General features: G+C 46.3%; 2 protein-coding genes across 3 annotated transcripts; both read right to left on the reverse strand.

Annotated features, from left to right (window-relative positions):
• Positions 1-16,853: 16,853 nt before the first annotated feature.
• On the reverse strand, positions 16,854-40,155 carry LOC144114849 (uncharacterized). Of its 2 annotated transcripts, XM_077648848.1 has the most exons (5): positions 39,971-40,155; positions 38,180-38,456; positions 35,752-35,843; positions 31,480-31,728; positions 16,854-17,202 (listed from the first exon to the last, which is right to left on the reverse strand). In XM_077648848.1, the coding sequence occupies exons 3-5, from the start codon at positions 35,821-35,823 to the stop codon at positions 17,155-17,157; spliced, it is 369 nt and encodes a 122-aa protein (XP_077504974.1). In that variant the 5' UTR covers positions 35,824-35,843; positions 38,180-38,456; positions 39,971-40,155; the 3' UTR covers positions 16,854-17,154. The 2 variants fall into 2 exon arrangements, 1 of the variants encoding a protein (XP_077504974.1); XR_013311140.1 differs by lacking the exons at positions 16,854-17,202; positions 35,752-35,843; positions 39,971-40,155 and having other exon boundaries at positions 31,624-31,728; positions 38,180-38,325.
• A 4,263-nt stretch (positions 40,156-44,418) lies between these two features.
• Positions 44,419-46,932, reverse strand: LOC144096046 (uncharacterized). Its single transcript, XM_077629373.1, has 2 exons — positions 46,886-46,932; positions 44,419-45,792 (listed from the first exon to the last, which is right to left on the reverse strand). The coding sequence occupies exon 2, from the start codon at positions 45,755-45,757 to the stop codon at positions 44,471-44,473; it is 1,287 nt and encodes a 428-aa protein (XP_077485499.1). The 5' UTR covers positions 45,758-45,792; positions 46,886-46,932; the 3' UTR covers positions 44,419-44,470.
• Positions 46,933-72,089: the final 25,157 nt, after the last annotated feature.

Here is a 72,089-nt window from a genome sequence, read left to right on the forward strand (position 1 = left end):
CTTCTGGTAAGTAGGATGCACTCCGCAACATGGTAGGGGCTTCTCGCCTAAAAAGGCTGGAAGCCACTACTAGTCAGGTAATAAGTGCAGAAAATTGCTGCAGCTACACAGGTAAACTTCAGCATCAAACCTCTTGTTGCGGCCAGGACACAGACCGAGCCACCTGCAATGCTGCCTGTCCTGCTGTCGCCCATACCACCCAGCTTCAGAGAGCAGGGTGCGTCAACGCCACAGAAACAAGAGGCAACGAGTGTGGTGTCGGAGACAGTGGACAGTTTTGATTGGGATGGAGGTGAACAGCCAGCTGCAGAGCTCGACACCACATACATGCCATCATTTGATACAAGTGTCGGCAGGTATGTGAAGTGTATGATTAATACTGTAACACCTACACCAGAATCTGCTCCTGTCACAGCAACCTTATGGTCACTGTTCGGTAGCTCAGCCTGATAATGTGTGATTAATTCTTGCCCTTAACGAAATGATGCACGCAAAATGCAGAAGGCATCCACATGCCGAACGATGGGAGAGCATATTTAAGAGCTCCATTTCACTGCAATAATTAAAAGCCCTCAACTATGGTGCCTTTTTCTTTCCCGTTTTAACTCCTTCCCTCATACTGCATGAAAGGTATCCATTCAAAGTGATACACGAACTGTGCTTTCCTTTTTGCTCATAGCTAATTTATGTGTGCATGTGCTGAAGTGCACTATGAAATAAGGTATATGCAGCGTTTGAAGGTAGGGTGGCATATCAATTACTTCAATAGGTACTGAAGTCTTAACATCAGCGTTAGCGCCAAACGGGCCTATAAAACGTGGAAGCCACCAGGAGTGTTTACTTTGACAACATTCATTTCGCATTGTAGGAGTGCACTTGTGAAAACCTCGGACAAGAGCAGCTCAGTGAAAGGTCCAATCTTTTGTATTGCAATGAAAAAAATGCATGAGTGCATGGCAACTGGAATGCAGTGGAATGCTATTTATTTTCAGTTCACATGCAGATGCACCTGTTCAAGGTGAGTTAAAGACCATTGTATTTGAGAGGTGCCTGTGAGAGCTAGTGGGCACCTGCTGCCATCCCTGCCGCAGTCACTTCACTGTGGAGGGCACACTGCTCACGGTGCAGGCTGTGTGTGCACTAGGCCATAGTTACACCTGGGAGAGCCAGCCACATGTGGGTGATACGGCAGCCGGCATCCTTCTACTGGCTGCGGCGATATTGTTCTCCAGATGCCCGGTGGCTGCATCACTGCATTGTTTGAGATCCATTAATGTGCACACCATCTGCGAGAGAAAATTCTACAATTATCAGCGGGCCTACTTGCTGCCCGCTGTAAAGAAGGTAACGGCTGCATTCTGTACCAAGCTGTGTGCAACTTCATAGCCCGGCACAAGCACCAGTTTCATCAGAGAAAAAAAACATACAAAAGCAATAAATCAGTCAGTAATGATGCAGGCCTAGTTAATTTGTTTTCTGGAAGGAATTCGATGCAAGTAGTATCGTACAGTTCTAAGGATGCATGACTGTGTATAGCTGCAATGAAGCTTCACATGGGCAGGTGCTATTTATCTATTAAAGTTAGTATGGCAGACCATTTTTCAAATCAAAATAAGCGTTGGAGCTGGCACTATGAACCTTGGCTTGTGGCTGTCAGATTCTGACGCTGTACAATGTTTTGAGATTTGATACGTCCTTCTTTTATTGTTGCATCAATGCAAAAACATGTTTTCTTTGCATGATTTAATGATTCACAATTTGGCACGGAAGTTAGAAAAGATATCGTATTTATTGCTCCTTACAGCTGCCTTTTCAAGCATTATTTACCAGAATATAGCCATGACTAAGGCCCCTAACTTTCTCCGGTAGCAAATTGAAAATTCTGCTAACTGAGAACAAAGAATTGTGATTTTCTGCGGGAAGTATCAAATAATGCTGCAGAATACATACTACAGTGCGAGTTGTTTTCAAGCTTTTCATGGTAGCTAAAGTGACCTTCGTCATGAGGCTTGAGAGGAGCTTTTTGCCGGCCTTGGGGCAATGGACCATGCGCAAGTGCAGAAAAGGCGGCTATGGATGAAGAAAGAAGGTAGTGTGGGTCGCTGCGAAAGAGAAGGCACTAAATGAGTTGAGCAGAGTAGGAGAAGAAAGGGCAAACAGGCGCCAGAGTGGGCAGCTTTCAAAACCGAGTAGCGGCAGCAAGGCAGTGATGTCCACTGCTGCCGCATCAGCGGCGGCTGCATGTCTTATATGTATTGCAGGCTTCACTTCCCTCTATTGTGGCATGCGCATCCTAATAATCACCTCTTTAGTAGCGTGCCACCTGCATTTTTGGGGGCTCTCGGCTATGGTTGGCCAGCCGTGACATCACAAGGTCACGTGACATAAAATGCAATGGGCGGACGCGAGTTTGAACCATTAAAAGCTATCGCCTTAATAAGATAAATCAGTGATTTTTTTTTATCGTACTGCCATTCCCGCTGGTCTACTGTCAAAACAATAGCACTAAACAGAGAATGTGGCTGCTAACAAATTCTACAAAAATGCATGTCTGTGATTTTTCATGGAATTCCAACAAACCAGGGGCCTTAGCCATGACTGTGAAACTCTAAAATATGGAGTCTATATCATGTACTGAAATATGGGGCTCATGTATGTCCCACAAGTGAGCTGTTTATTGATTGAGGAACGAAATGAAAAGTATGTGTTGTCTTGCATACAGTTTTTTCAGGAGCAGCAGGCAACGCTGGCAGAAGAACTGCAAGGCATACAACTTGAACTGGCTGGTGACGGTCGCTGTGACTCACCAGGGTGCAGCGCCAAATACCTGACGTACAGCCTGCTCGCCGTGAAAGTCAGCAAAATTGTCTGCACGGAACAAGTTGTGGTTAAACAGGTGACTTTTCATACCTGCGAGCAAAGAGCAATGCAATCATGTCACAATGTTGACACAAAGATTGATCACCTGGCTTGTTTGTAAAAGGCCCTTGGTTTAAATTCCACTGCCACCGCAAAGAAGAATTTGGGCTACATTAGAAAAATGCATTCCATTCAGTTAGAATATCAGCAGTCATGCAAGCTATGCATAAGCAGGAAATAAAAGAGGCATATGTAAAGGTTTCAGAAGAGGCCTACAGACTGCACAGTAATCATGCTCCTTTACACGAAAAGTTCAAATAGTAATCAGAAACATACACGCTGACAAAATTCTTGCACTGCTCACTGCATGTTTACATGAGGAATGAAAACTTGTTATAAAAGCTAATGAACAGCACCCTGGCAACCTTTGATTTGCTAATGACAGTGCTCTGTACGTAATTCAGGGGAGGTACTGCAGTGCGCAACAGAGGACGTGAACATGTCAAGGGCAATGGTACGACTGAAAGCGAAAGGGAAAGACAGTTTAAAGTAAGTAGCGAGGTACCAGAAGTAGAAAATACATCTGTCTTGGTTAAGTAGCAACTATTCACCAGGCACACAAGAAGGAAGCCACCATGGAAGTTATATAACTATAGGGCACTTGAAAGACCCCTCAAGTAAAACCGCACCTTACTAATATTCCACAAATGAAGCCGAGATGAAGAGGAGGAAATGGTAGAGAACAGATAACTGACAGTCCGTTAGCATAACGAACAGGATTCCAAGAGGAGACAAACACAGCAGGGTGAAACAGAGTCAAAGAAGCAGGTGACATGGGGAAATTCGCAAGCCGCAGCTGGCACTGGACAGGGTTAGTTGGAAGTAATGGACACAGCTGAGCTGATAATTGTAAGGAATGAAAGAAGCTGCTCAATGAATCAGCATGTTTTAATTTTTTGTTTCTTTCACAGTCACGTGCAGTGCCAAACAGTGTGGAGATGGAAAAGGAAGGGCTCAGAAAGTGCCTGGAGACCCTTGAGAATGCAGGTGTCACCGTATGTTCTCTGACCACAGGTAACACTCCCGGGTTCTGTACATTGCTAAGGCATGAAAAGGCAATGTGTCATGTTTTGCTAATACCCCTGTCACATGGGCACTTCCAACTGGCCAGTGAGTTCAGACGCGATGGCCACATGGCAGTGACGAAGCTGCGCAGAAACCAGCAAGCCATGCTGGGTGTGGAATATTGCAGTTGCACAGTCGATGATCGCCAGTGTCATCTGTGAAGCAGCTTGTCTGCTTGCCATAGCTGGTGGGATGATGCACTAGAGGCCCTGCACGAAGTCAATCAGTTCTCGCCCAGAGCCTGCCACCAAGATTGTCAATAGCCACTGAGCTGTAAAAAATTGTACCGCTGCCACACAAGCTCGAACACTGCTGGAAGATTCCATTTTTCCCCACAAAGCTGCTGTAGCACCACTGTCACCACCAATATTTGTTGGCTTGCAAACAATCAGCCTGGAAATTTTTTACCTTGAAAAGGCTGAAACTGAAATTTTTAATTTTACAGCAAGAATTTTTCCAAAGATGAGAACTGCTTTCAGCGAGCTGTAGTAGTATTTATGCAATTTCGAGCAAGCCAATTTGGATGTTTTTATATGCCTGGAAACAATGACCTTATGTAAGCTGCAGTGTTTTGTGGGTGCCCAATTTTTTTCTCTGCAAAATAAGCTGTATTTTTTAACTGCAGTAAAATTTCACTGCTTTTATTACTATGAATACATTCATTTGAGCCTGGCTGTGGGTTCCCGCCACTGCTCAAAGGCCTTTCAAATATCACCATAGTTCTCCGCTCCTCTGTTTATTCAGTGGCCATTACAGCTGCCCATGTAGCAGCGTCAAATAGGCCTTTGGGTTGATAGACCATCAGTTAAGGGGGTTTCAAAATGGCACTCTGACTGGGATATGCATAAGTCCTGTTGTTGTGCTGCTTCTGCAGACAAATATTTTTCTCAGCAATTGCAGTGCCTTGCTTGTTATTGTTGTCCATTTTCATACAGACATCCCAGTGTCAGGCTTTTCTGCCGGGTGGAGAAGCCAGGCATCAAGCATTGGTTTGATGTATGGCATGTTGCTAAAGGTAATTAAGGCACCGTGTTGTTAGCGCGAGGCCCAGGATAAAAGGCTGTTTTGCAGTAGTCACGCTTCGCTTTCTTCCGCCTTGAAGGACATGATGTGAACCATTAATGGGTCAAACTCGTTAAAACATTAATCTGGGCTAGTTGGCGTTTGCTTGCTGGAAGCAGGTGTCCCCGGCATGTTTGTTGTAGATGTAGTGCGTGCTTTCAAACCGCTTACAAAATGCTTCCAGCAAGTTAATGGGTCGTGTCAATGGTTCCTCTTGCCCATGGAGACGTGCAACTTGTTTCCGCATTATGTGAAAGACCACACTACATACATGTAAAGGCCTCCTTTAACCAAGCAGTACAAATGTGAATTCATGGCCTAGGGGTAGCGTATCTGACTCTCAACCTGTCGGTCAGGGGTTCGATTCCCAACTAATTATTCCAATTTTGTTTTCAGCCCAATTACGCTCCTTTGTAGACTTACATGCTATAATGGCATTTGAGACATGTGGCAATGCTTGAATGACACTGTATTTAATGTTTCAATCAATTTCAATTCCACACCACCACGTGTGACGTCATGACCTCTTGCCTGACACGAAGTTTTTCTACAGAACGCCGATGGACTATGCCAGGCTTCCATTAATTTTATTAAGGTTCCTTCAAAACAGCACACAAGAAATGGGCATTTAAACTTTATTCAGTGGAGCACAGCAACAAAATACATCGTAAACTTACAATATTGCACAGTTGCACCCACACAGTTTGTAATATTGGCTGACCTGCCAGAAGCTTCTATAGCAGCAGAAAAGCCACAGTAACAAAAGCTAAAGGTCTAGTGGAACATATGATTAGGACATCAAAGCAAAAAAGACAACGAAAAAATTCACTTTATGTTGAGGAAAATTTGAAATAATGTGAAGGAAACCCGACTTCCAAAAAACTGATGCAAAGCAATAAAAATTATGAGTTGAGTAGAATGAACTCTTTCTAAAGGGCAGCAGATACAGCATTCATGCCTATGTCACCTCTTACCTGTTGCATTAGTGCCAGCTCAAAAATTTCCACGGCCAACTTCTCCTTGGCACTTTTAATGTGTTCTATGGCTCGAATTGGGCAACGCAACCCGCAAAGCAACCACAGCCAATGCACACAGAACATTCTTTACATTGTAAAAAGGTTTCGCCGCTGTATTTCAAGTGTAAAGGCACTCGGGCTACACAGCTTGCAGGGCGCCCTGAAAACGATGTGCTGATCCAGGCTTTTCTGCCACCATAATTAATGGGGAGAGAGTCAGTGGGCATAAGGAAAACCATAACCTTTCTTTATTTTTTTCAATGCACTGGTAACAATGAGCATAATCTGCGCTCCTTTAACAGGCACTCTAGAACCACCATGAGCACTAATACAAGGAAACTTGCTTCCTTGAGAATTGCACAAGCACACCACAGCTGAATAAGTTAATTGGTTCAAACTGGAATTTTTCCATTTGGGAACAGCTAGGTTTTCGGACACCAATTGGACGTGCTTCCAATTGGTTCCAACTGAAACCAATTAAATTTTCTCCCAGGACCATTGGGGAACATTCTACCTTGTGCCAACATTTTACAGGGAAACTGATATTATGAGAATTGCACACTGTTAGGGAAGTGAAGCTAAACAACCATCACAAAAGCATTGCACACAAGCAACATAAGCTCAGTATATATCCACAGAACACACTTTTGCTTCCTCCTGGTGGAGCCAGTGACGCTTGTCTATTGAGCGAAATTATTTCATTTACTCACACCCGCGGTGGTAGTGGAAATGATGAAAACAATTCAGCAGGTAAAGCTGCTAACATCTTTTCAGCAAAAACCTCTTTAGTTCACTGCTGTATGTCAATAATATGCACCATGTAGCTGTGACACCGGCCACCTGAAACCGGTGCAGCCCATTGCAATGTCCAATTGAAATCTCATGAACCAATTGGATTTATAAAGTTAGACAAGCTGCAGCCAAGTGGAACCCAGTAACTCCAATTGGTTCCACTAAATATTAGCTGGAATTCCAATTGGAACCAATGGACTTTTTCAGCTGGGACGTTTCCCTGTATAGCTGCTCGCAGAAACTGGGCACGGCCTGTCAAAGATACTGTCCCGCCACCTCATCGAAACCCACCAGTACCACAGCTGCTAAACAGTATGAGATGAAATTTCAGTTTTAGACACCCTGCAAGCACCTCAGCCTCTGTGCAGGTTACAAATGAGGAAGATATGAAACATGTCTATGATCGATTGCAGTGGCTTTAGATTTCAGCTGTTAAAACCCAAGACCATGGGATCAAATTCCATGCGTGCTGGCTGCATTCCAATGGACGTAAAAAAGAAAAATGCCACTGTGCTCTGCAATACCAGTGTACACCACACAATACACCACAGTCCTAGCTGTTTTTGCATAGAATGAAACACATTTGCATGTTGTCTGCACAAAAGCCATAAATCACAATCCCTGAACTCTTGATGTGTTTACACAAGAAAAACCAGTCATTGCCTCTAAAACCAGTGTAAGACACCATGCAGCAAAATGTATGATTGTTGTCCACAGCAGAAAAGTATTTCAGTCACTGGACAAGCTAAAGTTTGCCGGCAAAATTCTTGATACATCAATAATGCAGAAGCCAGGAAGCCGCATGTATATCAGTGTATAACACCCTCCTACTCACACAAAATTAGACACCCAGGACGCTATCTCCTGGCATCAGATCCAAAGGAACACTGCCCCTAATTTCCACAAACTTCACCTCATGCACCCAACCCTATACCCTGACACATGGCCATGGTGCCAGGCGCGCCCAACACTCTTCCCCATTTTGTGGGGATGCGGGGCGAAACCGAACCACTCACAGACGCAGTACACGTCATTTGAGCGTTGGGAGGTGATGCTGACGAGCGATCGTACCGAGGACCAAAGAGCCCTCATAAAACAGGTCCACCTGACAGCTCAAGCCAGTGGAGCCCTGCAATGAGGACCCCACCTACAAGCCTCAAGAAACATTCCTCTGATTTTAACCTTTAGAGTTTACCTGCCCACCCACTGCTGCGTTTCATGCAAAAGAAAAAAGATTATGCTTCTCAAGTGCTGGCAATTTCTGCTGCTTCAAGTTATTTTGAGCTTTTCTTATGATGAATAGGGACTATTGTTGAGTTTTTCAGTAGGTTATCTGTTTACTTGTGAAATGTGCTGTGTGATACGTAGGTATCAATCATATCACATTCCTGCTCTCAAGGAAGCTTCTCGGCATGTGCAGTCATTCCCTGAGAAGGATGTTTCCAACAAGCATTCAGTTTTGAGCACTTGACTTATCCCATATTGTTCTCAGTCTGTCTGTCTGTGTTATGTTTTCCCCATGTTTCATCAACAGGTACAAAACTTTCACTTTCCTAAATACATTCCAAAGCAAGTTTTAAATGCTTCATTGTACTGCTTTATCACAAGCAGAAAGGTGGCTTTTATGTGACAGTACCTGAGCAAATCTTCAAAGGAGCCGAACCTACTCAGTGCTAAAAATTACAGCCAGCCATAAAAAGGAAAATCACCTTATGCAGATGTACAACCATGACACACTGAGCACTCTGACGGTATCATTAATATTCTTCCCGTTCTACCAAATATACTCACTGCAATATGACAAGAAGTAGATGCCAGCAGCAAAGGGTCTCTGATGGATCTAGCACACATGTGCAGGCTCCTTTCAAGAAGTTTGGTACTACTGGAATACTTAATGAAGAGTGTTTGGTGTCAAGACGGCTCGTGCACCAATTTCAATGCATATTCATTCACGTTATGAGAGAACCTGCTAGAGCAGGAAATTTTTCAGGCTTATTCTTATGCATCTAGCTAATGTGTTCTTCACACGTCAAAGGGAAACTTAAACAGTGTCTACCAAGTACCAAGATAAAAAAAAAATACCGACAGGTATTGCATCACCTATCACCTTCGCACAAAAATTTTTAGCCCAGCGCATCAAGCACCAGAGATAACTATGATTAAAAACAGCCTTCGCATTTTCCCTCTCAACTCATACAGCAAAGAGAGCGAGAAAAAATAAAGATACAGTTTAGCACCCCACTCTGTCTATGAAACCGTTACACAGGCGAACAGCCTCAGTTGTTTACTTGACTTTTTTTTTTGCCGCTCACTCTCCTGCCATGTCTGTACAATACAGCAGGGTATGGAAAGGGAGATACCAAGATTTCTAGCTGGCCATTCACCTCGCCTTCCGTGCTGAGTGTTTATGCAAGCCAATGACAGCTCATTATTCCTGATGTCACGTGCGCTGCATCATGTAGCGTGCAGGGATTCACGTGAAAGCCTGGCACTGCAGGTAGCTCTTAGGCGCAAAAGCGGGAATTTGAAAAAAAAAAAGCGCAAATTATTGGCTCACTTCTGAGGACTTGTAGGCGGCATGCACACTAAGTGACATTTACTTTACACAATGCATGCATTTCACAGTCACTTTCTGAACTGCTTTTCAAGGACCCTTCATTGAACTTCAGCTCATGCTCAAGCTAAGTGGCTGCTTGGAGTGAATGTAGAAACAAATTGCTGTAGATATGCTAATTTTATTACCAGAAAATGTAATAGGTAATTTACAAAATATTAACAGCCGTTTCCCTACATTATATACAACCAAATTAAAAATGGACGCCATTACACACTCATAAGATATTTGCCAAATTAGAAAGATGACCAATTAAATCAGAAGAAATGTCTCTGGCACCCGATAAAAGCTTACGAGCCCAAACAAACCTATCACTCATATAAAGGAGGGGGCATGTTTGTGCATAAAAATGCGCTTAGAGCCTTCCAGTTGTATGTACAGAAGGCAAGGGTTCGAGCAAAAGCGGATTCTCATGAAAGCACACTAAGCATGTTTACAGGGCAACTCTGGAGGTTTTTTCAATGCTTTGAGTTACTTATCAAAACACATTCCTAAAGGCTACCTCTTTGGCATAAGAAACCGAATTTCGAAATACCAATTAGAACTATTTTAAAAGAAATAAACAGCAAACCAAAAGCAAAACTTAGGTTCATGGCCAGGGACAATCCTCCACTTGACACAGCGGTGACCTCACAGACATTATTGGAAAAACGTTGAATGGCTGAAATGACGACAGCATTCATAAAATTCTTCAGACAACCTTATACTAGCCTAAAAGTTTGATCTTGATGTGGAGTGGGCAGTAACATGTGATGTACGTTCGCGACATTGCAAATGCACTGTTATTCGCAGAAATCACCTGAACTGAGGCCATGGAAATAGAACACTCTAAAATCGATTTGCACAAGAATGAATTCCCACACAGCTGCCAAGCTTGGCACAAATGATCAGGATGCAGAGGAATACCTACACTAAAAGCATCAGAATACATGAATCTCGAAAACCCCTCAAAGTCGCCCTTTGTAAACTGTACAGTTTAATGTCCCAAAGCAACACAAAAGCTGTGACAAACACAGTTTGGCATACCTCAGCAGAGAGTGAAAAATCATTCCTTCAGCTTTCAGCACAATTGGTAACTGCATTGACAAGAACACTAAACAGGTTATCAGCTAAACTATCAAAGTGCACCTAAGCACTAGGTGTAGCACTCCGCCACTGTTTTGTAATTCAATTTAGTACCAAGCTTTTCTAGTTCAGCAATGTAGCATGTGGTGAATATTGGTTAGATTTGATTACGAAGGAGAATGCTTGCATGCATTTTTAAAACTGCCTCAGTAGAGCCAGAGTCCTTCAATAGCGCTTTATGGTCATGAAACTTCTCCATAAATCTAATGGAACAGCTTGGTGCACTGCCCAAAGTGGCAGCACAGCAGCGCTAATGTCGATCGAGGAGCATGTTTTGGTAAGCAGCAGAGCGGGTGGCTACCTAGCTGAGTAGAAAGTGACGATTTTTGGTGTGTTATTTTCTTGTTGAGGCATTTACAGTGTCGAAGTACTTGAATGCACATCTTTTGTGGACCATCGAATGCTGTCTGTGAATGATGCCTTTACCTTCTGTGACTGGCTGCCGCTCCGGCTACAGGAGCAATGGCGACAAAATGTTTCTCCTCTGATGCCGAACTGAGAGAGACGTGGAGATGCGCCATCCCTCAAAAAAGAAATTGGCAGTTTCAACTTCTATCCTGATTTGCGAAACGTGTGTGTTATTGAGAAACATTGCAATCCCACGAACATCAATGGGCACGAGTTTGTAGTGAATGGGGATGTCGTGTTGCTGCGATGAAAGCTGCTCAAGCTGAAGCCTGGCGCTCTGCCCAGGTTGTTCGAAAGGCTCCCATGATATTTAACCAAGCACAATCCAAGTTCCTGATCATTAAAAAAGCGAGACTGTATCGCATCAGATACCTCTACAGCAGCAAACGCTTTGAATAATTCGTTCTCGAACTACTCGGGAGGCGCTGCGAGCGCCCGCTAGGTCAGACGTGTCTCCGCACGGCTCCGTGTTTCGATGCCTATATCCGAAGAAATCTCGCCCATCTACCAGAGATTGTTTGGATAATCGAACGTCGGAAGTCACCAGGCCCACGAGGATACCATGTTTTCCGAAAAGCGAGTCCACATTTCCTAGAAATCACGCATTTACTTCGAGGCCAGAGCTAAGCCTAACCCGGGCGACAACTCGGGCGCGAGGCTCCGGCAGGTTCGGCGCGGGAGCAGCAGCGACACCCGTGGCGGAAAGGTGCAGCTGCGCGATGCAGCGGCACCCCTAGTGGGAAGAGCAGCAAGCGCCGTCGGCGCGTCACCCGCCCGCGAAAATTTGAATCTACGCAACCATGCAAGTAAGTGGTCGAGGGCTGCGCAGTGGACCCGCAGGAGTTCACCGTACCAGGCCAATGGTTCCAATGCAAGGGAAAGAAATATGCTCCACTAGAGAAGAGCAAGAAAGAAATTGAGACCGACCAATACAGCCTCAAGCAAGCCGGGAGAAGATTGGCGGCCATGTCGGTCGAAAAACCAGAGACTAGAATACCAGAGGGAGCTGACAAGATCATCATCCGCCCTAGCGGAGGACTCGACAAGCTCCTCAAACGCGGAAACGAATACATGACCAAAGTCATCATAGCGTCAGCGGGTATAAATACTAACGAAGTAGGCGAGGAAGACGTCATTCCCAACACAAAACAACATTCAATCCTCATCGCCACCACGAGCGGAGAGAGAAAACTGAAATATGCCAGCATGAGCCGAATCAAACTTGGAGGAGAAGAAATCGCGGTTTTCGCCTACGTGGCCACGCCAGATGACTGCGGCAAGGGGGTGGTACATGGCGTCGATGGAGAATTCACGCAAGAAGACATCATGAGAATGCTAAGACACAAGGCGAACCCCGAAATCATCGGGGCCAGAAGATTAGGAAAGGACTCCACGTCAATACTAATTCTTTTCAAAGAAAGCAGAGTACCAAGGACGGTCATCCTAGGATGGGACTCACGCAGATGCTACCTATACCGGAAGAAATATGAAGTCTGCATGGCCTGTGGCCGACTCGGTCACAGGATTGACGTATGTCCAGACCCAAAAAACATCAAATGCCGTGGCTGCGGGCAGGAGAACCCTCCCGTAAACCACTCCTGCACGGCGAAATGCCAACTCTGCGGCAGAGACCACCTACTCGGAGACAGCAAATGCAAGCTAATACACCGTACACCGTATGAAGCCAAGAAAAGATACTGGGAGAAGAAAATGAGAGAAGAGGAGGCCACGGCAGGAGCCAGTGACCGATCGCAACAGTCACGGGTGCACCAGAGCCGCCCGCGCACTAAACCAGGCAGCGAGGGGAGCGGCTATACAGCTCGAGACAACTTCTTTCCGAGGCTGGGAGGAAAACAACGACAAACTTCCCAGGGACGGAGTGCCTCCAGAGGAAGAAGCAGATCCAGGGGACGTTCGAGCTCGAGAGACCGGACCTCCAGCCGGACCCGGGGAGGATCAGCGGCCTGGGGCGGCGAAAGCAAAAGGGTGAGTTTCGCGAGCAGGGTCTCCGAGAGCGATGGCAACAATAATAAGAAAGATGAGAAAGATGAGGAAATAGAAAAACTAACGAATATCGTTAAAAACATGAGTGATAGGATCTCTTGTCTTAAGAGGGAGGTACAAAATCTAAAAACGGCCCTAACTACGGCAAAGGCTAAGCCGACGGCAGTTGTCAGCACTCCCCAAACAGGTACACCATCCCTGGTAGCACCTAAAGCACAAACCGCACTAAATAACAGCCAGGAGAGCAAAAGTGACATGGTGGTCGAGGATGCCGTCCCGCCCCCATCCAAGCGCAGAATCAGGGAAGAGAGCAACTCAGACCTGACTGCGGACGAAAAGCTAAACAAACTAGGAGCCAAAATGAACAGAAATTTAAAAACTTTTGCAAAGCAAAGGGATAGCAAACTAGAGGATTTTGTTCACCAAATCCAGAACCAAATGCAGAACAATTTCCGTTTAATAACTGAGGCACTTCAGCAGCTGCAGGGGGAAAATGCCGCCATACATGCACGGCTCGCTACAGTTGAGGAGAGAATCACCAAGCTTAGCAATGGACAGGTCGCCCAGTAGTACCCAAATTTGGCAGTGGAACTGTCGCGGCTACCGACGCAAGCGGCCAGTGCTACAAAGCGCCTTGTCGATGCTCGAGGCAGCCCCGCTAGCAGTTGCGCTGCAAAAGACCGGCGGTCCGGCTAAACTGCAGGGTTATCATGTTTTCCATAGCAGCAGGGGAGACAAATCAAGGGTATCAACATTAGTCAAGAGAAACTTAGCAACAATGGAGCACGATCTAGAAGAAAAGGTAATTGACAACGTTTTCGTGGAAATTTTAACAGGAAAGAAGGGAGAATCAAACATTTTTCTCTTAAACATATACAACCCACCCAAACAGAGGAAGGTTAGGTTTAGGGCGGTAATTAACAAAGCACTTAAAATAGCAGAAAACCAAGCCTTAGTCATAGTAGGCGACTTCAACACCCATCACCTGGAATGGGGGTGCCCGAAAGAAGACCCAAAAGGGAGACAATTATTGGAGGATATACACAACCTGGGACTCACGATACTAACAGATCCGGAGCAGCCCACACGAGCTGGAAATAGCGTCAGCATGGGCACTTCACCGGATTTAACCCTCGTCAGAAACGTAGGAACGGCGAAATGGTTTAACACGGAACAGAACTTAGGCAGCGATCACTCTGCCATAGCAACAGAGATAAGAACCAAGAACAAACAAATAGGCAACAAACAAACCCCTACGAAGATCACAGAGTGGGACCACTTTAGGGAGCTCAGAGGAAACAGAGACGAGACAGTCATAAATAACATCGGAGAGTGGTGCAAAGCAGTTAAGAAGGATGGCAGAAAGGTAAGCAAAACGCTAGATGGGGAGAAAGCTCCCGAGATAGTGGACAGCCGACTCCTACACATGTGGGAAGCCAAACAAGGCATGGAACGCCGACTAAAGAAACAGGGCAGGAACAACCGCAATCTCAAAAGAAGATTGGCACGGCATAATAAAGAAATAGAGGATTACGCCTTTAAACTGTGCGAACAAAATTGGAATAGCAAATGCGACGAAATGGAGAGGAGCATGAATCTCCCCCAGACGTGGAACATTCTTAGCATCTCATAGACCCACAAAAATCCAAAATGCAAGCGAAAGTTACAATGACCAAAGTTAGACACGCGTGTGGGGAACGCGATGACGAAAGCTTCATGCGCAAACTAGCTGAAACCTACATAGGAGACACAGACAAAAGTCGGCTTCCCGATTATGAAGGAGCCCCGAACGAAGCCCTGGACGTGCCCATTACAGTAGCCGAGGTAAGGGCGGAAATAGTCAGACTGAAAACCAGATCGGCTCCTGGCCCAGACGGGATTACGAACACAATGTTAAGGAACCTCGACGACAACTCCATAAAGGCCCTCACAGATTACATGCAGGAGTGCTGGGAGAAGGGCGAGATTCCCCCGCAATGGAAAACGGCCACCGTGGTCCTAATACCTAAGCCCGGGAAGCAGCCGCAGATAGGGAACCTTCGACCTATATCCCTCACATCGTGCGTAGGGAAACTAATAGAGCATGTCGTCCAGACCAAAATATCAAACTACATGGAAAAGAATAGGAAGTGGCCAGATGAGATTTATGGGTTCCGACCCCATCTCAGCACACAAGACGTCATGCTGCGACTAAAACAGGATATCATTGACTCCAGAACCAGGGACGCAAAGGTTATCCTATGTCTCGATCTCAAAAAGGCATTTGATAATGTTAAACATGAGGCAATATTGAAAGGGCTCAGCCACGCCGGAGTAGGCTACAAAACCTATCGCTACATAAGAGACTTCCTCACAGATAGAACTGCGAGCATAAGCTTCCAGGAGATTAAATCCGGGGAAATAAAGCTAGGAAGCAAGGGAACCCCTCAAGGGTCGGTGCTATCACCCATTCTCTTTAACATGGCCATGAGAGAGCTCCCGGGCGAACATGAAAAAATTGGCAACCCAAACTTAGAATATAGCCTGTATGCGGACGACATTAATCTATGGATCAACCGAGGAAGTGATGCAGAGATTAATCAAACCCTACAGGCAGCTGCCAATATAATTTCAACGTATGCAGAAGAACGGGGCTTAGAATGCTCGACCGAAAAATCTGAAATATTCATATATAACGATAAGGCTCTGAGGAACAAACCACCGTCCAAATTCAGATTTCTGTAGGATGAAAGGAGGTAACCAAAGTGGACACAATACGAATCCTGGGCCTTCATATGCAGTCGAATGGGAGAAACACGATAACCATCAAAAAGCTTGAGAGCCACTTGATGCAGACCCTCAATCTCATCAAACGTGTCTCGAGCAAAAGAGGCGGTCATAAAGAAAAAAACCTAATTAGGCTCATACACGCTTTCATAATAAGTAGAATCAGCTACGCCACGCCGTACCTAAATCTCAAAGCAGCAGAGAGGAACAAAATCGACGCTCTCATAAGGAAGTGCGTCAAGAAAGCTCTAGGCCGGCCCATGTGCACATCCTCAGAAAAACTCCTAGCACTGGGCATACACAACACGCTTACAGGGCTCGCAGAAGCAGTCCAGATATCACAGCTAGAGAGACTCAGCACAACACATGCGGGAAGAGCCACACTAGCCAAAGTCGGACTCCAAACAGACAGGGGAGCTAGACAGAGGGAGGATATCGACATGGAGATTAGGAGCAATCTCAGGATTCCCCGTTTACCCAAGAACATGCACCCAGAAATAAACAAGGAAAGAAGACAAAAGCGGGCAGAGGTGATAGAACGCATCTACGGTGACAAGCCTCAGGAGGAGGTCACCTACGTAGACGCAGCGGGTGATAGACATAGTCAGTACACGACCGTCCCGGTAGTGAACAGAGCGGGAGGCCCCATCACGGTCGCAGCTATCCTAGGGACAAACACCGAGACGGCGGAGAAGGTCGCAATAGCACTAGCTTGCGTCGGTTCCAAAGCTAAATACGTCATAAGCGACAGCAAAGCTGCAGACCAAAATTTTAGTAGAGGGAGAGTCTCTCCCCTCGCCGCCAAAATTTTAAGACAAGCGACATTGGATAGAAAAATCAATATAATCTGGACCCCCGCGCACGAATCTGTCCGTGGCAATGAGGCGGCCTACGAGGTAGCTCGAGATCTCTACCACCGAGCTGCACAAGACTGGCCACCGTTCGCAGATCACGGGAGAGAAGGGAGACTAATCTCCTGTCAGGAAGTTACAGAATATTATAGACAACATCGCAGGTACTTTCCCCCACCTAGCAAAGCACTCAAAAATCAACAGGCGGTGGCGTGGAGGCATCTACAAACAGATGTCTACCCACGCCCAATTCTAAGCAAACATATCATTCCAAAAATAGAGGACGATAAATGCAAGAAGTGCGGGGCGAGAGGGACCCTCGACCACGTAATATGGGAGTGTAGCCAATCCCCAGGCAGGGCAAAGAACATTAATAGTAGAGACGCCTGGGAGACCTTGCTCCGGAGCACGGACCCTGAGCTCCAGCTCACCGCCGTCCGACTGGCTGAAGAGGCCGCCGGGATACAAGAGATCCTGGCCAGCATCTGACGCGACTACCCCATGCGGGCGGATCTCTCCTGGTCCTCCTCCCTCAACTGAGGGTATGGGACAGGGGAGGTCTGGATGAGGTGGTCTCATTCTGTTGGACAAAAAGGTTTTTTCACTCACTCACTCACTCGAACTACTCGACCATATATGACGCTGCTGATGCAGCTAATGATGGTGAGCACCAGTGTCAAGACAGATAGCTCGCTGGTGCCAATGTGTCATAGCTTGAAATGCTAAACAAGGTGCTGGCTGTAATGACACCTTTCTTTCTTTTTTCAGCTGTAGAAAGTACACATTCTAGTGTGGGTTTAGCCTGGCAAAATATAAAGCTGTCGTACAATCCCAAGGTGCACACTTACTTATACGTATCGCAGCTTCGCAATTGTATATACAAAATGTCCAGTCTGTGGGGGCAAAAAGTCAAGCGACTAAAAACTGCTATGTTGACGCTTCTTTTTTTGCTCTACGAAGTATATGTGAATAAATTGTCCATTCTGTACAAGATGTTCACTTGTTCATTTAGTGCATGTACACTGGCGGAGACGACCACGGCTTAGTTGCGAAAATATTTTGCTTTATTATTATTATTTATTGATACCTCACACGGCCCGAAGAGCATTGAGTGAGTGGGGAATCAAGGAAAAGGAATATACCGAAATAATAAACAACAATAACAGTACAATGGACGCGGTACAAGGTAAAAATACACGAAGACAGATTATTTAAAATGGAGCAAAAATAACATCTGAACAAAACAAGAGAAAATACGAAAAAACTGCAAAATGCGAATATGCAAAGAGGTTACTGGTAGTCAGGTGCAAACAAAAACAGTGGTACATCAGAGAACAATATAACAGCAACTGAAACTAGAAAAGCATTTGAAACAATACAAAAGGGATAAATGCATACATAGGGCCGTTTTAAACTCTATAGGATCAGGACAGGAGAGCCTGATTGCTTTAAGTAATGCAGACAAATTAAATGATTGAGTTTTGCCATATATACGATTGAAACCGAAATGATTATTCAAGCGCGCTAAGGAGGAGAAAGGTGATTCTAGAGGCAGAAACAAGGGGCCGGTGTAAACATATTTATGAAATAAACAGAGAAGTGAAAGTGAACGATGAATTTCAATTATCTGTAAACCATTAAGTGTTTTAAGCTGGGAGACTCAGGCGAGGGGACTATAATTGCTAACAATGTACCAGGCAGCTCTGTTTTGAACTGTCTCAAGCTTTTTAATGAGATATTTTTGATGGGGGGACCATGTAGATGGCATGAATTCCAACTGGGGTCGTACAAAAGTTAGGTATGCAAGCTTACGAACGGAGCTAGGAGAGTTGCACAGGTTATGGCGTATGAAACCCAGTGTCCTCGACGCTTTGTTGCAGACAGCTGAAATGTGACAAAACCATGAAAGATCTGGAGTGAGCTCAATTCCATGATATTTGTAAGATATAACTTGGGATAGGAAGGTGTTGTTAATAGAGCAGTTGAAGTTAGACTTATCATGTTTTCTGCTAAATGTCATAGACTTACATTTGGTAGTAGGGTTTAGGATCGTGCGACTGTTTTTACACCAATCAACAATAAAGTTAAGATCATCCTGAAAGGTCAGGTGGTCAGTCTCTGAAGTGATCATGCGGTAAACAACACAGTCATCTGCGAAAAGTCGTAAACGGGACGAAATGTTATTAGGAAGGTCATTAATGTAACTTAGGAAAAGAAGGGGTCCAAGTAAGCTTCCCTGTGGTACGGCAGAGGTTACATCACATAGTGGTGAGGAAGATCCGTTGACAACAGTGAATTGTTGACAAAATGAGAGAAAGTTACGAAGTCAAGACAATGTGAGAGAATCAAGGGAAAGGGCAGGTAATTTAGTAAATAGCTGGGCCGTGTGCAGCTATGTCAAATGCTTTTGAGAAATCTCAAAAAATGCAATCTGTTTGCTGGTTATCGTCCATGTTAAAATGCAAGTCAGTAGTAAATTCAAATAACTTGGTATCGCACCAGCAGCCTTTCCTAAAACCATGCTGATTAGAAAAGAAAAAGTGATTACGTCCTAGATGGTTGTAAAAGTGGGAAGCGATAATATATTCAAGTAATTTACTGCATATGTATGTAAACGAGATTGGGCGATAGCTATCAGGTGAGCTTTTGATACCGGTTTTGAAGACAGGGACGACTTTGACAATTTTCCAGTCAGTAGGCAGTTCTCCGGATGATAAAGACTGCTGAGATATACGGCACAAAATCTGGCTGGAAATTGAAATGATGTTTTTAAGAATCTTGGAGTTTATGTCGTCCACTCCGGCAGATGAAGATAACTTAAAGTTTTTAATCAGTGATGCAATACCCTCGGCACAAATGCTGATAGACTCCATGAATCGGTAGTCAGAGTCGGGAACAATAGGCATACTGGAATGGTCTTCCTTTGTAAATACTGAAGTAAAAAATCTATTAAACGCAGTCGGACATTCAGTGTCATCTAGCGGCAATCCATCACTATTGTGTAGTTGTATGAAGTCTTGTTTACATTCGGGAGATATAGTTTGCCAGAACTTAGGATTACTCTACAAAAGTGAGGGGAGATCATGAGTGAAATATTTGTTTTTGGCAGCAGTAATAGCAGAACAGCATGTCTTCAGGCACTGTTTGTAGCTATCCAACGAGGACGGAGAGGGAGCAGATTTATCTTTTCGGTACAAGCGCTTCTTTTTATTTTGTAATCGACAGAGGGCCTTGTTGAACCACGGATTAGTTTTGCCATTCGTAACTGAAATTATCAGAACATGCTTGTCTATCAGCGCAGAGAGTTTGTGTTTGAAAAGCAACCAGCTGTCTTTGGTAGGTCGTTGGTTACTTAGGGGCAAAAATACTTCATTGAAAAATTTGGTAAGTTCCGTATTAATCTCATCATATCTTTCTTTACTATAATCTCTAATCCTTTTTATTGTTTTACCTGAAAACAAACTAGGAACTGCAATTTCAAACTGAAGCATCTTATGGTCGCTAAATCCAACAAGGTACATGACTGGCCCTATGGTGTCAGGAGTGGTGGCTAACGCTAAATCTAGTATGTTAGAACCACGGGTAATCTGGCTAATGACTTGAAATAAGTTGAAATCTAGAGTTAGGTTAATGAATTCTTTCGCAACAGTATTAGATGAAGACAAATTAACCCAACCTATTTGAGGAAAATTAAAATCACCGAGCAAGCAAATGTTACTGGGCCCACAGTGACCAGCAGCGGCAGAAATGCTAGACCGCAGATTGTGAACGAAAGAAATCCCCCAGTCAGGTGGGCGGTAGCACACCCCAATAAGTAGATTTGAAGAAACAGCTTTGCAGGTGGCCCAAGCTACTTCTAGGTCAGAATTGGATGCGATAGTGATGGAAGGTAACATTCTTTTGATTGCAAGGAGAACCCCGCCCCCTCTTTTGTTTATACGGTCATGTCTGTAGATATTGTAAGCATGGGCGTCGGGAAAGATTTCACCGTCTTCGATACCGGCGTGCAACCAAGTCTCTGTTAAAGCAACTAGTATATCAGATTCACTATCTTTAAGAAAGGGACAGAGCTGATCGCGTTTAGGCATTAAGCTTCTGATATTAGAAAATGAAAGGGGCAGCTTCAGGGTGGAGGTGGATGACATGGGTTGGGGATGCTCGCGCAAGCTGGTTGCATTGCCTAGCTATGGCGAGACTAATGTGAACGAATCACTGGTGCAGTCATACACAATTTTTTTTGTCCATTCGAAGTTTGTCAAATGTCAGTTTATAAGGCGACGGCCGGCGGTAGCGATTTTCGTGCCGTCGGCGCGCCTGTCACACCGCGCAGACGGCGACCGAGCGCCGATCGTCGTCCGAAGAGCGCATCGCCGTCGCGTCGGCGAGATAGCAGCCGTCGGCCGACCCGTGAGTCACATTCGGCCGACAACAGCGCCGACACCATCTACCTTGCCGCAGACACAGACTCGGCGAGGCGGTGCAATGGGTGATGCCGTTCAAGCAGCGGGCGCGGCTGTTGCAGCATTGCTGCTGCTCGAGGCGACTGACGAGCCGCCGAAGAAAAAACCAAGGGGGTGCTGGGTGCAACCCTGGTTGCTACGGCGAAAGCGTCAAGGCGCATATGAAAATCTGATGCGCGAACTTGCTCTGGACGACGGCGAGGCGTATAGAAGATGGATCCGGATGGACACGTCTGCCTTCGAAGACCTCCTCGACAGAATAAGACCGCGTATCGAAAAACGGGACACCTCCTTCCGAGAGGCCATCCAGGCGGGAGAGCGGCTTGCCATCACGCTACGCTACCTCGCAACTGGTGAGTCCGTATTTTATTTGCTCGAGCTGTTTCGCCTGCATGAAGCTCGTTCGCCTGCATGACTGCATGAGGCAGCGCAGGTTAACCATTTTAAGGCTGACACACATTTTGAAAGCAGCGCATCGTCTAACTCAGTTTTGTGAAATCGCGTCGCTCCGGCCGCTCGAGCTGTCGCTGCCACACGATGCAGGTTTTTACGACGCGGCGCCAGCAATTGCGGCCACTTTATTTTCACTTGCATATGAAACAGTCCGTCTAGTTTCATAATGCACAGACGGAACCAGGGTACTTGCTGGACTCGTCATCATCATCATCATCATCAGCCTTACTACACCCACTGCAGGGCAAAGGCCTCTCCCATGTCTCTCCAATTAACCCTATCCTTTGCCAGCTGCATCCACCCTTTGCCTGCAAACTTCTTAATCTCATCCGCCCACCTAACCTTCTGGCGCCCCCTGCTACGCTTACTTTCTCTTGGAACCCACTCTGTTACCCTTAAGGACCAGCGGTTATCTTGCCTTCGCATTACATGCCCTGCCCAAGCCCATTTCTTTCTCTTGATTTCGACTAGGATGTCATTAACCCGTGTTTGTTCCCTCACCCACTCTGCCCGCTTCCGATCTCTTAACGTTACACCTATCATTTTTCTTTCCATGGCTCGCTGAGTTGTCCTTAACCTAAGCTGAACTCTTTTCGTTAGCCTCCACGTTTCTGCCCCGTAGGTGAGTACCGGTAAGATTATGCTGTTGTACACTTTTCTCTTGAGGGAAATTGGTAAACTGCCACTCATGATCTGCGAGAATTTGCCATATGCGCTCCAGCCCATTCTTATCCTTCTAGTTATCTCCCTCTCATGATCTGGATCAGCTGTCACTACCTGCCCTAAGTAGACGTATTCCGGCACAATTTCTAGGCTCTCGCTGCCAATTGTGAACTGTTGTTCCCTTGCTAGGCTGTTGAACATTACCTTGGTTTTCTGCATGTTAATTTTTAGACCCATCGATCTGCTCTGCCTGTCTAACTCGTTGATCATGATTTGCAGTTCACCTCCTGAGTGACTCAGCAAGGCAATGTCATCAGCAAATCGCAGATTATTTAGGTATTCTCTATTTATTCTTATTCCCAACTGTTCCCAATTCAGGCTTCGAAATACCTCCTGCAAACATGCGGTGAACAGCATTGGCGAGATCGTGTCTCCTTGCCTGACGCCCTTCCTTATTGGAATTTTATTGCTGACTTTATGGAGGACTATAGTGGCTGTGCAGTTGCTATATATATCTTCCAGTATTTTGACATAAGGCTCTTCTACCCCCTGATTACGCAATGCCTGTATGACTGCTGAGGTTTCCACTGAGTCGAATGCTTTCTCGTAATCAATGAAAGCTATATATAGAGGTTGGTTATATTCTCGTCAAAGGACTCGTCAAAGAAACCGTGAAACACCAGGGATTTTTTTTCCTTAGAAACAGGTAATTAGCTATACACAACGCAGAATTAAAACTACTAATTCAAGTGGGAGCCTGAACCCACCAACCACCTTTGCGGCGCGCTGACCGAGCCCAAGTGAGCGGCTGCCGCTCGGTTCAGCGGGCTGCTAAAAGATGAAAATAAATTAAATAATACAAAAAAAAACGGAGGCTGCCTTGAAATAGGCGACTTCACTGCTTTCCCTTCGTTTTTTTGTTTTGCCTATGCGATAGCTGAATAGAAGCTCCGTCTTAACTGGCTTTCGATGGCCTGCTTATCACTTATCGCAGATCACTGCGCGCGCTCTCCCTGTTCAGGAAGAATGTGCTACGCACTTTAAAGACTGCTGAGAGCGGCGTCGGCCGCACACTTCGAGTGGGTGAGCGCGCATGCTTCGTTCGCTCAGGACACGCTCGGTAGCGCTTCATTACGGTAGCGCAACAGCGCAATTACTTCGGTTTTTTTTTCATATTTCGAGGGCTTTAAATGCGGGAAAAAAGGGCCACGTAGGACATAGGACATACGTTGTTGCAAATAACTGCATTGGTCCTTTCTTAACAGTCCGTTAGTCCACCGAGATATGTGAGACAGATAGCGCGCAATTTCCTTTCCTCAAAAATCAATTCATCAATTTTTACCTTTCTTAACCCCCTCTACAACTTAAGGTAAGGTACATGACCCTAAAGTGAATAAGAGAAAATTTGCATAATTAATCTTAGATAATTAGCTTATTAAGCAGAATTTAAAATATACTATGAGGAGCGCCACACGAGAAACAGTATGCCGTTGGTTTCTCCCAGGTCTGGTGCGCCACTTTTTTAAAATCCTTGGTTCAGGTTACATGAAACACCCTTTATATGACAATGTTGCACTTTTTTTTTGTTCTGGTGTAGCTGGCAGCCAAACGTTTAGAAATATCACATAGGCTCAGTCACCAAGTTGTCGAGGAGCCTTCAGAACATTGCGTGCGTGTCGTGTTTCCGCAATGCACACAAATTTATTACGAGGTGAAACAAAAATTTGTGACCAGAAAATCTAATTCACTGCAAGCGTACTGCCCTGAACACGTGTTTTGGAAAAAGAGATTAAATTCAAGACAATTGTGATTCACAGCTAGCATGTATAATCTGCCTGGAAAGCCCAAGCTGACGATTGTTTAAATGGTGTATTGTCATACAAAGTAGAACTGGATGAAAAATTGTGCAAAGCATGTGCGTAGATCAGCATTACTTAATAACTGCATATAAAGCACCATTGTTTGTAAATCAAATGTGTTGATGTTTAATGCTTGATGGCAAGAGTGGCTCATCACTGGATTAAATACCCTTCTACCATGTCACTATATACCTTTGCAGGAGACAATGAGATGTCTCTCCAGTATGCTTTCTATGTGGCCCACAACACCATCTCTGGCATTCTCCTCGATGTGTGCAAGGCCATCTACTATGCTTTGGTTGACGAAGTTGTCAAGGTAAGAACACGTTACACATTTTTTTTTCGCACTGTGGCTGTGACATGCAACTATTTCTCAACATGTACTACATATATGTGAATTCCGCACAATTGTGTTAGCTATTTATTCAGCCCTTAACTCCCATCACGGGTATAGCAAGCATATAGCAACATAACCTATGGATAGCACATAAAAACAACTTCATCCTGCGTTATCACAATGCATTGGTGGGATATTTATTGTTAAGTAAGGCATTCAGTCAATACTGTTTTCAGTGCACTGATATGGGGTGCACAAGAGTGATAAGCTGCTGCTCTGCTGCTGGCGATTTGGCTGAAACGAAGTTCACACAAAATCGGCAGGAAAGTTGACCTTTTAGTACAACTCCACCAGTACACCCTTGTAGCTACCGATAATACTACTTTTTGAACAAGCTTTACATCTGCAATTTCTTGTCAGCTGCAGCCCCCCCTTTCTTCTTGGTGTTGGAATATTGTTCAATTCATGTTACTAAATGTTTATTTTTCTTACAGACTCCTAAAACACATGCGGAATGGTGCGCAGTGGCCCAAGGTTTTGCCGAACTGTGGCAATTCCCTAACTGTGTTGGTGCCCTCGACGGCAAGCATATAACAATCACTCCTCCCCCAGAAAGTGGAGCTCTGTTCCGCAACTACAAGGGCACATTCAGCATTGTGCTAATGGCCCTTGTAGATGCGGATCTGAACTTCATTTTTGCCGAAGCAGGCCGGAATGGACGTTTGAATGATAGTGGGGTGTGGTGTGAAGCAAAATTGTGCAAAAGAATAGAGGAACACCCGGACACCTTGCCACCACCTACACGTCTCCCAAATTCTTGCACATTAGCCCCCTATGTAATCGTCGGGGATGAAGGATTTGGCCTCAAGCCTTATTTAATGAGGCCTTACCCCGTTGCAGAGCTCGAACACCAAAAGAGGATTTTCAATTACAGGTACCAGTTTGTTTTATTGTATGCATGCTTAAGCTTGTGTGCATGATTACTTTAGATATGTTAGGAATATCTGACGAGAGAGCTCCAGGGCCTAATTGCATCTCATAGCTATGCTCGTAACTGGCAGAAAGGAGCCTAATTATTATGTATTAGTAAAGTTACAATGCCTTATTTATCGGCAGAGTACTGCCAACTAGCTGGTAGCATTTAAACACTGTGCACGTTTATAGAAGGAATAAAGCACACTTTGACAAGAGAGGTCTGGAGGCGAACTGTACCCATGTGGCAACATGAGTTATGGAAAGCTGTCAAATTCATACATGATGTATTAGTGCTGATATGCACTGGAATCTAGCTGGTTGTACTTAACGGCACCTGTAGCCATGCATTCTCATTATTTATTCACAGGCCTTGCTTATTTGTGGGCTATGCACAACCTTGTGTACACTGCTGCAAGTTATGCTCGTAAACAGACGGCACAGAATTTTTTTTCTTCGTCGTTCTTAATGGAGGGAAGGTAATCACAGTACATGTTTAACATATGGTAATTAACTATACGCAGAGTGGAAGAAAAGCAAGTGTACCACCCACACCCCCAACTGTTTGTCTGTGCATTGCTGCATCCTGTGATTACAACACAGGATAAAAAAAAATATTCACTACCTTCTTTATTTCAGATTGTCCAGGGCAAGGAGGACAGCTGAGAATGCCTTTGGTGTGCTTGTTAATTCCTGGCAAATTTACAGAGCACCCTTACGTCACAGTGTGCAAAGGGCTTGATGCATGGTTCTGACCACTGTTGTGCTGCACAATTACCTGAGGCGAAGGAGGGGAACCAGACAGCTATACACGCCTCCTGAGAGTTTAGATGTGGAGGACATCCTGACCGGTAAGGCGCTTCTACCATTACAAACAAGTGTGGTTTAAAAAAAAAGGACTTAAAGTTTAGCAAGGGAAACAATGCTTTTTTCTTAGCACTAGTGTTCTGCAAGTATTGGTAAACTACACCAATAAAGCAGGTTATTATATAGTGAAGGCAGCTATGACAAAAATAGTACAAAAATTGCTGTTACATTACTGCAGTTACCTTCCTCATGCACTAGCTGTGTTGACCAAAAGTGAAAAAGCTAAGGTAGGGACACCAAACACTGTTTTGTATGCATTGTAGGGTGACTGAGGACAACAGTCATTTATATTTGGTTCCCAGTATCAGTCCTCCCAACCTTGACTGGAACCCACCGTCCAAAGGCCAAAGCGGTGGCCTTGTGGTAGAGCATCCGCCTCGCATTCGGGAAGTGCTGGGTTTGATCTCCATTGCCAACGGGTACTCACTGGTTTTCTAATGGGTACAAGATTTCCCCCGCCTGGTCAGGAAGAAATGGGCTTGGGCAGGGCATGTACTATGAAGGCAAGATAACCGCTGGTCCTTAAGGGTAACAGAGGGGATTCCAAGAGAAGGCAAGCATAGCAGGGGGCGGCAGAAGATTAGATGGGCCTATGATATTAGGAAGTTTGCAGGCATATGGTGGGTGCAGATTGCAAATAACAGGGTTAATTGGAGAGACATGGGAGAGGCCTTTGCCCTGGAGTGTGTGTAGTCAGGCTGATGATGATGATAAGACCTCTGTTGGTCCTTATAAGTGTTTTCAGCTTAACCAGTACCCTAGGATAGATTTATTGGTTAATTGCATTTAGTACTCATCATGGCACTTAGTTCTCAGGGTGTCTAGACAAACTATGATCATAAATTTGAAGTGAATGATTGTGCAGCCAATTCTCTGGGATCTGTGTCAGCATACTATTTATGTTTGTGAATCTATAGGTGATGACGCAGCCATACTTTAGTTTTGGTGTAATCTACCATATAATATCTTATCTAAATGACCTGTTAATCATTACAAAGAAGTGAAGTTTGGGGTGTTTTGTGTGGTATAAACAACTAATGCTTTCTATCAGGAAACAGAAATTTGGAAAAATTCCTGTTATAACCAGACAGATTACTAATTTCCTCAGTTATAGCATTTATTCTAATATTCCTTTCCTCATGTTAAGCTGGGCTAGACGAGGCTGATGAGGTATGTCAGAATATTATATCATTTGCCATTGAATATAGAAAATGCTTATGTCCCAAGAAGTGGTCCAGTAGGATAGGCATCCATGCAAGCCAAGGATGCATGCAAGTAATTTGATACTACTATTCTGACATCCACTGCAAGTAGACTGCATACAATGGTCTTTTAAACTTGTAGCATGACCTGATGCAGGTGCATGTATGCAGAATATGTGGTACAATTGTGAGAAACAATTTCATACTTCAGAGAAAGAGTTACCTAGTTCAATATCAAAAACAGCTGTCACGTCAGTTTGATGTTTTAATTCTCTTTGCAGGAGATATACGGCGGGGAACGTGGCGGCATTCAGACTGCCAAGCAGGCGCAGTGCAACCACTCAAGAAAAGAGGAAGCAATTGTAGCCAGGAGGCTCGAAGGATCAGAGAAGATTTTAAAGACTACTTCTATAAAGAAGGTCAACTCAGCTGGCAGTGGCGACTGGTGTCATAGTATGTTATCATATTTGTATTTGCTGCAAATCAATTACATTAACATCAGTGTTTGTGCCAGTAACGGACAAACTACACTTCACTACAGACTCGTAGACCTGCAACATGGCCAACTGGCGTTGAGGCCCTGTGGGTATTTGCCGCATGACATGCGCTACAAGTGTGCCAAAGGTGTCGCAGTCATCTTTAGCAGCCAGCCTCTGGCTACTTTCTAATGCCTCTACGGCTGATGTGAGGAGACGTTTGCGTTGGTCTTTCTCTTCATCCTGATTTTTTTCTTTTTTCCCCAGCCCTGGTTCGTGAGCTCCTTGGTGCATCCTCCTGGAACTGGGCATCCACACTTCCTGCATGGTTGCCTGTAGCTGCGTCAACACAGCTGGCAGGCGTGGATATCTGTTCAGGTTCCAGAGTGGTTTGGAAGGTTTCTGCAGAATCTACCTGCTGAAATAAAAGGAAAAAAAAGTCTTCTGTGTATAATCCATTTTCTTATGACCAGTCATCACCAGTTCGGCTCTTAATTGGCGATCGTTTTCTGAAGGCTTGGTATGCCTTGAGTACTTGCACGAAGCATGAGTCGTGCTGCCATGTTAACATTTAGACAGCTGTCAAAAACATGCGTAATGGGCAGAAGCTGCGTCTTGGCTGCATGTGGGGAGGATACCCTCCTTGAGATGTATTCATGAGTCGTAAAATGCTGTTCAGGAGCACGACGGATTGTACATTTGCTTGTGCATTTGCTATTGTGCATTTGCTTAAAGTCATGCGAACCATGTATAACACTGTATTCTGCCATATATAGCATTGCAATGTTCAATGCCAACAAAGAATAAATATTTGGAGGAGCCAAATCATATTTTAAACCTACCTCAATTTCCTCCTCAGTGTCCATGGTAGAAATGCTGGGCTCCGATGAACACCCACTCGATAAAAAATGTAGCCGTCTGAAGTGCACCCAGCGGGGCTCATAGATTTCGTCAGTGCCGGCCCCAGAGCGCTTCTGAATTTTCCTTTTCTCGCGTGTGAAGGTGGTGCGCAAGTTCGTGAATTTGTTCCGTATTTGCAGAACTGAAAAAAAAGACGTCATACACACCGCACGGGCACACCGCGTGGAGAAGTAATTCGTTGATATCATTTTATATGCAGGCTGCAATCCCCAGACCCAATAGCGCTGACAGGGTACCGCCGTCGTTAGTCTCTCGTCTGCAGTTACGCAACATAACTAAATACGAGAGTGCGAGAGCCAAACGTCGTTGTAAATCGCAGCACAGGCGCATATAATCTCTAGAAATAAAAAGTACCTACCGGTGAACTTGTCGCCAAGTGCGGCTGCTACTTCGCTGTACGCGACGCTGTACGCGACTTCTTTTAAATCTCGGATGTGCGGCTTGTGCCGCACATCCCAAATCAGGCGCCTTTCTTCAATTAGCGCGATCAATTCAGCCTCTTCTTCGGTCGAAAACGGCGCCGACTGTGACATTTTGGCAACACTCGGTGGAGAAGAGCACAACTCAAGTCGTTCGCACGTGCACAATTTGAAAAACGGAAGAGCGTGATAGTGCCGATGGCCATATGTCTTGGTAAATGTTGCTGTGCGTGCATTATTTGTTTAATTAATGATTGCACTTCGCGCTCAGTGCTCGGTACTCGCTTTTGGTCGGCGAATGTTTTCGCTCGGCCACCGATTTGCCCAAGACACGTCGGCCGACGGGTCTCGTCGGCATTTTTGGTCGGCGACGTTGTCCCACTAGAACGACGTTTGGTCGTCGGGGCCGTCGCCGTCGTCGTCGAGGCAGTGTGACTGGCTAGTCGGGGAACGATCAGGTTGGCCGACGCGACCGCCGATCGTCGGCGTCGCCGTCGCGTCGGCATCGGGGTCTCGTCGGCATAGTGTGACCGCGCCTTTAGGGGCAAAAATACTTCATTGAAAAATTTGGTAAGTTCCGTATTAATCTCATCATATCTTGCTTTACTATAATCTCTAATCCTTTTTATTGTTTTACCTGAAAACAAACTAGGAACTACAATTTCAAACTGAAGCATCTTATGGTCGCTAAATCCAACAAGGTAAATGACTGGCCCTATGGTGTCAGAAGTGGTGGCTAACGCTAAATCTAGTATGTTAGAACCACGGGTAATCTGGCTAATGACTTGAAATAAGTTGAAATCTAGAGTTAGGTTAATGAATTCTTTCGCAACAGTATTAGATGAAGACAAATTAACCCAACCTATTTGAGGAAAATTAAAATCACCGAGCAAGCAAATGTTACTGGGCCCACAGTGACCAGCAGCGGCAGAAATGCTAGACCGCAGATTGTGAACGAAAGAAATCCCCCAGTTAGGTGGGCGGTAGCACTCCCCAATAAGTAGATTTGAAGAAACAGCTTTGCAGGTGGCCCAAGCTAATTCTAGGTCAGAATTGGATGCGATAGTGATGGAAGGTAACATTCTTTTGATTGCAAGGAGAACCCCGCCCCCTCTTTTGTTTATACGGTCATGTCTGTAGATATTGTAAGCATGGGCGTCGGGAAAGATTTCACCGTCTTCGATACCGGCGTGCAACCAAGTCTCTGTTAAAGCAACTAGTATATCAGATTCACTATCTTTAAGAAAGGGACAGAGCTGATCGCGTTTAGGCATTAAGCTTCTGATATTAGAAAATGAAAGGGGCAGCTTCAGGGTGGAGGTGGATGACGTGGGTTGGGGATGCTCGCGCAGGCTGGTTGCATTGCCTAGCTATGGCGAGACTAATGTGACCGAATCACTGGTGCAGTCATACACAATTTTTTTTTGTCCATTCGAAGTTTGTCAAATGTCAGTTTATAAGGCATGAATTGTGATTTAGCAAACTTTGTCAACTTGCTTCTAGCTTCACGAGTTGTAGCAGAAAAATCCTCACGGATAGCATAACTAGTATCTTTCAATTTGTGCCCATTTGAAAGGATGTTCTGCTTGTCTTTAAAGAACGTTATTTTGGCTATATTCAGTCTGTGCCTATCAGATTTGATTTTGCCGAGTCTATGAACTCTATCAAATTGTGAAGGAGACAAAGATAAGCCTAGGTGCTCTGAACAAACCGCGATAATTTGCTCTTCAGAATCTGCCCAGTTTGCATCTTCCACATCGTCAAAGCCAAAAAAAAGCAAGTTATTTTAACACAACCTGTTTTCAGCATCATCACATCTTGAGTAAATGTTGGAAAGCTGGGAAGAAATGTTTCGAAAGGCATTGTCAGCCAAAAAAGACTCAGGCTTATTGGGTGAGGCTGTTGGTGTTTCAACTGCTGCAAGTCTCAGCATCAGCTGCTGTTTGACTTCATTTTCGGTAGCATCCTGCCTTTCTTTGATTTCATTAGGTATTGTAGCTTGGCCAGCTACAATTCTTAGGACGGTCAGCAAAAGAGTTTCCAGAGTTTGCCTTTCAGTTGCATTCATAGGCCCAGAATTGCTTTCAGTGTCACCCGATAATTCGAGTAGCATACCATAAAAAAGTAAGTAAACGCTTCAGTGCATCAATACACTCTCCAGGGCACGACACCGCAAACAGACAATAATCGCTGCTCTTCACACAGGTGGCGCCTTCCAAATCACTAACCTGCAAAATCCGCAGCGGTAAGATTTCCATGGCGGTCACGGTGCTGTGCCCGAGATGGGTGGTTCCAGGCTTGCTCTTATATGCGTCGCCGATATCGGAGCTAGCAGAAGATCCACGTTGCCAGGTGTAAAAACTGGTGTCGTCCAGGCATGGCCAAGAAGCAGGCGGGAACGATGATCGCGCAGCGGCGCCGGATGGCGAAGATATAGCAGAACCCGGGAAACAGCAGCAGCCACATAGGAGCGGGGCCTGCAAAATCCGCAGCAGTAGGATCTCCACGGCGGTCATAGTGCCGTGCCCCACGATTCAGAGCTGTAATGCATACTTGAGCACGTCACCGTTCAGAATGGCCTTATTCGATAGGGTTCGGGGCAGTTCGCTGTGCCTAGGCGTAGCACTGCCATCTTAGAAATAGCGGTACCCTGCTGGCAAAATGGCAGAGCTGCGCCTGCCAAAATGGGCCATTTATAAGCTCAAAAGATGAACAAGTGAAAATACCCTCTGCTGCATTAGCATCGGGAGCAGAATCGAATGTACTGTGCTTCCGAAAGTTGAATGCTGTGGTGCCAAGCACAGCAACAGACAGCGCGACATCTTGACGCATTCATCAGCTTCTTGCAGAGGATTAGCCATGCTTTAAGCTCTTCATTAAAAACGCATGTCATATAGTGATAAGCGCACCGCAGTATGCACAACATACAGTTAAACCAGTAGTCAGGTCCACTGAACCCAGGCAAGTGACACAAATTCAGCTGTCTGCTAACACAGACTCTGTCAACATTCTTAGACCAATCAATTTCGCAGCTTCCCTTAGCCAGCTGCTAGCTATCATGCCTTCTGCGGACATCGCTGGAACTAACGGCGCAGCAGTCACGCTTTTATACATGTCTCAGGCATGGTGCGCTACGCCTGCGGAAAGAAAGGCAGCGCCGCACACATACCTGCAGGTAAATTTTTTTTTCCCGGCATAAACAAAACAATAATGTGGCCTAGCTGGTGATGGTACATGGTGAAAAATATATACTGCTTGGCAGGCACAAGGGCAAAGGCACTAAGGTTGGAACGAAAGATGCGGTACTAGACAAGACACGCTTCACCTTCTTGCGTGTTGCGTATGCGTCATGCCTTTTGAGCACTTTAGTTTTCCAGGCAGTAAGCTCTTATTGGCGGTTCTAACACTGCACACCAATCAGATGTTATGACAAAACTGTTTCATTGCACAAGAGTTGAGCTGTGTTCTGAACGGCCTAGCATGCCATATGTCGATGGCATGAATGCCAGGTACTGCAAAGTTGGGAAATCAACCAGTGCTCTTACAGATTCTTGGTTAGTAACTTCTGAGAGTGCTGCCTTCAGTGCAAAGACCTTGCTCTTTTTTCTCCCACATAGCAGTTGTCTCTGATGAGCAGTTTCCGACTTATCGCCTGTAGGTCAATTTTGTAATTACAACTGCATTAATATTTAAGCCATCTGCTTCCATAAGGATTCTTTCAAGGTTGGTGACAGAGGCTGCAGTTTTGAACGGCTGCTTGTGCAGCTTGCTCTAGCCATTCATGACACAGCTAACATATTGACATGAGCCTTTGCCATTATTAGACGATTCGTTGCTAGTTTTCTGCAGTAGAAAACTCCGCACACATTCCCGGTCATTTCATTGTGCATATAGGTTGATGTCGCCAGTCCGTAGAAAATACTGTCACAGTCACTGGGTTACCAAGCATCACGGCAGACATAGTACTGGTCTCAGCCGAGCAGAAAAATGGCATCAACTGAAACGGAATGAGTGATCACTTTAAGACAACATACGCAATAACGGCTCACTTGAAGACAACATACACAAGGTTTAGGCAAGGATTTCCAGACTTATAAGCCTGCATTGCACAGAGTCGCTCCGGAAGGCAGGGAAAGAGGATCCACGGATGAAATCGGGTAGCGTGCAGTACGCTCCTGGGAGGAATTACATTGTCCATTGCCCATTTACAACGTGCTTGTAATCCTTAATAATATTGTCATCCTCCAAAATGACGCTCACATACCTCATACCTGCAACAGAGCTGTTCTAGAGGCCGACTACTATATCTGCTCCCACCTTTTAATCTGGCTGTCATTGCAAGGTGCCGTGAAAAAATGATGATCGGTGGCTTATTTTGCCACTTATGCAGCCAGGTGCAAAGCAGGATGGAATGTGTAACACTCGCTTGAAGTCATCAAGTGCTCAGATTCCACCAAAAAAGTTTTTGCAATCACAAAGAGCACCATTCAAGCAAAAACTGACTAGCCTGTCATTACTACAGCACCATTCAAGCAAAAACTGACTAGCCTGTCATTACTACAGTGAAGGAAACTGCTGCGCTGGCAGACAATGTAGAAAAGCTCAACTACAGTGCCACTGGTTCCCATGACCACCGCTTCAGCAACCCCCTGTGCGGAACTGCGAAACTGACCTTGTCCAAGAACATTGGCCTTTGACTTATCACACACTGCATTGCAGTCATGTGTATATTGTAAGTTAATAAGTGCACAGCACATTTAAGCAATGTTTCGATGTCCCGTTAGGCATGACAATTCTAAGCAGCAGCCAGACGATCACAGCTGAACAGCGAGCCATGGCACTGCCAGGAGCATTGTTTCTCCATACAAACCTCAAGCGGGATAAGATTACGGAACTCTAACAGATACAGGATCACCGCATCAATTCTGCATAAAATATTAAAGATGAATTAACAGCCCAGGCACAAAACAAAGTTTTTCTGGTGCAACCCCACCATAGGGCACCAGCGCCACTGCTCATGGCTCCTCGATCGACGACGGCGCCCCTAGCGGCCACTTTTGCCCACAAACCAAATTTCAGCGGGAGTTTCATGAGCATTTGGAGTATTGAAAGATCTTGGTACAACCATCAAAAAGTCAGTTCTCCATTTTTAGTTGCTGGTGTCATAACACAGTTAACCTAAAAAAAGATTAATTTTATCCATTATGTTGCACGATAGACTACAGGGAAGAAACAACATGATAGGAAGCTGTGTTTCTTCCCTGTTAGTCTTGTGTTCAAATAGTGCATCGTCACCAATGCCTCTGGCTTATTTGATATGCAGCTGTACCTCGTTAATAAAGATTGACACTTTGGTTCCTCAGCAAAACCGCTATAAAGTGCGTCGCCCATAACAAATCATAGAAATAAATGATCAGAAATAAAAATAATCAGTACATAATTAAGTTCTGTTTCTCAGCACAGTGGTAGTCAGTGAAGTGGATATTAGGCGAAACTTCAGGAGTTCGAAGAGCATTGTTCTGGTCACCATTACCTTTTAAATATTTCGCCGCAGTTTGAAGACCCCAGTGCCATGCACATACATGATGGCGTTACATGGAGCAATGGTATATCTTCTAGAACTCTTCGCATCCCATAAACCACTCATATTAGTCGCTGGCAGCTGTTGAAAGCGGCTTCTCTTCACATCAATTCGTGAAACATGAAAGAACAAAAAAAAATAAACAAATAATAAGACCATCATGCAGTTTCATGCTACCGTTCGCTGCTGTCTTGCTTTCAAAATACAGGAAAGGAAACATCTGGTCGGGGCAGGTAGATTTGGTTTTATCGCAATCGTTATTAATGCAACAGAAATACACGGACCCCAATGGGCTTTGTGCATTTTTGCCCTGAACACTGTCCGGACAGAGAGTTTCCATATTAGTGAGGCATATATGCATTGAAAAAGTTTGTTCCCCAAAAAATTGTCCGCAATTTGAGACGTCCGTATTAACGGGGCGTCATATTAACGAGCCACAACTGTAGTCAAACATTAAACAGCTGATTTCATTTATTGTTGTAACCGGTCAGCGGCTATTTTTTAAAGTTGTATGCTACTATAGTGTAGAAAGCACAGATGCTATTAATCACAGCTTGCACTCACTGTTTCCAATCTAGCACCAAGTAAAAACAAGGGATAAGAGAGGCCTTTCTATGTGTAGAGGCAACACATGCAGGTATAGGGGGTATTCATGTGATGTCACGGGCATCATTTTGTGGTCCAGGGTGCAGCTTCAGTAGTAGCAGGAGGCAATAATTTCATTAGACACGTGCAGGGCCTATCGCAGTGCTTCACAGATAACGAAATGGTGGCCGCTGTGACGTCTGTGAATACTCTGCAGAGTCTACATGACCAATGAAATGATGACTTCGGGGGAAAGCAATATAAAGCCATAAAAAGCCCTTAAAATGAAAGAAAAAGTTTTTTTACACGTATCACTATACAGTGTCTGCATCACCTGTAGCGGCACCACTGAGGTCTCCTTAGGAAGAGAATTTGGAACTTCAGGCGGGCCAGTCACCACAGCCATAGCGTGGCTCTCCGTTGTCACTGCAATTATGGCCAAAATGCACGTGCATGATTCTCTGTTCTAGTATGTCCAACGCAGTTACTTTTGTGGTGAAGCCATGTAGAATCATACTGCATGAGTGGATGCGTACCGAGCATATCAGTTTGCAGGAATGATATCTTGTCCATACGCGCCAAGCGCTTGATGCAGGCTAGTGTACAGAGACTTGCTAAGACAAGAAGCCAATTTTAGTACGCTACCTCTTATTACTGCAGAATGATGCCAGCATGTGTTTACCCCACTAGCAATCTTTCTGACTTGTTTACCACTTGGAGCATTTTCCCTTGTTTACACGAAGTACAGATATTAAGTGTGTTGAGGAAGTGGTATCACACACATGTGATTGACTGACGCTGATGCAGGCTTGTGGAAAGCAGTGATAATGAAACTGGGAAAAACAAATGCATTTAATATTAGCAAGCAAAATTAATTGCCAATATTCGTGGTGAGTAAGCATGTATGTGTTGCTGAACTAAAATGAAAAATCTTTTGTTTTCCTGTACTGCCACTTGGACATCGACTGAAAGAGCCGCGACAGATCGTAATGATTATTTCAATCTATCCGAAGCTTGCTGAGTCTTGCTCCCACATTGTGAAAAGCTAAATATTCGAGTAACACATTTTGATGAGCACTTTTTGATAGTTGGTTCATGATCTTTGAAAAACAACATACCAAAAGGGTGAGAAAAAAAAGAGAGGTGTCTAGACGACTTTAACAAGCTATAAAACTGGCTAAAGTGAGAAGCAGAGTAGCAAAAACAAAAGAAGCGCTTAGGCACAGATTATCTTCCCACACCAATGGTCCAAGATATCGCGATTCTCGATACTTATAAAAGCTCGCCTGTATTCAGTTATAGTTGGAAGTTGATGCTGGTGTGTCGTGTTTGTTCTCCCTCCATCTTCGTCTCTTAAGCGCACACTTGTTTTTCAAAGATAAATATTCAAATTCCTTCCAACACTAATTTATCTCTCGTGAACAGTACAATCAGTCTGATAAAAAGGTACACAGCAGACCCGGATAATAAAATTGCATTTCATTTGCCCATGTGCTCCTTTCTTCCCTGACATGCACACATTTCAAACATCCATTCATTAAACAGTGTAGTGGCTCTGCGGGACAAGTGACTAAAGTCATAGGAGACAAGCCCGTTGTTGAAAATATGCTAAGCTGTCCAGAGCAGACCTTTCTTTTAATAATGCAACAGCATTTAGACTGTCGTCTCACAAAAATTTCCAGCTTCTCTGTCATGAAATTCCTCGACTGGTCAAGAAAAGTCACATGGTCTTGCGACATCATCATAAGTTGCCCACCATGGCAGATAAATTATTAACTGGTCGAGAGAAGCCATGTGGCCTTGCGACGCCATCACAACCTGGCAACTGGGTTTTGAACTACCTGCTCCCCGTGGCAGTGGCAATGAATTTAACTAAAATAAATTCAATGCAATTGCCACCTCCCCACCGTGGCACTGCGCATGAGCCTTACAGGAGCTTAGGAAGAGCAACCCGGGTCTCACAAGGCCCACTGGTGGCTGTGTTTGAAACAGCCACATGCTGGGACCGTGACACGTCGCTTAGCCACTGCACCAGTAGTGGCATGAAGACTCCCTGTGATCTATGAATGCGACTGAGAAGGTAATGATGTCATCAACTCTATGTGACCAGCAGTGGATCAATAAAAGGGCATTGCCCAATTTTTTGAAGTTGGCAAAAATTTGAATGATGGCCCAGCCCCAAAATTTCTAAAGGACCCCAAAAATTTTGGAAGTAGGGCTACCCCAGAAAATGAATTAAGGTGGATTAGTGGGCCAGATTAGTATAATCCCATATGATAATCAAATGGAAGGTACTCTGACATTATAGAAGGTGATTTAAGGGCAACGGATCTGGTTCCAACCATAGTTTTGGCGGGAAATCTATGTAAAGACTGTAGGAGGCAACCTAAATACTATCAAATTTTCTTCTTTAAGAATGTGGTTAAGAAGACTCCCAAGTTTTTGTTTGCATTTACATAGAGTGCAGATTTGTTTCACGTGGCTCACGATCAAAATCCACCCAAGGTATAGGATAGAAAATTCAGTCCAGTAAGTACCATTCCATGCAGCACAAACATGTATTAACAAAACAAAAGAAGCAAAATAAGTCTAGAAATTTAGTTTTGTTAGTAAACCTCTTGCGGAGCAGCATGAGAATGCAAAGGCTACAGACACCATGGCCCTATTGTTCAGGCTTCTTGAGATATCATCACCAATTGCCGTAGGATGACCCAGGCACAAACTGTGCATTTAAAGAAATACAAGTAAACAGTCTTACACACCTGTAATACAAGAAGTACAATGAGCGTTGTGCCGATGTGTCCGTGCCTGAATTGTCCTCAGCAATGGTTCGGCCAGGGCCAGAAGGTCAGCTTTTATAAGCCCCACCGCATCAGTGTGCTACAGCCGGAGAGCTGGAACATATGCACGTGCGTTGATGCAGCAGCCACTGGGCCCGCTATGATGAGGTAGGCAGAAGCCAGCAAGTTGCTTCGGCAATCGTTGGCATGTGTTGATGAACCGGGAAGCCGCAACAGTGGTCCAGAAAGTCAGGGCCAGCTGTAATACGAGGAGTATGATGAGCGTTGTGCCGATGTGTCCATTCCTGAATCATCCTCATCAATTTGCCTTTTTCAAATTTTAGACGATTTCAATGACCAATTAAGAATTACTGGCCCATTCTAGATGTATAAATTTTGAATGGATATATTAAAAGAACGGATTAATAGTGAGAAATTTCAACCTCAGGTTCCTACTCCTTGTCGTAAACATTGCCCTTATTGGAATGCCTTACTTTATCAGCAAGGAATGCAATTTTTTTACCGTAAAACTGTAAGAGCCAAAAAATATGCATTTAACCCTTCGCACTTTTTTATTGCATTCTAATATCCCTGCATCAGCATCGAGCCCTACTTCCGTTAGAAGGTCCCACAGCAATTTCCGGCTTTCACTGTCATATGCATCTTTCATGTAAAAAAAGAGCCAATTATAGCAGCCTGTTTTGTGTCATAGCTATTTCAATACACTGCGTTACTACAACAGATTGTTCTCCAAATGTCTGCTCTGCCTAAACCATTTTGCAGTTTGGCCAGTATTCTATTTTTCTCTATCAATATTTGTAGCTGTTTTAATAGTGTGCATTACAAGCCCATATGTAACAGATGTTATCATGATCAGTCTGTATGAGCAATTTTTTTTTCTCCTCTACAAATAGAGAAAGTCGAATTCTGCATACATGGGCATTAATCCGTTAGCTATCGCATCATATCTTTAATGGCGGAGTAGGGCCGCGGTACAGCAGCACTACCTTCACGAAGTTAGCGCGCAGATGAGAAGGGGTGCAGCGGATACGTCGAGCCATGCGGAGGTAGAATTGCCAGCTTAGTGGCATCAGGTTGCATTATGACCCAGCGCGCGTAGACTGCATTCACAAAGTCAGCGGCCGGGCTTGTGCCCTCTCACATGATTAAGCAGTCTTAAATGTCTCTGCAGACTTTGATTACACTGCTGCCCATGCTCCCACAGCGCATGGCCGCATAAATCATGTGCGAAAAAACTAGAAAACAAGAAAGCTTAAAAATTAGCGTTCATTTTGTGGCTCGCGCAGCATATGCACGATTATTTGTAACATTACTTTCATGATAAAGATAACAGCAGCAAGTGGAATGATTCCGCGTCAGCTTTTTACTGTCCTACACTTGGGGGTAAAGCCCTGAGCAATCGTTTGTAGCAATTTTTTTGGCCAACTAGGCGTAATGCAAAACGACAGGCCGCTCTTTTCGCAAAGCATGCCTTGAAACGTGCACTACCTTTCCAGGCAGGTGCATAGTTGCGCCTCAACGCCTCCACATCACAGCACCGGGTTTTCAATGACTCCGACTTTCACACGAAGACTGCTGCACTAAGAATGCATCCCAATGTATGATCACGCGCACGCAATAACTTTGACCATGCTTCCTATTTTTAACAATTTAAAATTTGAGAAGGCGGCGGCCTTTTTCCCGCCCTAGAACAACGCACGCTCAGCAGAACATTTGCAGGCAGAAGCGGCGCGCTGACAACAGTTAGCGAACCTGCGTACTCCTGTGGTCATATATGCATAAGAAAAACAATACGCTTCACCACGACACTTCGCAAACGCATTCGAAAAAGCAATTTGAAACAGCCGTTGATACACGCAGAGACATAACGTGGACAGCTGCATGGACAGCCACCGAAGACAGAAGCGCGGAATCGAAATGACGAACGTTGAACTGTCGAAAGTGTCGTATCAAAAGTACTGCTGGCCCTCTGGCGGCATAAATTCAGTTTCAGTTTCGGTATCTAAAAAATATTTCGCTAACCAAACCACATTTATACGTGAACAGAACGCGTTGAGGGGTGCTTAATTTGAAAGAGGTAATTAGCCTCCCCGTCAAAGATACAATACAGCACAAAAACACTTCGAAGAGACATCAGAGCTGAAATGTATAATCATTTTTTTTTTCATTTAAAAGTTACCTCGTATTGTCCTACATATCGGTTTATTGATTTCCACTCTGTTTCGTCATTTTGCCAACGTCACTTATTAGCCCATACTGTGACTGTCATTCTGCCCATTGGCGTGAGTACATGTCTTCAGGGCGTCCTGTGCATGAAAGTGGATGGATACCACTCACGGGCGAATTGCCCGAAAGCCTCCTGTCTAGCAGAGGATTAACGCGATTCCACGCCGGGTTTGGATAACGTGGAGCTAAGGTGGCTAGATTGGAAAGGTGTGAAGAGTTAAGAGGCGTTAGAAGAGCGCGGCGCTTTCCGTCGGCCGAGCGTGACCTCTCTGCGCACCGATGCCGCCAGGAGGAATGTGACGCTGCTAGTAGCGGCGCGGTAAGCTCAGCCGCGTCGGCCTTGCGCACCCCGTAGCAGTTAGTCAGTTCAGTTCGTTTCGTCGCCTGTATTGGAGTGTCTGTAGCAGCGTTTTCTCGTCCGAGGGCGATGTGCCTTCAACAACAAAAAAGAAGACGGAGCGTTGGTGCTTTGCGCCTGGGTGTGGCACGGGATACAAAAAAAAAAGAACACTTTCTGTTCCGTGCCCCTGTCTCCCAGGGAATGTTTGCCAAGCGGTCTCGAGCGATCCCATGTGCCAAGGCCGTCAGTATCATTTTACAGCCTTGTCACCATCCTTGAAAACGAACTTGCACATGCGTTCAGCCGAACGCGCTAGCATGTCGAAGCTGCGGAAGAGGTATTCTACAGTCAATTAGTGATATGCGCCAAAAATTAGTCGTTTTTAGCATTCTGTTGCGCTGACAGCATCAGTTGTACGTTTTTATTGCCTCACAAGAATTTTTTTTTCCTTAAGGGTATAAATCAGGAGGATAGTGAGAAGAAACGGAAACCACTGAAGCTTTGCGTGTTGTAGATCAAATTCTGAAAAATTTTCGCCCTCACTTGTAAATAAACGATTTCATGGCCAGATGTGCTGCTTCATTGCTTACATGAGCGTCAAGATGACATACATGCTACAGGTTCGCAAGCGGCAACAAAAACCGATTTGTGCGTTGAGGCGCCTGGTTTGTGTTTTGGGCGCCTTCATCCTACCCGCCTCGGTGGCTACTAATGGTTAGGGTGCTCAGCTACTTATCCGGTACCCGCGGGTTCGAACCCGACCGCGGCGGCAGCGTTTCGATGGAGGCGAAACGCTAAGGTGCCCAGGTGCTGCGCGATGTCAGTGCACGTTAAAGATACCCAGGTGGTCGAAATTATTTCGGAGCCCTCCACTGCGGCCACTCTTTCTTCATTTCTTCTCTTAGTCCCTCCTTTATAATTCTTTCCCTTACGGCGCGGTTCAGGTGTCCACCGATATATGTGAGACAGATACTGGGATATTTCCTTTCCCTAAAAACGAGTTTTAATTTTCGCCTTCAGCCAATGCGACTGCAGTTTTGCGGTCATACGGCACGCATTACAACCTGCTCTTCTCGCCTTACGTACGTGTAGTGGCTGCGTTTCGGTGGCGGCGCAACGCAGAGAGTCAGTGCACGTTGAAACCCAGGTCGTTTAAATTATTCCGAAGCCTTCCGCTGCGGCATTAACAGCGTCCCTCACATCCTGGGCAGTGTCTCGAAATGTGCACGCACAAAAAGCGCATCACTTCAGCTATGCAATGCAAACTCGGCTTGTGAAGCAGCATATTTCAAGGGAATAATGATGCGAGTTGACGAAACACTAATTCATGATAAAGATCCATTCTTTGACACTAGTAGAAAACGCGCGATAAGCAAATCGGGCTCATTTTCGCTTCAGTGGTTAAATTTAGCCTACGCGATGCGCTCATTTTGGCTGCGCGCCTTACCGCGCCCCTGCCGTCAGCGCCGCCACAGGGCATCGGCGCGCTGTGGGGCCATGTTTCCCCGGCCGGTTTTCACACCTTCCCAATCTAGCCACCCTAGTGGAGCCAAGAAGTCTTTTTTTCCCTTTGTTTCCCTTATGTCTACTTGTGCAGCAGGGTAGGCAGCATGTTGGCATGGTGCTTCACCGACGCTCACACGAGCAGAAAGACGGAGCCCCAGAGTTCGCTGGCTTCCGTCCGGCCACTACGCAGCATTTATTCTCACCGAAAAACAGCGCGCTTACACGGGACACGAGAAAGGAGACACGCACACACACAGCGCTCGCCAGCGCTCGCCTGCAGGAGTCGCGGGAGGCCAAATTCCGGCACTTGTAGCGAGGCGACGCGGGGAGACGCAGATATTTGGTGAGGTGAGATCTTAGCGTCGGCGCCGGAAACACCTTGTAAGCGGGGATTGCTGGGGACCAATGACTAGCCGCGCATTGGCAGCGATCTCCGCGGTGGCTCAGTGGTTATGGCGCTCGGCTTCTGGCCCGAACGACGCGGGTTGGATCCCAGCCGCGGCGGTCGAATTTCGATGGAGGCGAAATTCTAGAGGCCCGTGTACTATGCTATGTCAGTTAAAGAACCCCAGGTGGTCAAAATTTCCGGAGCCCTTCGCTGCGGCGTGCCTCATAGCCTGAATCGCTTTGGGATGTTAAACCGCCATAAGCCATTGGCAGCGATCTTCAGATTATACCGAAATGCACGTGCCGCTTCTGCGAAGACAGGAGGTCTCCACGCAATCCTCCCTTCCCCCCCCCCCCCCCCCAGTAGGTTCCCGTCGCCGATGACTAGCACAATTAGCGACGGAAAGAGAATAATTGAGGGGTTTTGTTCACGATGTTTAAGCACCCCCGTCTGGAGACGCGTTCATGTGTTTGGTCCCCTGCGGTAGACAAGACGCTGATGCGATGGTGAAGAACGCTGCATTGTGCGCCACTGAAACACCGGCAACCGCCGGCAACGCGCCGAAGCCTGGTTCGGTTGCCGCACCAGGCAGCGGCAACGCCGCGCAACACCGCCCCGTTTACAAACTAAAGCTGGTTATAGTAACGTTGCGCAGAATGGCCACAGTGGCATCAAATGGAGCTGAGGCAGTCATGCATGACATGGAAGAAAGCGAACCGGCGAGCACTGCCACACGTAGCTCCCGCCGCAAATTCTGCTGTGTATGGCAACAAGCAGGCATAAATGACCGTGCATTCCATCATTTAAGTTCATTTGAAAACACGAGCGCACTGAACCGGCCGTGTAAATAAGGTCCAGAGTAAATACACCCATTAAGAGGAAATCGGCCTTTTATTTGCCACTCACAAACGGAACACAAGTGAAAAAAAGCACACTGCGATTTCAAGTCAATTATTTTGACAATATTGCACTAAGCCATTTACAAACACAAAACAATGGCAAAAGCACAATAAGAAGCACAGTGCGATCTCAAGCCAATTAATGCCCAATAAAGCACTAAGTCATTCACAAACAGAAAACAATGGAAAAAGCATAAGAAAGCACAAAGTCATCTCAAGCCGATTAATGACAGATATTCAGGAAACAAAGCACTAGGCCATTCCCAAACTGAAAACAATGAAAAAAGCACACCAAAAAAAGCACAGTGCAAACTAAAGCCAATTAGTGGCCGTTATTTAGGCAATAATGCACTAAACCATTCACAAACAGGAAACAATGAAAACAATCACAAAGCACAGTGCAATATCAAGACAATGACCGTCATTTAGCCATTAATGCACTAAACCATTCACAAACAGAAAACAATGCAAAAAGCACAATGTCATCTCAAGCCGATTAATGACAGTAATTCAGGAAACAAAGCACTAGGCCATTCCCAAACTGAGAACAATGAAAAAAGCACACCAAAAAAAAGCACAGTGCAAACTAAAGCTAATTAATGGCAGTCATTCGGGCAATAATGCACTAAGCCATTCACAAACAGAAAACAATGAAAAATCACAAAGCACAGTGCAATCTCAAGACAATTACCGTCATTTAGCCATTAATGCACTAAACCATTCACAAACAGAAAACAATGAAAAAAATAACAAAGCACAGTGTCATCTCAAGACAATGACAGTCATTTAGTCAATAATGCAATGAAGAAAAACGAGGACATTTCATTGCAAGAAAAAAAAACATACGGCACCCTCAAGCCGTTGCGCAACTTGCCGAGCGTAACCACGTCCTCTTAGTTGGTGGCACTTGCCCTGCTGGCTTCGACAGGACGCAGCTTTCCCTTTGCAAGAAGTGCGCGGATGTTATCGGCCCAGACGCGCGCATCTTCGACTTCAGATTCGGACATGGTTTCGTTCGCCAATCGGCTCCATTTCCTGTACAGCAGGCCCCGTTGGCTGCGAGTCAGGAAGCACATCATCTTGAGCGCATAGCTCCGCCCGTCTCCTACCTCGAGCCCCCTGAAGAAAGTTGGGTCTACGACCCGACACCAAGGAGCCGACTTCTGCGTGTTCCCTGGAGAGGCCACGTTGCTCAAGTAGAACTCCATCAGTTTCCTTGTCCAGGCACTGGCGTTACCGCCCAACAGTAGGTTCAGGTAGTCCATGGGGAAGCGAGTTCTTTTGGCGAACATTTCCAACAGATCAACACAGTCGAGCCCCGAGTATTTTGTATGGACCATAAATGATTGCCCTAAAAATAAAACGTCCTCCTTCGGTGCCTCATCGATCGCCCTCATGAAGAGCGTGTACTGTGCGACGGCAAGGGCAGGGATGTACGGTCTGAGGGCGCTTTGGCCCCAGCCACACTTGTCGCGGAGATTCTCTAGATTGGCACTGGTGGGGCAGGGGAATTCTCCCGAGAACGACGTGGGCAACACCGCTGCTAGCCCGAATTTCTCGAGGTTCCGAAAGATGCCAATGAGGCGGTTGACGCTAACAGCTGATACCGAGCTCAGCAGCAGGCTCAAAAAGCCGATAATAAGCCCTGCTTCGTGCAAGGCCTCCCGGTCGCCAACAGAGAGCAAACCGTCCAAGTAGGCCACGATGCCTTTAGCCGTCTTGAAGTCTGCATCAAGCACTGCGGGTCTCTTGAAAAGGGGGCTCAAGGCACTGGTGTCCAGGTAAGTCCCTTCGGGGCGCGGACGTACAGCCGCTTGTCGAAACAAGTCAGCAAAGAGTGGTTTTGTCGGGTCTGAGGGGGACGGTGTGGCTACGATGGATTCCAGCAAATCCCGGTCGAATGTGTCAGGCCACTCTTGCGCAGCAAAGTTGGCCAGCCATGTCTTATAGAGGCGAAGACGAACTCTTTCCGCCGGATACCCGATGCAGCGGCGAAGCACGTCGCTGCCCAGTGCAACGGCAATGTCATCCGTCCAGTCACCGAAGTTGTCAGTGATGAAGGGCACATAGGTCTCATCCTTCACATCCAGCCTGGCTGCATCGTCGCTGGTGACAAAGGTAGAGAAGAACTGATGCCGATTCTTCGTAAAGTAATCCCACTTTCGCATCACCATCGACATTGCTAGGTAGGACACTTCTCGGTCACCTGCGTCAACTGAAAGCAATTTACTAATTATTACGAGCAAAGATTATATACTGCGCTTCGCGAGAATTACGCTAACTATATAGCATGGCCACTCTGAGAGTTCTGCAAGGAATCTGCGCGGAGTGCTTCCATACTGACCACAGCGCCATGGTGCACGGCAGAACGAGCAGAGCAAGCATCTTAACAATAATAATAATTGGCATTGGGGGAAAGGAAATGGCGCAGTATCCATCTCATATATCGTTGGACACATGAAGCGCGCCGTAGGGGAAGGAATAAAGGAGGGAGTGAAAAAAAAGGAAGTGGTACCGGAGTGGAGGGCTCCGGAATAAAATCTACTTTCCCTTCACTGTCTTTAAAACCCCAATGCCTTGGATAAATCATCCCCGCTGCATTTCATTGTAGGGTGAAGCCCTTTACAGAAAAGCATCAAGTGTTCAGCCGTTTCCTCCTCCTCTCCGCACGCAACGCACAAAGTGTCTATCTCGTGGTACCTGACTGTATGTCTTAGTCCGCAAAGCTCCCGTCCTGGCCTCCAACAACAAAGAGGTTCCCCTACAGTTATCATAGATATTTTCTTTGGCAATTTCCTGCTTGACGATCTTGTATGTTCCCAGTGCCGATTTCGCCAGCATCCCTGTTTTCCACCGAGCTCTCTCTGTTTCTTTAACCTTTTTCTTAACCGATATGGGCTAGAAATGGCCGCAAGCGCCACCATGTCTTCCCCCTGGTCCATCTCGAACGCAAACGTGCTAGGCCTAACCGGGACCCTGGATTTACCAAGGAAAAATATCACGTACGGGTGCATGAGTTCGGAACACGAACCGCACCGTGTTCAGTTTTGAAGGCCTGGGTCTCTCCATGATTTTCGGTCGCACAAGTAGGGCACGATTAATTGCGTCCTGCTGGAGATCGACTGTGGAACGCGAACAGCGAACAACGAAAGGCGAGAAAACGAGGTGCTAAACTCATTGCTAGAATTTTTTTAGGCTACTAAGCAGCTACAAGCACGTGTCGAGCAACAAAAGCAGTACAAGAGCAATTCGAACGCTTATAAAAAGCGAGAACAGCCTAAAGCATAGCACGTCGAGCATCAGCTTACCTTGCGAAGAAGTGCCGTACTACTGCGTCACCAGTGTGGTAGCCGTGAATTACCGGAAATCGGACCAGCGATGCTAGGTGGCGCAGTAGGCCGCTACGCAGATTAAAAGATAAAAAAGTATTTTGTGAGAACACCATTATTTGAAGCAATTTAATTTACTTTCGTGAGGAAGCATCGATTAATATGGCAGAATTATGCGTGAATAAAAAAATACGAAGAAAAAATGAAAATTGGTTTTGATGAAAGGAAATGACGCAATAACAGTGTCCCATATTTCGGTGGACACCGCAACCGCGCCGTAAAAGAAGATAAAGGGGGAAGTGAAAGAAGAAAGCTGCAGATGCCGCAGTGTCGGTCTTCGGAATAATTTCAGCCACCTGGGAATATTTAACGCTCACTGACATCGCACAGCAGACGGGCGCCTTTTTCGTTACGCCTCCACCGAAACGCGGCCGCCGCGGTCGTGTTCGGACCCGGGTACTCTGACTCGGCAGACGAGCGCCTTAGCCACTGAGCCACCGCGGCGGGTATACGACCAGACCCATCACGCATGATGCGAACGCAAACGCCACAGGAACGCTTCCTTCACCCGCAAGAGGAAAAACGCTAAGGAGCCCGTGTGCTGTGCGATGTCAGTGCACGTTAAAGATCCCCAGGTGGTCGAAATTATTCCGGAGCCCTCCACTACGGCCCCTCTTTCTTCCTTTCTTCTTTCACCCCTCCTTTATCCTTCCCTTACGGCGCGGTTCAGGTGTCCAACGATATATGAGACAGATACTGCGCCATTTCCTTTCTCCCCAAAACCAATTATGATTATTATCACCTGCAAGAGTGCAAGGAGAATGTCCACGATTTCATGGCGTGCTGCGATCCGTCGAATCTCGAGAATACGTTCAATACAGAAAATTGAATGACCTCGTTCTTCGTCCCTGTTGCGTCTATTCACGGCAGCATGGTCGGCGATGCAAAAGCAGGCGTTTCTCCTGGTGGCCTATGCGAGAAACAGGCTGTATTGGACATCATATCTAGTCGCCGGCCAGCCTAGTCCTGCTACGAGTGCGTGCAGTTCAGAGGAGGCGGTTAGGCTGCTCTCTGAATGTTTTTGGAGCCAAATAAAATATGCAGGCAAGGGCAAGTGCCGTGCAGACATGACTTTCTCGGTTTAATAATGCAAGCGTAAAAAATTGCGCATCGTTCGCGCTTTCCCAAGTAATGCCCCAAGTTCCACGAGAGCTGTGCTGCATGCGCTCCCTGTAAACTTTACTCCACGGTTACGCGTGAGATTTGCGAACACCATCTCATCGCAACGTATATCATAATGCGCATCCATCTTTTGAGCAATTTTTAACATACTCGTAACTTCTGCAGCCTAAGTGCTATTGCAAGTCGAGGAGTACGAATTGTGTTCCCATGTAGTCACATTTTCAGGAACAGTGAATCAATAGGAGCGCTCCGCAGCCATTCTAGTTAGTTGCTTTGTCGAAATTAGCTTCCTGCTCAGAGCGGCCGAATAACTGCCAAGCTTCTCGCACTAAACTATTTTTCATATTGATTTATTTACTCGTTTTGTCATTCGTGTATATAATTATTATATACGTCATCCGATGCAGGTGCATTTTATGAAGGCGCAGAGACCAGTAGCACCGAGCATGGAGAAAACTCGAGGAAGAACTAATGGACTTAGGCCTGAATTTTTTGTATAGATCTTTTTTTTTCTACTTCCATCCTCCGGAGTTCCCGGGTTCGAACCCCACTGCTGCGGCTGCGTTTTTATGGAGGCAAAACGCTAAGGCGCCCGTGTGCTGTGCGATGTCAGTGCACGTTAAAGATCCCCAGGTGGTCTAAATTATTCCAGAGCCCTCCACTACGGCACCTCTTTCTTCCTTTCTTCTTTCACTCCCTCCTTTATCTCGTCCCTTACGGCGCGGTTCAGGGGCCCGCCGATGTATGAGACAGATACTGGGCCATTTCCTTTCCACAAAAACCAGTTATTATTATTATTAAGCGAGCATAAGTGAAACTGGACCTGAACCCATGCTCACGGAAAAGAATAAATCATGCCTTCAGGACACTGACGGAACTAATTCTTGAAAAGGAATCTCAAACACGGGGGGACCTAATTCTAAAATCTGTTGGCACAGCGTTCGAAGACTTTAATGACATTAGTGGAAGTGACTGGCATGCCCACGTACAGTTACCAGGTGGAAGCTTCACACATACTAACCTGTTCTGGTGACGTCACTTCCCTTCAGCCAATGAGCATTGGTCTGGTCACGTCCCCTCCCAGCCAATGAGATCTCTCTCTTCTGGAAACGTCACAGACAATGTCACTGCCAGCCAATCAGAATTCTCTGCACAACGCCGGACGGTCATGGCTGGCCTTTGGCTCCGGTGACTCTGCTATGCTATGGCATAAAATAAATTCGTGTTAAGAGCTCAGATTCGATCCCATATCTTGGCGATGTACTTTCAGTCCATCCGATAGCAGTGGCCTTAGACCACTCGGCCTCAGCGCAAGCTTGTTTATGCATGATATTTAATGCAATGAAATTAAATTCTACTACAAAAGGGAGGATTGTTGGGCCAATTGGTTCATGATTCGAGACTGAAAACGGCGCAAAAAACGGGACAAGATAAAGAGAAGCAACACACACAGCACCGAACTTACAACTGAGTGTATTTCATGTGAGAGCGCAATAAATACAGGAAGTACAGATAAAAAACTAAAAGAACACCATGATATAAGATTGATACTATTGCAGGTCAATATCTTTGCAGTCACCAAAGAAGTGCCTGAGGAGAACCAGCTGCAGTTCCTCGATACAAGGCTCATTTTGGAAGACAGGCACCTCGGTTGGAAGTACGCTCCACGTTCGCAGAAGGGCTTTCTACCCTATTCTTCGGCGCACTCCAAAGTGGTGAAGCTTGGAATAGATGTGAGTGCTCTAAGGAATGCCCTCAATAGGTCCTGTCACCACCGCATTTTCGAAAGTGTAGAGGCGCAAGCTCGAAGACTGAGTGCTGCTGGTTATCCGAAGGCCATTATCAACAGCATTGTCCACCATCTTTTGAATGAACTGCGTTGACCTGTCGACTCCAAGCAGCCTGAGCGAAGTTTGGTCAAGACAGCGGCCATCACTTATGTCCACGGCGTCAGCCATCGGCTGAAAAATATTGCGGGACGAGGAGGTGTACGTGTAGTGTTTTCGGCACCCAACAAATTGCTCAGGTTGTGCAGGAAATTAAACGGGGCAGAGAAAAAGCGAGAAATCTGCAGCACTAAGCACATGACGCAATAAGTTGACTGCCAAAGCAAGCTGATCTATGAAATCCCTCTGTCATGCGGTGCCACTTATGTTGGCCAGACTGGCCGCTGCTTAAATGACAGATTAAGAGAGCACGCTAATGATGTCAGTATAGGCAGAGGGATCACACTCGCCAAGCATGTGGCAACATGCAAATGCACTCCCCAGTTCAACAAAAGCAAAGTGTTGCGCACGTACGCAAGCAAACAAAAACGAGAACTATGCGAAGCTTTCGTCATCCACACGAGAGGTGACAAGTGCTTGAGCGTGCCGTCTCTTCGCTTATCGAGAAAAGAGATAGCCTTTTTGGATATTGACCTGCAATAGTATCAATCTTATATTATGGTGTTCTTTTAGTTTTTTATGTTTACTTCCTGCATTTATTGCGCTCTCGCATGAAATACACTCAGTTGCAATTTCGGTGCTGTGTGTGTTTCTTCTCTTTATCTTGTCCCGTTTTTCGCGCCGTTTTCAGTCTCGAAATTCTACTAACATGAACTTAGAGCTCAAGGATCAGCGTGTTGTGAAGATGCGAATTTTGGACATTTTTCTTCGTTCTTCTGAAAAACAAAGCCTTCAACAATAAAAACTTGAATTCCTGTTATATCTGTCGTCGATGGCAAAAAGCGATCGCTGCAATATATTCTTGACGAATCGTGTTTTCGTCTCTCTGAACAGCTTCGAATATTGGCTGTTTCCATATACTCCCATTGTGGAAAATTTTGAATGTGTGGGAACAAAAGCTCCATAAGATAGCGGGACTTTGGTGCCTTCAGCTGCTATGGAAGATCGCTGAGAAACAAAATAAGCCTGAGAAAATCCAGGCCGTTGTTTCTACGATTAGTTGTTGGAAAAATCTGGCACTTCCCATTGAAGTGCTATAGACCGCTTGGCTTAACGACGCGGATTGCCCCAGATTCCTGATATTTGTCCTAATAATAGCGAGAACTTAGAGACACAGCTATGGCACAACTTTCCTATTGTTGGTTAGAAACAGCAATTTCCATAAAACAGGCGCTTGTCCATTTTGTTCGGTCAAGAAGATGGTAAAGCATTTTTTACGATGTTGGTCGTTGAAGGAAATTACCGTGCCAGAAACGCGTGTCTCATTTCATAAACTCTTAAGGATATTCAATTTTATTTCCTTCAGTGTTCAACGCGACCCGACCAACCTTGCAAGAATGAAGCGTCGAACTTGAAAACCGCGTAAAACAGCTCCTCCGTCGCAGAGTTCGTCTTTGTAAGCGAATGTCTATCTACAGCTTAGGACAGTAACAGTCTCCTCAGTTTTCATAGCACGCACATAAGTGCAGCTTTCGACATAAACTATTTAAAAAACATCGTCTCTCACTAAAGGGAGCAAAAACGACGCGTGTTTATCTGAACCACCCATTCGTTGAAGGAAGAGCCAAGTGCACCATGTCAGTTCTACTAAACCAAACAGCTAACGCTCGTTACTTCGTCTTCCAGACGATGGCGGCATTTTTGTTTCTGCAGCCACTGGAGGTGAAATTCAGCCACGATGGCGTTACGTCAAGGGCATCTACCGAAGGAAAAGAAGTATTCCGCATGGAGTGAATCTAGCCCTTCAAGGCGCTTTGCACACAGCTGTACACACAGCGAATTCACAGCTTTTTCGCAGTGATTGTGGCACCTTTCAGTGATTTCACTGTTTCAGGTCTATTTAAGAACCTTCTTGTCGCAAATGAGACGTTTTTGTACTCCCTATAGCAAACGCAGTAAATAATGTTTCTCGAAACAGTGAGCGAGGTATCATGCTGGCTGCCATTATTGTGCAGGCAGATTTTGCCACCCGTAATAGAAGTAATTCTTTTTCACAATTTCGAGTGTACTGTACAGCTCTGAAACGGAAATTGATTCCGTTATCCTTCGGGTGTTTACGGGACAACTGTTGGCATTTCGATTTTTCTATTTTAATCAATTACGACGTTTTGTAAAGAATTTTTGCACATCCCTACAAAATAACATCACCTGGGATTCTAAGCTGCAAAACTAATTCATTGTCAATCTAGAGCCTTTCAACCTCCATTGCTATAACGGTACGCACATAGCGGCTGCGGGTTGATGTCAAAGCTGCAGATGCCAAGACAGTGATATGGAGCTCGTCCTCTGTACCAATATATGGACGACATAATACAATTTGAGCGGGGTGGTTAAAACCGTGCTGCATGCTCTAGACACCACAACAATAGTGTGGTTAGCATTTTCTCCGCCAGTTCGCACAGCGTTGGATTTAAGGAGATAGGTCGTAAGTTTGCAAGGTCCGTCGGAGGCTTTCCCGGTTTCGGAATAGGGATCACGACAGCGGATTTCCAGCTCTCGGGCTCAACGCCATCCAGCCATGCTTTGTTTACGGTGTCTAGTAGTTGAGGGAGTGCAGCGCTACTCAGGTTCTTGTGCACCTCGTACTGAATATTGTCCGGGCCGGTCGCTGTTTTCCGTTACGCATCATCTATTGCAGCCAGCAACTCAGGCATAGAGAACGGACACGCGATTCAATCTGCGTCGACATCAGATGACACTTGATATATACATGCGCTGGGATACGTGCCATATTAAAACTGCTAGTTTTAATATCGTACCCATTTCTTGCATTCTTGTTCGGCACGAGGCGCCCATCCAGGGGTAGAAAACTTCAATATACGCCACTGCCCAGCGAATACAGATGTTAGCGCCAATTTCTCCCATAGCGGCCAGATGGAAGCCAACTAGAGCGTCGTATCGTAGCCATGACTAAGGTATCCAGCAGAACAAAACTTCACCTTCAGGAAAAACCTAATCCTAGCAGAAAAAAAACATCTTTAGGAAAAACTTCCTCCAAGGGTGGGATTCGAACCATCGCCGTAGAAAAAAGAAAGACGATGGCTCTTGCCCCTGAGACAGTTTGACATAATAATCATTTTGCATAGACACTTGCGTACCAGCTAATCACACTAGCAGGGTTCGGGGAAAATATTTTCAAGGAGTCGGCATACGCAGCGCATAAAGCAAAATTAATAAATACTTGTGAGCCTTCTTAACCACATTCTTGGAGAAGAAAATGTGATAGCCTTTAGGTAACCTTCTATGCTGTCTGCAATGATTGTAATGTTCTTGTGATTTCCCGCCTAAACTCCGGGCACGACCAGTTCTATTGCCCTTATATGACATGCATGAGTCATCAGCTTCGAGAATGTTCGAGTACCTTTTTATTGGATTATCATATGGGACTATACTAATACGACCCATTAATCCACCTTAATCTATTTTCTGGGGTGGACTTATTTCCAAAATTTCGGGGGTGGGCCAACTTCCAAATTTTGGGGGTCTACTTGCAATGGCGGCTAGTATAGATGACGTCACAAAGTCACGTGGCCTCTCTCGACCAATCAGGCTGGCCCATCAGGGCAGATTGTGATGACTTCACACCTCTCCCTTCCCCCTGGGCAAGGTCGACAAATAAAAGTATCACGCCACACTGGTCACCGGCACACCAAGCCCCGCCCCGCCATAAGCTGAGGCCTCACGCCCGTGTTCTTGCAGGCCACGTGACTCGCAGCACATTCCTTGATATGCCATTCTCGCGGCCGTCGACGGGTGAAGTTTTCCGGTCTAGGCCATAGCATTCGTTAGCGCAAAATCCGAATATCTCCGAGTCAGCACTGCGTTTCTCGCAAAGCTCAAGGCTTTAATCCACGCCCATTTCCAATGTGGCAGTCGACAAGCTCGCAAATGGTCATATCAAGAAACCAAATGTTCGACAGGCTTCCGCCACGTGTTTCATGCGATGCCGCTCCATGGGGCGCACGAGTTCCGAAAGCATCCAACCCTGCTGGTCGAATGGAGCAGTTCCTATAGTTTTGAATTTACACTGATGTTCAAATAAAGATGGGCCATGAGGGCAGGTTGTTATGACGTCACAAGGTACGTGACTTCTCTCGACCAAACAAGGAATTTTGTTGCGGAGAAATCGGAAACAGGATGACGACAACCTAGATGCGATCGCATTAATAAGACACGTGACTCCCTCTCAAAAAATAAAGGCCATGGCAGAGAAATATATACAACAAATACGCCAATGCAGAAATATGCTGGGTGCGCGAGCTGAAAGTAGGAAAAGTTGTAAAAAAAGGCGGGGTGCTCCAGCCAAGTGAAACCAACCGAGTAATGTTGTAAGTCGCGTGGCCTGATCTGCAGCACAGTTTTCTTTCCCCAAAGGGAATAAACTAGTAAATACTAATTAGCCAAATTTTAAACATTGGTTTCAAGAATAAAGTGTCATTTCAGTTGTAGATCATTTTGAAAACAGCTGGCTGAAGGCGCCCGTGTGCTGTGCGATGTCAGTGCTCGTTAAAGATCCCCAGGTGGTCGAAATTATTCCGGAGCACTCCACTACGGCACCTCTCTCTTCCTTTCTTCTTTCACTCCCTCCTCTACCCTTCCCTTACGGCGCGGTTCAGGTGTCCAACGATATTGAGTAAAGCAGAAATTTGGGCAAGTTGGTACGTATCCATTTTGAAACAGCGCAACAAAGACGGGACGTGGAAACTGAGGTGTAAAGACAAACATGCGCTGACTAACAACTGGGTTTATTGAAAAAAACACACAAAATATATACAGAGTTAGGAAAGATTAATCGCCACCATAGTCAACTCATGCCACATGTGACGCCAGATATCCAATCTCCCCTTCGGAAAGGGCGACCGATGGGCAACTAATGCACGTTGCGCCTTTCTCACGTATAAGAAAAGCTTCAAAAACTTCTCGCGTCATCTTATCACAATGGCGAAACACGATATTGGTGTTCTTATAGTCGGGGGTACATTTGCATTTCTTGCAACGGAATGCACCTTTAGTGAGAGGGTCTCCTTCTGTTTTTCTTTTTTCGTACTCTTTTTCGTGTTTGCATTTGCACCTTCTGCAGTGGACCGCCACGTGTGACAGGGGGTCTTTTTTTCTGGTGTTCTCATGTTCCATGAGTCGCTTGTTGATGCATCTTCCTGTTTGGCCAATATATGTGGCGCCACACGAGAAGGGAATTTGGTATACTACCCCTACCTCGCAAGGTACATAAGGGGAAACATGGCGCACCTGACAAGCCCTTTTGTTTCCCTCCTGCCTCTGCCTTACCTGTCTACACATTCTGCCTAATTTCTTCGGGGCAGAAAATACGACGTCAACGCCATATCTGCCTGCCACTTTTTTGAGCCCATGGGACATGCTGTGCGCATATGGAACCACTGCCGGCCTTTTATTTTTATTTTTATTTTCATTTCTTGCACTCGGCCGAGCCCCATACTTCACGTGCCTGAGCAATTTCTCCGCTGCCCTGGAAATGAGGTGAGCCGGATAGCCATTCGCGCATAATCTGTTTGATTGGGCTGCAATGCTCTCCCCAATCATTTCATGGCAGGACTTCTTGAGTGAAGATTGGAGGCACGACAAGATAATGCCTTCTTTTATAAGCTTGGAATGACCTGACCTGAAGTTTAACAGGGGCCTAGCCGATCTTGGCCGATAACACCAGCACACGTGCTTGTCTCGGGAAAACAAAACCAAATCTAGAAACTGCAGTTCCTTGTTCGTGGGTACCTCTGTTGTAAACTTTAGCCCACGCCCGTACTCATTAAACACCTTAAGAACATCGACTAACATTCTAGGCAGGCTGTATGGCGGGGTAAACACCAAATAGTCGTCGACATAACGAAAAATACGCACCCCTAACTCCTTCGAAGCTTGCTCAATCGCCCTGTCAACAAAACTAAAAAAAATGTTAGCCAATACAGGTGCAACCCTGGAACCAATGCATACACCGGATGCTTGCACAAATGACTTGCCCTCCCACTCAACAACTGTTGCCGACAGGTAGAAGGACAAAATTTCTAAAAAACTATCAACAGACACACCACATTTTTCAATGAATGCACTTTCGTCATTGTCCTGTGTGATGCACATTTTAACGGCCCTCATGAGCTCTCCGTGTGGCAATGAATAGTAAAGGTCCACTACGTCAACGCTGAAAAACTTGCAGATCCCAGGGTTATCCAGCTTAAGGTGCTCCACCAGCGCATCCGAATTCGGAATCACGAATGGGTCTGGCAGGGCCAGCGCCTCCAGTTGCCTTTGAAGATAACCTGAAACTACATGCTGCCAGGTCCCTCGTTCGGAGACAATGGAACGGAAAGGTTGGTCCGGCTTGTGTGTCTTAATGGTGAAAAAAACTTCGAGCTTCAGTCCTGCCGACTTATTCGCTGCGTCCGCCAGCTTGCTCAAATTGTGGTGTCTCAAAAGTTCGACCGCCCGCCATTTCACCTTAGAACCACTGAAGTCAACTTCCTTGAAGTTTCTCCCCAGGGCTTCTGAAGCTTTATCCGCATAGGTGCCTGCCGGAAGGACCACAAAGCAACCCTCCTTATCGGCCGTCATCAACGCGAGCCCACTTTCAGCCAGGAAATCAACCGTGTTCTTCATGTTCCCGCTCTTTCGTTGCATACCATGGGTTCTGCTCAGCACGGTAACACATTCCACAGTGCACCTCGGGCGCATGTCCTCAGGAGCCAAACGAATGATGTTCCTTAAACAAGCTACCTTCTCTGCAGGATTCAGGCGAGGTTCAAAGGCGAATTTTGGCCCCATCCGCAACACTTCTTTGTGTCTCTCAGGTATAACCTTGGTGCTGAGGTCAATGAACCGTCCTTGCTCCGTGCTGGATCGCTCCCTTTTAGGCAGAGTTGGCCGAACTGCATTCCAGAGGAATTCCGTGACTGACTCCGACGTAGTGCACCACTCCCGATAATCCCGCTGACACTTGCAGGCCACACGCAGCTGGTCCTTGAAGATGCGTGCTTGCCGCCACAACTCCGATTTGTATATCTTGCACAACCTTCTTTTGTGGCCGCTTGAAGGCTCGAAGAAACCGCTCGCCGCTTGCACTTCTGCAGGGCAAGAGGCATGTTTGACATGCCAGGAAAGCACTCTGGCCTTGCACACACAAATGGCCATGAGAGACACTATAATGGCGGGATTAGAAAGATCAAAATTTGTGCACATGTTAGAGCCCATTGAACTAGAAATAACATTGAGAAATATATTTTGTGTGTTTTTTTCAATAAACCCAGTTGTTAGCGCAAGTTTGTCTTTACACCTCAGTTTCCACGTCCCGTCTTTGTTGCGCTGTTTCAAAATGGATATGTCCAATGATATATGAGACAGATACTGCGCCATTTCCTTTCCCCCAAAACCAATTATTATTATTAATAATCACGGTACCATTTACGCAGCTTTATTTACCGGTCTTAAAAAAAGCCTGCGAAATACATAAACTACCACGTGATAGCTGCTGGCGTATATCTCTCGCCCACTGAATGCGCAAAGCACCGTCGGGGACAGGGCCTCGGAGGAAAGGGGATTTTTTCTCTGAGAAGCGTATCTTGAGATCCTGATATAGCTCTGCCGTAGCGCGATAGCTTTTGCATGTTTTTGATGCGAGAGCTTCACTGGGCTAGCTGCGACGCGTTTCGCGTACGCCGGAGTTTGACCTTCAGCCGACCTTCAGCCCAACCACGTTTATCTCTTCCTTACAGCGCGGTTCGGAGGTCCACCGATATAAGTAAGACATTTACTGCGCCATTTCCTTTCCTCAAAACCGGTTCGGGTGCCCACCGTAATATGTGAGACAGTTACTGAGCCATTTCCGTTCCTCAAAACTAGTTTTAAAAATCAATCTTCAATTTTCTTCGAAAGCAAAGTAAAGGCGCATAACTGCCCCCCTAAGACAGTGCACACCTCAGTTTCGCTTTAAGTTATACGTGGCCATAGTGACAGATGTCCGCTGCATGCTTTGGCATTGACAAGGTATACGTATGTGAAAAGTTCATTGATGAGCCTTATGGATGAGTTACTGCCTACGGGGTTTGTCTGGCTCTTGATATCGGGTGGTGGCTAACAGTCCATGACGTGCGGCGACCTGTCCAGCCCACTCTACCAGCCGCCTTTGTGAGGCCGGTTCGGAGCTGGAGACCGCGATCTCCCAACTCTCTTTGTCCGTGAGGTTCCAGCGAGGTGGCGGTTGGAATTCTCGGCATAGATATAAAATGTGGTCAAAGTTGGTTCTCAGAGCCCCACAAAGAGAGCATTCGGGTCTGTATTGGCCTGGGTGGATAAGGGCTAACAAAGCCGGTGAAGGGGATGTGCGAGCCTGGAGCTGTCTCCAGGTAGTTGTTATTTCGAGAGGGAGATGTGTGGTGGGGGATAGACGAGTCTTTGCTCCCTGTAATGGAGGGTTATTTCATGATAGGTGACGAGCCGGTCCCTAGCGCTACTCCGGTCTACGGCGTGCCCTGTTCGGTTGACGTACGCTCGAGCAGGAGAGTGGGCCACTTCGTTGCTCCACAGAACCCCGACCAGTTCAAGTAGTTTGGCATTCACAACATTGTAGCAGAAACGCGGCACTGAAGCCATAGACCGTCGGCGTTCTTTGTGTTCATTGGCGTTAGCGTCGACAACGTTCTAGACTTGGATGATTTTGAGGAACGGAAGGCGCATACCTGGCTCCCTGGGACAGTGAAGGCCTCAGTCGCGCTTTCAGGTACGTCGTGGTGGTGACAGAAAGATATGGGCTGCAGGCATTAGCGCTGACCAAAAATTACAGGATTCCACTTAAGTCTGCTTATGAGCGGAAATGCGAAAGAATTTCGTGTCCGCTTTCTCCCTCCATTTTTCTTTTTTTCCTGCAATTTTGTGTTTCTTTTTGCTTTTTACGCGACAGCCTTACAGCACCTTCGGTCGAAAACCCGTCGGCGTCGTAGTAGTAGTATAGTTGGCACCGCCTGTCGGAGCGGGTGTCCACCGAGATATGTGAGACAGGCGCCACTTCCTTTCCCTTAAAACCAATTCTCATTTTCCTTCCCTTACGGCGCGGTTCGGGTGGCCACCGAGATATGTGAGCCAGCTCTTTTAGCGAAAACTAATACGTTTGGAATATACTTCGGGATATTTATAATGTATTTTAAATATATTTTGTAATAATGAATGCACTAAAAATGTTCCGGAAATAGGTTCCTGAAATTTTATGCTTAGTATTCGAAATATATTCTTAAAATTTTCCAAAAATACGTCACTAAATAATGTTTCGAGCACATTTCAAATATGTGAAAAATATGAATGTGGTTATAGCATCTTGTCAAGATATTAAATGTGTATTTCCGTAAATATGAAATTAATGCATTCGAAGTACACGTCACTTAAAGCGTGTTTCGAGCACGTTTCAAACATGTGAACAAACATGTTTGCGGTCTTAGCATCCCATATATTAAAAGTGTACTTTCGTAAATACGAAATTAATTCGTCGCAAGTATGCTTCAGTTTTAACAAACGGGCAGTCCTTTTAAACATATTTGAAGCACACTTTTAGCTGCCGTTGTGCGAAATGGCCTTTGCATGTTTGCATTGTATTGAAAGTGTACTTTCGCAAATACAGCATTAATTCCTCCAAAGCACACTTAAATTCTAGCGAATGAGCTCTCCGCGTAAACGTATTTTCAGCACACTTCAAGCTGCCGTTGAACAGTTAGCGCTCGTAATGTCATTTCTGGAAATGAATGTTGGAAATGCATTTAAACTGTACTTTCGTAAATATGAAATTAATTCGTGCGTAGTATACTTCCACTCTAACAAATGGGTACTCCGCGTCAGAATATTTGCAGCACACTTCAAGCTGCCGTGGAACAACCTAGTGCTCGAAATCACGCTTCCGGGAGTAGTGAACCCTCCCTTTTCGTCCATTCGTTGATGTGAACTTCCAGCAGAAAGGCAATCACCACTTATTTAAATTACGTGCGGACAGCGTTAAAGCACTGTACCGACAAGGGCGCCATGCGCACCTCCGGGCCCGAGCATGTCACCGAAAAGGACCCCGACTGGCAAGGCCGACCAGCTTCCATAGACGCTCATGTATTTGTTGGTTGACAGTTCGACTCCTGACGTGACCAATGCTGGACGCAAGTTACGACTAACAGTTCGGTTCTAGATAGACCGCTGATTCGAACGTTCCACTCCGATGCTTGTGCGACAATTTGGGGACCGTCAGTCTTTGCGCGAAAAGCGCCTCACCGGTCTGGATAATGTGTCCCCTCACGAGGGGAGCCAAGTGTTAGGCTTGTCGGAGGAGTTCGTGTTTGCAGACGTCACTTTCCATCGGCATTTCCTACGTTGTGACATCTTTCACATTCAGGTCCCGTCACGTGACCTTGCATTGGCACAAACCTCTTGATTACAACGCGTTTTAAATGGGGTGGTCTGTCTCCTGATGCTTATATTCAGGTCAGTCATTACTTCTGCTGTTGACAACACTGATCAGCATTATCCGGTGAATCCAACTAGCCCACCTTTCGCAAGCCGAGCCGAAGTGAATGTACTTGTACTGTATTATTTGTGTATTTTTAATGTAGTGTAATGTATTTAATATATGGTTTTAGGTATACTTTTAATGTATTTAATGCATATTTTTAGCATATTCAATGTATTAATTGTATACTTTTAGTATATTTTTAATGTATTGAATGTGTATTTTTAGTATATCTTTAACGTAGTAATTGTGTATTTTAGTATATTTTTAATGCATAATAAATTTTTAATGCATAATAAATATTTTTGGCCAAAAGTTGTAGTTCTGCAGTCGGTAGCTCTCCGCCTCATTATGCTTAGAGCGCCCTTGGTGGTACAGGTGGTCTCGAGGATTCAAGAGAAATTTATTGGACTGAGAACAAGCAGGGACTCTCGTCCCTCAAACAAACAGTGATGCATAAATGACCTAAGTCGTCGGTGGTACAAATAAACCGCGCATGACAAAAATGCACATGACAAAAACACATGACAAAAAAACGCATATGACAAGAATGCACATGACAAGAGTGCACTGAAAAAGTTCTTGAGCGATGTAGCAGAATTTCACGTCGTGAAGTTTGCCGCGCACTTGTATCACTTGTAGTCCACGGCACACAGCAGAACCACGCGCACACAATTCTGCCGGTGGCTAGAACGGCAGAGTCAGCACAGACACACGGCCGCGACGCACACCGATAAAGCCGGTGGACCACCGCCGAAGGAATTTGTGTTCCTCCAGCGTCACAAGGTCTCCGCATGCTTGCTCTAGCATGCGTGCACGTACACGCTGCAGTGGGGGGTACATGGCCCTTTGTGGTCGGCCGCGCAAGGCCGCAGCTCCTCTCTGCCGCCATAGTACAAATGCGCCGACGCAAAGTAGTATGCGGACGAATGGCTCACGCGATCTTGTGTTGGAGCCGAGATGAGCCCCAAACATGCGTGACATGAGCCGCCAGAGGATTCTGGCTACTACGCATTTGAACATTGCATACTCTAATGTTTCGACTAGACCGCACTGCGGGCAACGGGATGAGGGTGCCACGCCCCATGCTGCGATGGGGTCAGCCGTGGGCAAAACCCGCCAGCCTCGCAGCCAGCCAAAGTCGCGCACCTGCGCAGGGAGAGATGAATGCCTCGGGTCTCGCCACCGCGCCTGCCCGCTCCTTGTCAATTTTTGCGGTGTTGCTTCTCGCACTGCGAGGAGCTCGCATACCCGTGTGAGTGGCGTGTGAATATCTCCACACCAGGCAGGGCTGCGGTGAGAGACCTGAGGGCACGGCAGGCTTTCTGGAAAAACAGGAAGGGGGGGGGGGGGGCTGCAAGGCTGAGGGGCCTACACTGTGTTCCGAGAAGAAAAGAAGGCGCGACGTTCCGAGAAAGTATGCAAGGAGCCCCCTTCCCGGGTAGTCGGCATTGTCGACAAGGTCGCGGACCCCTCGCAAGGCAAGGACACTGCGCAACGTGGGTAGGTGAGGGAGGCTTAGACGTCTAGCCGGACAGCCGCCATCTTTGGACGCGTTCCGTTTCTCAAGAAGCAGTCAGTCCAAGATGATTGCTTCGCCGAAGTCAACATCGATGCAGGCTAACTTCCTGTCTAAAGCTGGAGGAGCTGACGTACGCGGAGCGAGTCGTGCTCTTTGCGGGCGTCGGACTGTAGTCGGGTATGGATAGGCACCGTCCTTCAAGTGTGGGCTATTCCTTTAAGTTAATTGGTACGCAAACTAGTGGTTAATTAAGCAGTCTTCGTAGACGTGCGTTTTCTAGCAGTGATTCACGCAGGAGAGAATCGTGCAGTTGAGAGATTTGCTACAGCATCGGACGCGGTAGGTCTATTTACATGGTCTGTTTATAATCTGACGATGCCAGCTCTTAGTGCTTCATTTTATTAATTGAAATTCGTCGCTGTCGTTGGGTTCTTAGCCGGCGTTAAGGCGGCTGGCGTAATGGTTTACAAATGTGTTTTTCTATTGCTATATTAGCTGCATCAACTCTTTCGCGCAAATTATTTTTTCCTCTACAGTCTCAGAACAAGCACATCGGCATGTTTCGAATTGACTTTAGTCTGAGCAGGATTACAGCTCGCTGCCGTAATTAGGTTTTTAGCCGCCGCCGAGTACCACGTACGGCAGACAGTTTAATGGCACGCATGCGTTTTTCCGTTGTGGTGTCACCTTTCGCGCATATTATTTTTTGTTTAGAGTCTTTCGTTTTATTTTTTATGTTTACAGGGTCGTCTGGGCGAGCGCGTTCGAGGAGCATTATCCTCTTGATGACAACAACAAGAATAATGTGAATAATAAAAAGAATAATGGCATATGTCTTTAGCGTCGTCTTCGGAGAGCGTACAGATATGCTTGGGTATCGGGACCGAGGTCTTCACCGCATGACGATGAACTCTGCAGACGACGGAGGGAAGCCTTCAGGAGGGTTGGTAAACTTGAAGGTTTATTTACATATTTACAAGAGAAGCAGGGAGACCAAAAGTCAGAGATGAAGTGCTGTGAAACCAGCCAAATCGCGGCTTAAATACAGTGGATATTCCCTAGGCACCTAACTAAAGAAACCGGTGGCTGATCAAGCGTCCAATGGGCAGACACACTCTTCATAGTCTCTTCCCTAACCCCGTGACCGCTCCGCCCCCACAAACACGTGCACAGGCGATAAGGAATCCTGGCGCCTTGAGGACTGGAATGCTGTTTCCGACCGGTTGACCAGGTGCATAAGGTCGTTGGCTTAGCAGGCGGTGATCCCCTCCGGGGGAAAGAGGCGTCCTGGAATGTGGTTTCCGACGGGTTGACCATGTGCTTAAGGTCCTTGGCTTTGTAGGCGGTGATCCCCTCCGTGGAAAGATGCGTCCTGACGGCCCCGGGCATTCCAGAGGGTAAGATGAATCAGCCGTGTCCGCCCCCCCCCCCCTTTGTCTGGCCGCGCAAGTGCAAGCGAGCGAGGCGGGTCCGGCGCCTTTGTTCGGGTCTTTCTGCCGGTCCACGTGAGGGCGCAGTTCGGGAGAAATGCCGCATTCCATACTCCGGACGAAGGGATGAGAGGCCTTTCGTCACAGCTCACCGCAGCCAGGAGCCGTTCCTAATCCTCTTCTCAGGACGACAGCACCTTTGGTCAAACACAGTTCGATGGCGCCTGCCGGGCTCGTCTGTTCCCGCTGTCGGGGCCTCCGATCACAGCAATCCGTCCGCCGCCAAGAAGACGCCACGAAGTGGTTGCAGCTGGTCGGTGCACCACGAATGGGCGTCAGAGTCCCAGTCGGCCTCGTAGTAGTCAGTCCACTTGACCTGCACAGCTGGCAAGTGTCCTCAACGGAGCATTAGCGATCAGATCTGAGCTCAGCCCCTACCTCCGACTAGGCAGCACGCGGCCAGCCTCAGAACATTGCCAGGTCTTTAATACAGAGCAATATGGCTGCAAATTTTGGATGACTTAACCCTCGCCAACAGCTCACGCCCGGAAGTCTGCTGAACCAAAACTAGTTCCTCTTTGTTTTTCCTTTTTTTCGCAAAAGACATGCCTCTGAAATTTGGTAAGAAACTTTTTTTTGGCAATGAGGTATGTGGAGTTCGCTCACCATTCCGCGAACTCGTTGGTCTTGTGTTCGCAAGGAAGGCTGCTCCAGTGGGGTCGGAAGTCCCCAACAAAGGGGCCCGTCCCGTCCCTGCCTCCCCTTCGTGCGGCGGACGTCCTCGTTTACGCCGCGCCGTCACGGGGATGACCCGCCGGGAAAAACGCTAACCATGTACAGCTGTCGACATGTGGTTGTTAAGGGGTTGACGAGGTTTCGGGGGCGCACGAGATACGGCTGAGTATTAGCCGAGTGACCGGAAACCCACTATTCCCGTAACGACTGTGTTCGTCTCGTGCGGTGTATTCTGTAAACACTTTAGGGATCGTTTTGTCGCGTGTGCGAACGAGATAGGAAATTGGTAACGGCTGGGCCGTGGGTGCCGTGGGAGAGGGTGGTCGCGTTTGTGCTGTTTGTCTATTTGATTGCAACCTCTCTTTTCCCAAATGTTTAATCAGCACTCCTTCCCCAATCTGCGATTAGTTGGCGGAAATCCTTATTTTCCTTTCCCTGACCACTGATTGGCGAGATGGGTCGTTTGTTATCTTATTGGTTGCTGTGCCCGCTAAGGGCGGAGACAGAGGGTTTAAAGCCAAGCGCTCTGGGTTGAGCGGAGGCTGAATTCGTCTGATCCACGATTTAGTCATGTAAATAGTTTTTCCTTGCTTTGTTTCTTCTCGTTTTTTTACCTATGTTGTAAATAAATAGTTAACCTTCTCCTTTCCTTGAGTAATGTGAATGTTTGCGAGTAGAACCACCGGGTCATCAAGAAACCCGGATTTCATCATCAAGTATTTTCCTCTCATCGCCACCGGAAAAGGAAACTCAACTAGGTAGGTACGGAGAAGCAAGAAAAAAAAACGAAACAAAAACCGAAAATGATACGGTAGCTTTTCTCGAGCATTAGGGCATTTTGCGCCAGATTATGCAGGAAAGCTACGACTGAGACCGTCGGCATTCCCGTTTTCCCGCCTTTTTCGGTAGCGGTAGCCCGACTGAGTCACTGGTAGAGGACCGACTACGTCCGCCACCATACGACGGAAGGGTTCGCTAATCACGGGCACAAGCTTCATCGGAGACTTCCTTAAATCCCCTGGCTTTCCGACACGCTGACAGGTGTCGCAGGACTTTACAAACTGCTCGACATCCCTGAAGCAGCCAGGCCAATAAAACTCCTGTAGAAGCCTAGCTTTAGTTTTCTTCACTCCAAGGTGGCAAGACCAACCCCACCATGGCACAATTTAAGGATGCCTGCGCGGTATTTCTGCGGCACCACGAGCTGATCGAACTGGACCCCCTTTGAGTCCTTGTACTCGGCGTTGTATCTGTTTCTGCCGCGAGCCTCTCCGCTCGTCTCAGAAGCATCGCCTCCTGGTTTGCCCCTGCCTGACCCGTCGTGGGAGAGCCTTCGTTCTTCCTACGATTTACTTCAACTGCAATCTCGCGAGCCTTCGCACGAGTGAGCGCCTGGACGGTTCGATCGCCGAATCTACGACCCTCTTCTTGGAGCATCTGCTCCGACCGATTTGAAAAAGGTACAGAAAATTTTCCGGCAGATTCGGGGATACCGCTGCCTCCGTTTCCAGAACGCCAAACGGGCCCTCTATTCTAACTCGTGCGATCGGTAAGCACGCGCTATTCTCTTCGGCCACCTGCCTAATCCCTGCACATTCCCCAGTAAAATCAGCTGCGTTCACGTACGTGGGGTGGATTACGTCCATGGTGGCCGCGGAGTCCCTCCGAACCCGGCACGGTTTTTCATTACCCTCATGTATTTCAACTATGGCTCTAGCAGGCGCATGTTCTTATCGCCCGCCTCCACCAAGGAGAGAACGATTTCCTGCTTCCTGCACGCGTGGGCGAAGTGACCGGGCTCGTGACAACGGAAACACACTGGTTTCTTTCTGGCTTCAAAAGCCTTATCCCTCTCTTTTTCGGTCGCCCCCTTTGTGGGGTTGCTTGATTCTGCTTTGTGGCCCTCGTTCCGCTCCCAGTTGCGGCTTGCTGCCCCTGCTGTCTGGATCCGTGGAAATTTTTTTTTTCTACTTTGGGGCTTACGGGGGCACGCGCACCCTCTACTACGCGCTTGGCATAGAACTCTTCGGGCAGCTGTGCTGCACTTTCTAGGGTTTTATTTCCCGGTCTGTCCAGCAACCACACGCGCATTTCTTCCCCCAAAGAGCCAAAAAACTGCTGCAGGCAGATCACCCCTATTACTTTATCGTGAGTTCCGTAAGCCTGTTCTCCCTTTAGCCATTCCTTCAGGTCTGCCTTAAGGTTATACGCAAAATCCGGAAATGACTGATTAGGCTGTTTTCTGGCTTCCCTGAAGCGGCGCCGAAAGGCCTCTGCGGACAGGCGATACTTTTTTAGGAGTACTGCCTTTACTTTAGTGTAGTCTGCCGCCTCTTCTTTTGCCAGACGAGCGAGTACTTGGGCCGCCTCACATGGAAGAATGGTCAGAAGTTTCTGCGGCCAAGACTCGGTCGGGAACTCGCAACTTTCACATGCCCGCTCAAAGTTCACGAGAAAGAAACCTATGTCCTCTCCAAGTTTGTACGGCTGCAAGAGGTCCTTTATTTTTATTTTTGATGCTGCCTGGCTTGCCACTGTGTTCGGCACCTCTAGCCTAGTGCGTTCTGCCTGTGCGGCCTGAGCTATCTGTAGATCGAGCCGTTTTTTCTCGATCTCTCTTTCATGCTCTCTTTCCTGCTCTTCGCGCTTCCTTTGTTCCTTTTCCTTCTCCAACTCCTCCTTAATTAGCTCCCAACATTCTACTATCTCCTCCTCGTCCGCACCGAAATCCTCAATTGCCCTAATCAATTCAGGTTTTCTACGGATCGACCCACAATCAATGCCCAATTCCCCGCATACGAGAACTAGGTCTGGTTTGCGCAGCTTCTTCCAGTCCATGACTATTTAAGCAACGGCAAGTCTCTACTCACGTGGTCAGAGGAGCCCCGGCTGCCTCTTATACCAACCTTCGATTACCTAGCCTAACAATTTTCCAAAGTTGTAAAACCTGGCAATGCTCCAAGAGAAAGACCGCGCACTTACCATACCAGAGTCAGGACCAGGCGCAGACCATCCCATCGCTGCCAACCAGTTGATATGCTTGGGTATCGGGACCGAGGTCTTCACCGCATGACGATGAACTCTGCAGACGACGGAGGGAAGCCTTCAGGAGGGTTGGTAAACTTGAAGGTTTATTTACATATTTACAAGAGAAGCAGGGGGACCAAAAGTCAGAGATGAAGTGCTGTGAAACCAGCCAAATCGCGGCTTAAATACAGTGGATATTCCCTAGGCACTTAGCTAGGGAAACCGGTGGCTGATCAAGCGTCCAATGGGCAGACACACTCTTCATAGTCTCTTCCCTAACCCCGTGACCGCTAAGCCCCCACAAACACGTGCACAGGCGATAAGGAATCCTGGCGCCTTGCTGTTTCCGACCGGTTGACCAGGTGCATAAGGTCGTTGGCTTAGCAGGCGGTGATCCCCTCCGTGGGAAAGAGGCGTCCTGGAATCTGGTTTCCGACGGGTTGACCATGTGCATAAGGTCGTTGGCTTTGTAGGTGGTGATCCCCTCCGTGGAAAGATGCGTCCTGACGGCCCCGGGCATTCCAGAGGGTAAGATGAATCAGCCGTGCCCGCCCCCGCTTTGTCTGGCCGCGCAAGTGCAAGCGAGCGAGGCGGGTCCGGCGCCTTTGTTCGGGTCTTTCTGCCGGTCCACGTGAGGGCGCAGTTCGGGAGAAATGCCGCATTCCATACTCCGGACGAAGGGATGAGAGGCCTTTCGTCACAGCTCACCGTCGCCAGGCGCCGTTCCTAATCCTCTTCTCAGGACGACAGCACCTTTGGTAAAACTTAGTTCGATGGCGCCTGCCGGGCTTGTCTGTTCCCGCTGTCGGGGCCTCCGATCTCAACAGTACACTTTCCGTCCCTGCTACAAGTAGACTGACCGATAGGCGCTGCCACAAGTCATATTTACGCTAAAGTTATTGCAGCAAAAAAATGTGCAAAGTGATGAAAACGCATTTTTTGTGATCGCCATTGCGAAGTTTCCCGATTTCAGAATACGGGAGGCCATTCTCAGCAGCATTTGAACGAGCCGTCAACTAATTGAACACAGAAAACTATTCAACAGCAAGCTTGTTTCGATGTCCTGAAAGTGTGTCGTATACATTAGGAAAACAGCTTGAGCTCGTCGCTGTCGTCGTCGAGAGCTCCTCGCCGACACATTTTTTTTTATTTTGCGCTAATAGCAGTTACGTGGTCAGCCTAAAGGACGTGTTGAACAGTATGCTAATAGTAATTTAGAAAAAAAACGTAAAAAAAAATCAGCACGCAGTTTTTAATCTGCAACTATGGAAAACGGAAGTACGACCGACTTCTCCCACGTGGATAGGAACGCTTCTAGAAGGGAATGCGCGTCCTTTTAGAAACAGCTCAATTCGTCGTGAGTACCATTTTCTGGCCCAATCCGTAGCTCCAACAGTGCAGCACTGTAGTTTCATCAGTGCGAAAGAACAAATTAGGGAAGGGGGGGGGGGGTAGTTAGGGCCCCTCTATACGCGCCGACAATTTTCTAACACTGCGTGATACCTTTAGGCATGCCAGTGGTCTTCGCAATGCTCCGCAGAAAACAAAATGGCGAATGCCTTGTGGCTTATGTCTACGCACTCCTTTTGCGTGCTAGAGGTGAGTTTAAAAAAAAAAGAAACAGATGTTCATGATTCAAGACACTTCCAGAAATCTCCTCTTCAAGGAGCAGCCAGCAGTGCCGTCTATTTATCTGCAGTGTTAGCTCCCACGAAAGTGGCTACCCAGATTTAAGCTGTGCACAGCCTACGGCGTTCGATTCCGACCCATGCGGGACTGTTTAGTAGCACTCCTGGAATCTTCGGAGGGGCGACGACAATTGCACTTGCCATTTCGCTCGTGCACGAATGTTGCTGTGTACACCCTGTTTTCGACTTGGAAAATTGCGTTTGATGTCTGGGCGTTCGTCACTTCCATATCGTTTCTTGTCACACTTGAAGGTTAGAAAAAATGCCTATAAAATGCGTTTGAAGAAAAGTCAGTACCTAACAGGCACAAAAGGATTTTCATTTACCTGTAAGTGCTTTGGCATGCATCAAGAAAAGTGCTCAGACCAAACACATATGGCAAAAATCGAGAAAGCATCCTACACGGGGGCCAGCTTTCAAGTAAACGTGTTTTGGACGCTTCAGCTCAGGCCTAGATATGACCCCATGCCCACAATCCCGCGTCACTTGCATAAATTAAAACAAATAATACGGTTATCAGAAAAAACAAAGTGCGTGAGTGCCGAGCGTGGACAGTTAGTACCATGAAAAGACGCATACTGTTGAAAATGTAAATTTGGCGCTAACTGTAAATTCGAGAACAAACTCGAATAAACTGTTTGTATTTGTCGATGGCTACTTTGGAGTGGGCGGTTAATTTTTTTTTTGCCTCATGCCGATGCCGTACTCATGCTTAAACTAAGATGTCTAACTTTTCGCGCAGCTTAACAGTGACTGCAAACAAAAGTAGGGTATATTATTTGTATTTATCATCTTCAGATAATAAGAAGTTCCAAGAAGCACATAAAGAAAACAAACGAGCTTAAAGAAAACAGAATGGTATGCGGTGATGCACTGGTTTTTCTGCTGGTTTTTCCTTTTTTGTTTTTTTTATTTTTTCATTCATCACATCACTTGCTGACAATGTTCAGCAAGGCTCTCGTTTGTGCTAGTCTTTCGTCTCGTGTCCCGTTCTTGTTGCGCTGTTACCAAAAATGCTGACAATGTGCTACAGTTCTATCCTCCCCCCCCCCCTTCCAACAAGAATTAGGCAATCTGAATGGCATAGGTCAGGGCCTCGCCGCGCGTTTTCATGCACGCAGCATGGTTTTTTTATCTTACCGCATCCGCGTGCAGACCTAATTGCAGTCTTTCAATCATACTTAATGCCTATAGTCAATGGTCTGCTGTCTGCCGCCCCTGGTGTTGACGGAGTCACAGCTGGCATGCCGAAGATATTAGCTCAAAACTTTATCCAAGATATCCTACACATTTTGAATTGGCCTCTGGAAAAATCGTGGATTCCATTAGATTGGAAAAGAGCGAAAATATTTTTATTGCTAAAAGACCCGGGAAAAAGATTTGATGTTGACAATATCCGGCCCTGTTCTCTCACTTCAAATTTGATCAAACCTGTGGAACAGGTGGTATGTAGCCGCCTTACGAATCATGTATCCATTCTACGTGCCCTCAGTGAGGCTCAGGTTGGTTTTAGCCGTGGGTGTTCGATTTGGTCCGCACACATAGATTTGGAGAGCCGAATTAAGGTTGCAGTGGGGCAGTAGGAGGTGGCAGTTCTTATTATGTGGGGATATTGCAACAGCATACGACAGTGTTGAGCTCAGTATTCTGCTTGATAAACTAGTTGATCTGAAACCTCCTCCCTACCTCCTTGCATGGATAAAAGAGTTCTTAAACGATAGGCATTTTTTTGCACTGATACACCATTACAATCCCAACACATACCCTCAGTCGAGGGGCATGCCTCAAGGTTCAGTACTCTTACCATTACTGTTTAATATAATCGTGAGAGATATTCCTGTCCACCCGGTTGTCAGCGCACACGACATTGTACTCTTCGGTTCTGCGAAGGATGTCCACACTTTTTACCAGATGTTGCAAGCGTACTTCAACGCTCTGGAAGCCTGGCTGGACAGCCTAAGGTTAGTTTTGAATGTTAATAAAAGTGTCCTGTTTGTTTTCCCCGTGGAATTCGCTCCTTACATCTCCTTGCTGTGTCGAAATACCCCAACCCCCCAAGTTGATACCGTAAAACACCTAGGTATTACCTACCATTCGAAGTTAGACTGGCGACTACAACTTCAAAGAAATGTGTTTAAAGGCGAGCGCGCCCTTGGCCGGTTGGTGATAATACGCCAAAAAAAAAAATCTGCATGCGCCGTGACACTTTGCTCTCTCTTTATAAATCTTATCTAAGGCCACTACTTGAATTTGGCTGCGTTCTTTTTTCTAGTTGTCTAAGGTGCTAGCTTTAACCTTTGATTCTTTCGGAGAGACGTGCTCTGTGTCCTTGCGTTGGACTATCAAAAACTGTCGCCAATGCTGTGCTGCTCTTGAAGGCGCCAATAACTGATTTAAACTCACAGTTTCAACTTCTCACTGTCCGAACTTTCTTAGAAATTTAGATCCTTTTCCAGGATTCACTAGCCACCTATTTACGACCTCCTAGACTCTGTTCTCCGGTATTATTTGGCCTAGGTATAATCTCCCTCAGATTGTGTTCACAAATTCTCTGTTGTAAAAAATTTCAGTCATAATCAGTTCTGTGGTAAAGGTTCACAACCTGCCGGCCGATGCTAGTATTCACTATGACTACGTCATCCCAAGAAATTTACAGAATTTGCCTGCAAATGTTTAAATGTGTTTATAGAAGACTATCTGGGTACATTTCCAACTCGCACTGCAACTTTCACAGATGCTTCTCCGCAAAAGTAAATGGCAGCTGTTGGCATTTATTCCCGGGCTCCTGACTGGAGTTATTCCTTTTGGGCCCCTGATTATGCGCATATATTGGCTGCTGAATTTCTAGCTATTCATTTGGCCGTACATGAGGTTCCTTGCAACGTTAGGGAGGTCATACTTGATGACAGCCTTTGTGTCCTTTCTGACGCTTTTCAGGGCCGTTCCTCAAGATTATTCATTGCACCTCATGTTAAAGAGTGTGCCTTCACTGTATACCAGGACATAACGGCATTGATGCTAGTGTGGTGACTGATTTTTTAGCTGTCTGCCCTCTGCAGAGCCGTGGGACCATTTACTAGAAACACTGTGCAACTGACAACAGCCCGCTTCCAACGGTTCCTGCAACTGCACTCCTTGAGTCATGAACCTAT

The sequence above is a fragment of the Amblyomma americanum genome, chromosome 1 (genome assembly GCF_052857255.1).
Source record: "Amblyomma americanum isolate KBUSLIRL-KWMA chromosome 1, ASM5285725v1, whole genome shotgun sequence".
Lineage (NCBI taxonomy): Eukaryota > Metazoa > Arthropoda > Arachnida > Ixodida > Ixodidae > Amblyomma > Amblyomma americanum.

What these genes read in the sequence shown, in the direction of transcription:
- LOC144114849 (XM_077648848.1), bottom strand. Translation starts at nt 35,823, where the DNA reads ATGGCTGTGGTGACTGGCCCGCCTGAAGTTCCAAATTCTCTTCCTAAG. An exon ending in CCTCAGTGGTGCCGCTACAG is followed by an intron (nt 31,729 to 35,751) that starts GTGATGCAGACA and finishes CGGATTTTGCAG; the next exon opens with GCCCCGCTCCTATGTGGCTG. An exon ending in TACCGCTGCGGATTTTGCAG is followed by an intron (nt 17,203 to 31,479) that starts GTTAGTGATTTG and finishes TTTGTCCAACAG; the next exon opens with AATGAGACCACCTCATCCAG.
- LOC144096046 (XM_077629373.1), bottom strand. Translation starts at nt 45,757, where the DNA reads ATGTCGATGGTGATGCGAAAGTGGGATTACTTTACGAAGAATCGGCAT.